The sequence below is a fragment of the Ovis canadensis genome, chromosome 14, assembly GCF_042477335.2.
Source record: "Ovis canadensis isolate MfBH-ARS-UI-01 breed Bighorn chromosome 14, ARS-UI_OviCan_v2, whole genome shotgun sequence".
NCBI lineage: Eukaryota > Metazoa > Chordata > Mammalia > Artiodactyla > Bovidae > Ovis > Ovis canadensis.
The window spans coordinates 76,510,561-76,578,354 of record NC_091258.1 but is presented as its reverse complement, the minus strand read 5'-3'; the positions used below and the strand labels follow the sequence as shown (position 1 = coordinate 76,578,354).

At 57.5% G+C, this 67,794-nt stretch overlaps 4 protein-coding genes and 1 non-coding gene across 11 annotated transcripts in view; 4 read left to right on the top strand and 1 right to left on the bottom strand.

Moving 5' to 3' along the window:
- ISOC2 (isochorismatase domain containing 2) overlaps positions 1 to 2,921 on the bottom strand; it is a 6,473-nt gene extending 3,552 nt beyond the window's left edge. The window contains exon 1 of the mRNA XM_069551967.1: positions 2,718 to 2,921. The gene's annotated coding sequence lies outside the window, so the exon portion shown is untranslated. The remainder of the gene's footprint in view (positions 1 to 2,717) is intronic.
- A 23,938-nt stretch (positions 2,922 to 26,859) lies between these two features.
- ZNF628 (zinc finger protein 628) lies at positions 26,860 to 33,317 on the top strand. 3 transcript variants are annotated; one of them, XM_069551895.1, is made up of 3 exons: positions 26,863 to 27,087; positions 29,383 to 29,576; positions 30,109 to 33,317. In XM_069551895.1, the coding sequence occupies exons 2-3, from the start codon at positions 29,570 to 29,572 to the stop codon at positions 33,198 to 33,200; spliced, it is 3,099 nt and encodes a 1,032-aa protein (XP_069407996.1). In that variant the 5' UTR covers positions 26,863 to 27,087; positions 29,383 to 29,569; the 3' UTR covers positions 33,201 to 33,317. The 3 variants fall into 3 exon arrangements, with proteins under 3 accessions (XP_069407997.1, XP_069407996.1, XP_069407998.1); XM_069551896.1 differs by lacking the exon at positions 29,383 to 29,576 and having other exon boundaries at positions 26,860 to 27,087; XM_069551897.1 differs by lacking the exon at positions 26,863 to 27,087 and having other exon boundaries at positions 29,294 to 29,576.
- Positions 32,825 to 36,503, top strand: NAT14 (N-acetyltransferase 14 (putative)). 3 transcript variants are annotated; one of them, XM_069551966.1, is made up of 3 exons: positions 32,825 to 32,879; positions 34,458 to 34,573; positions 35,344 to 36,503. In XM_069551966.1, exons 2-3 carry the CDS (start codon positions 34,502 to 34,504, stop codon positions 35,890 to 35,892), a joined length of 621 nt encoding a protein of 206 aa, XP_069408067.1. In that variant the 5' UTR covers positions 32,825 to 32,879; positions 34,458 to 34,501; the 3' UTR covers positions 35,893 to 36,503. The 3 variants fall into 3 exon arrangements, with proteins under 3 accessions (XP_069408067.1, XP_069408065.1, XP_069408066.1); XM_069551964.1 differs by lacking the exon at positions 32,825 to 32,879 and adding an exon at positions 33,962 to 34,058; XM_069551965.1 differs by lacking the exon at positions 32,825 to 32,879 and adding an exon at positions 34,033 to 34,211.
- An 835-nt stretch (positions 36,504 to 37,338) lies between these two features.
- On the top strand, positions 37,339 to 59,906 carry SSC5D (scavenger receptor cysteine rich family member with 5 domains). Of its 3 annotated transcripts, none has more exons than XM_069551893.1 (14): positions 37,339 to 37,460; positions 37,929 to 37,955; positions 38,222 to 38,530; positions 39,143 to 39,262; positions 39,449 to 39,562; positions 39,902 to 40,210; positions 42,105 to 42,422; positions 42,673 to 42,849; positions 43,072 to 43,389; positions 45,443 to 46,009; positions 46,091 to 46,405; positions 46,560 to 46,727; positions 51,271 to 51,426; positions 57,770 to 59,906. In XM_069551893.1, exons 1-14 carry the CDS (start codon positions 37,436 to 37,438, stop codon positions 59,833 to 59,835), a joined length of 4,989 nt encoding a protein of 1,662 aa, XP_069407994.1. In that variant the 5' UTR covers positions 37,339 to 37,435; the 3' UTR covers positions 59,836 to 59,906. The 3 variants fall into 3 exon arrangements, with proteins under 3 accessions (XP_069407994.1, XP_069407993.1, XP_069407995.1); XM_069551892.1 differs by having other exon boundaries at positions 46,088 to 46,405; XM_069551894.1 differs by lacking the exons at positions 37,339 to 37,460; positions 37,929 to 37,955; positions 38,222 to 38,530 and adding an exon at positions 38,694 to 38,802 and having other exon boundaries at positions 46,088 to 46,405.
- Positions 56,326 to 56,432, top strand: LOC138419881 (U6 spliceosomal RNA). Its single transcript, XR_011249132.1, has one exon. It is a non-coding gene; the product is annotated as a U6 spliceosomal RNA (small nuclear RNA).
- Positions 59,907 to 67,794: the final 7,888 nt, after the last annotated feature.

Below are 67,794 nucleotides of genomic sequence, written 5' to 3'. Positions count from 1 at the left end.
TGCCTCCTAACTATACGCTTTAAAATGGTCGGGATGGGAAGGCTTAGGTTATGGATATTTTGCCACAATTTTATTTTAATTATTTTTATTTTGTTTAATTTCTGACTGTGTGGCAACTGTTCCCCAACCAAGAATGGCACCCGTGCCCTCAGCATCAGAAGCACAGTCTTAACCACTCCCCGCCCCCACGGGCCTCCAGGGGAAGCCCCTCCCACCATTAAAAAGAAAGAAAGCAATGTAAAAATTAAGGCGGGCACTGGTAGAGTCACCCGGCCAGCAGCCCTTTTAAAGGGGAGGACACTGAGGTCCAGGGCAGGGGTCCATGAAGGCCGAGGTGCTGCGGGGACTAGAGGGGTGACTGCCCCTCTCCCCCTCAGGGCCCCGGGCACCCCGAGTCTCACGGTCCCAGCCCATGTTACCAGAGACTTGTCTCTGGTTCCTGGAACTGATGCACAAACGGGGAGTCCTGGCTTGCGTCTGCAGCTCCCCCCATCTCTGCATGTCACTCGCTTATTTGTTAATTTATTTAGGAAGCAAAGGCCCTGCAGACCCAGTGCACCCAGCGGAGGGCAAGCCAGCTGACCCTTGCTCAGGGCAAGTTTCAGTGTCGGGAGTCCCACAGGTGTTTTTGGCTACTCTTTAAACTGAGCACATCTCCCACTGGAAATGTTTCCTACATGGAACATCTAAAGTTTAAAACCTAGTGGATGGCTAAAATGGTGAATTTTATGCTATGGGAATTTTGTCTCGAAATACAAATGGAAGGGAAATTCCCTCAAAAGTGAAACCACACTGTGTTACTTCATTGTGTAATTAATTACAGCTGTGGCCAGGGTGAGGCTTTCTGGGGAAGCTACTCTGTCTTGGCAGAGTTCTCCCAGAGAAAGTGGAGAGAGAGAGAGAGCAATCTTTTTGAAAACACACAGGTGACCCTGTTACCCCATCTTAGCTCTCCCCCAGGCCTCAGGGCTTTTCTCTGTCTTCAACACTAAGAGGTACTATCCCCCCACAAGGCGCTGGACTACCACATCCCCCTTCAGGGCCTTTGCCCAGGCAGCTGCCTCCACCTGGAGCGCTCTCCTCACTCCGGTTCTGGGTGGTAACTCTCCAAGAGACGGAGGGACAGGGTCAGGAGCAGGTGGGGTGCTGGAATGTCCGTCTGTGAGGGGCGCCTGCAGGAGCTCCCCTTTGGGATGGTAGGAGTATAAACTGCAGCAAGCACCCCCTAGGGAGAACCATGTGCCCACAGTTCTCAAAATTACAGATTCACAAACCCTGTGACCCAGGGAACTCATGCTAAGTGTTTAGCCTACGTGCATGCCTGCAGACATGCCTGTGAAATGACCCGTTATTCATTATGGGACAAGGTTATTCACTATAGACCCCTCCCTGAGCAAAAGAACAGAGATAAATCTAAACATCCATGGTTAGGGCACTGATAACCACAAGGAAGATCTAAGTAACAATGTGGAGAAGTGTCTGAGAGATGTTAAGGAGGGGAGTGACAGGGGGGACAGACGCGACAAACATAGTGTGTAAACAGTGCTCCCATTTGTGCCAAAATGCAAGAAGGAAAAAAGAAAAGCCTACATACAGCTGCAATCCGTATTTGCTCTCTGGCGAGCACGTAAGAACAGGCTTTCTTTGCACGGACTGGTCTCTGAGGGGCACAGTGTGAAGGATGTTTGACCACTGTGTGTACGACTCCATTGCTCTCGAATTTTTGACAGTGTGTAAACAGGTTCTCCAGTCAGGTAAATACAATACAGTGAATACAATACAGTAAAACGTTTACATAAGGCCAGAAACCAGCCAAACCCATCGGTGGCATTAAAGTCATTATAATGATTGTCCTTGGGCAGCAGTGATGAAGGAGGGGCTGGGACTTTGCATCGGGGGTGTTTGGTTTCTGCGTTTGTATGCTGTTCACATACTCTTTGTGAAGATACGTGAGCTGTGTATCTGTGATTTGTACTTTTCCCGACACGTGTAATAAACTTCCACAAGAAAGTTTTGAAAATAGAAAACAGGGAGGCCTCGCTGGCCGCCTGTGGGGCTGGACTGGAGGTGGAGGCCGGGAGGGCAGGGTCCAGTCCAGGCAGCGGGGACGGAGAAGAGGGGGCAGGCGGGCCTGGTTTCCAGTCGTCAAGAGGGTGGGCTAATTCCCTTGAAGAGCCCACCAGACTGAGGCAGAGGAGATGAAACACGTGGGGGCGGGGCCTGGCTGGAGACAGAGTTTGGGGGTGCTCTAGGGGAGTGTTGAGGATCCAGAACGCAGCTCAGGGCAGAGGAAGCCCGAGGCCGGGCGGAGGAGCGGCCCGCGATGGGGGGCCACCTGCGGGGCGAATCGGTCTGTTGAGATCCCCCAGGTGACCCGGGGGCAGTGCGTCCGCACTCAGCCTCGCTGGCTGTGTGACCCTCAAGTTTCACGCTCCGTCTGAGCCGGTTTCCTTCTTGGGGAAACAGCCGCCGCGCAAGGGTGATGCGGACACTCGGCGCGGAAGGTGGAATCGGCCCTGGCCAGCCACTAGCGTCGGGCGCGGGCAGGAGTCCTGCCCCGACCGCGTCCCCTCGGCTCCGGATGGCCCCGCGGAGCCTTGGTCCCCCCAGCGGCAGGCGGGGAGGTCGGTGCCCCCACAGCGCCGGCGGGGCCTTACTCGGAAGGCTCCGGAGGAAGCCGGGCCTGCCCTCCGCAGGTGAGGCCTGCAGTCACTCACCCGCTGCCGCCGGACTCGCGCAGCTCGACTCCTCGGGTAGGGTCCACAGGCCGGGTCAACGTTTCTCACCTTCTGGACACGGAGCCCCACCCCGCGCCCTCCACGTCCCGCCTCCCGAGCCGATCCGCCCAATAGGCACTCGCCTAGCTCTGCTCCGCTCCGTTGATAGCCAATCCGCGAACGCCGCTTCTTCCCACCCGCCTCGGGGAGGGGGGCCGTGGGCCAGGCTGTCCGTCTTGAGGGCGTGATTGGCCCGCCTGGGAGAAAGGCAGAGGGTCGGGCCAATGGAGAGTCGCGAAAGGCGTGCGTGGCGTGTCTAAAGGCGGAGCGGTGAGCCAAGTACAGAGAACTCGGGACTGCAGCCCCAGAGGTTGGTGGGTCGCGATCAGACCGACTGTCAAGTTTGAACGACAGCGGCGAAGGGCGCGAGATGCGCGGCGCAGGGGCAGACCTTGGGGCCGAATCTGGCCCTTCTAGCTAGAGACAGAAATTTAGACCCACGGATTACATCTTGGAATGTGAAGTCAAGTGGGCCTTTGAAAGCATCAGTACGAACAAAGCTAGTGGAGGTGATGGCATTCCAGTTGAACTGTTTCAAATCCTGAAAGATGATGCTGTGAAAGTGCTGCACCCAATATGCCAGCAAATTTGGAAAACTCAGCAGTGGCCACAGGATTGGAAAGGTCAGTTTTCATTCCAGTTCCAAAGAAAGGCAATGCCAAAGAATGCTCAAACTACTGCACAATTGCACTCATCTCACATGCTAGTCAAGTCATGCTCAAAATTCTCCAAGCCAGGCTTCAGCAATACGTGAACCGTGAACTCCCTGATGTTCAAGCTGGTTTTAGAAAAGGCAGAGGAACCAGAGATCAAATTGCCAACATCTGCCAGATCATGGAAAAAGCAAGAGAGTTCCAGAAAAACATCTATTTCTGCTTCATTGACTATGCCAAAGCCTGTGACTGTGTGGATCACAATAAACTGTGGAAAATTCTGAAAGAGATGGGAATACCAGACCACCTAACCTGCCTCTTGAGAAATCTGTATGCAGGTCAGGAAGCAACAGTTAGAACTGGACATGGAACAACAGACTGGTTCCAAAGAGGAAAAGGAGTACGTCAAGGCTGTATATTGTCACCCTGCTTATTTAACTTATATGCAGAGTACATCATGAGAAACGCTGGACTGGAAGAAGCACAAGCTGGAATCAAGATTGCTGGGAGAAATATCAATAACCTCAGATATGCAGATGACACCACCGTTATGGCAGAAAGTGAAGAGGAGCTAAAAAGCCTCTTGATGAAAGTGAAAGAGGAGAGTGAAAAAGTTGGCTTAAAGCTCAACATTCAGAAAATGAAGATCATGGCATCTGGTCCCATCACTTCATGGGAAATAGACAGGGAAACAGTGGAAATAGTGGCCAACTTTATTTTTTTTGGACTCCAAAATCACTGCGGATGGTGATTGCAGCCATGAAATTAAAAGACGTTTGCTCCTTGGAAGGAAAGTTATGACCAACCTAGACAGCATATTAAAAAGCAGAGACGTTACTTTGCCAACAAAGGTCTGTCTAGTCAAGGCTATGGTTTTTCCAGTAGTCATGTATGGATGTGAGAGTTGGACTAAAAAGAAAGCTGAGCACCAAAGAATTGATGCTTTTGAACTGTGGTGTTAGAGAAGACTCTTGAGAGTCCCTTGGACTGCAAGGAGATCCAACCAGTCCATCCTAAAGGAGATCAGTCCTGGGTGTTCACTGGAGGGACTGGTGTTGAAACTGAAACTCCAGTACTTTGGCCACCTGATGCGGAGAGCTGACTCATTTGAAAAGACCCTAATGCTGGGAAGGATTGAGGGTAGGGGGAGAACAGAGGATGAGATGGTTGGATGATATCACTGACACAATGGACATGGGTTTGGGTGGACTCTGGGAGTAGGTAGGTGATGGACAGGGAGGCCTGGAGTGCTGTGGTTCACGGTGTCGCAAAGAATCGGACATGACTGAACGACTGAACTGAACTGAACTGAACTCCCAATTCACTGTCTGCCTTTTCAGCCCCTCAACTGCACACCCGTCCGTCTTACACTCTCCTCCGGCTCACTCCGCTCCAGCCAGGCTGGCCCTCAACGTCCCACCGTAGGGCCTTTGCACCAGCTGGTCCCTCTGCTTGAAACCCCAGACTTTTCACAGTACCAGCTCCTTGTCATTGAAGGCCTTCCCTGACCACCCTGTATGAAGGAGTCCCCCAGTCGGGTTGCTATCTGATCAATATTTTCTTCCCAGCACTAATACCAATCTGAAATTGGAAATTTATCTTGCCTTTAAAAAAAAAAAAAAGTATGGATGTACTCATTTATTTTCAGTGCTCCCAACTTTACCCCCCACCCTGCCATGTCAGCTCCACGAGGGCAGAGATATCTGTTTTATTCACTGCTGAGTCCTCACACCCAGATCTGGGCCTGGTATGCAGTAGGCGCTCTGCAGATGTTTGGGAATAAACAAGACGAGACCAGACACTAGACAGAGCTGAGCCAGGGTGAGAGGGAGCCGAGGGGGACAGTCACTGAGGAGGTGGGGCTGAGCAGAAAGAAGGGAGAAGGTGAGGGAGGGAGAGAGCACCCCCTCCCCCATCCCAGAGGCTGAACTGGGGGCCCTGGACCTGGGAGACGACCCTTGAGGCCGAGGCGGGAGTCTGGGCTTGATTCCCGTGGCCAGAGGTTGCCAGGAAGGTCGTGGATGGGACAGGAGACTGCCCGGCAGGCAGCTGAGGAGCTGTCATGGCCGGGGCTCTGGTCCCTCTGGGAGCCTGGGCTGGGTTGTGACTGGATGTCACGGGAAGTAGGTCCCCCAGCCTGCAGGGGTACCCTGAGAAGGGCAGGCACAAGACACCTCCCACCTGCCCCCCTCAGAAGCCAAGAGCTCCTCCCCTCCCCCCAGGGAACTCGGGGGAGGGAGCAGGGGGTCGTAGAGCCGTGTGTCCTGCCTCAGGGCCGGCTGGCCCGGCACACAGAGGGACAGGTCAGATGGGGCTGAAGGACACGCCGGGGGGAGCGCAATGTCCTCAAAGAGGTCGAGGGTGGAGGCGTCCAGGGCAGCGAGACTCAGGCTGGGGCCAGCATGCAGTGCCTCGGTCGGCGCCACGGCACAGGCCACGCCCAGGAAGGGGGAGGGAGGTGGTGGGGGCGGCCTCTGGGGCGGCGGTCTTTGGGGAGGCGCCTCCTGAGACAGGATGGACACGGCCAGGCGCTGGGTGGCAGCTTCGATCTTGGCAAACTGCCTGCAGAAAGAGCCGGGCGTTACAGGGGTGACCGCGAAGAAATCCCCTCCCGTCTGCCATCCCCGGAGTGACGGAGTGACGTGTCTCTTCTCTCCCTTCCCATTTGTCTTTAAGCTACTGTCTCTGCCCTCGGTCCGTTTCCTTGAGTCCCACAGTTCAATGTCTCTAACCCCATCCATGGGCTTTCCTGGTGGCTCAGATGGTAAAGAAAATGCCTGCAATGTAGGAGACACAGGTTCGATCCCCGGGTGGGGAAGATTTCCCTGGAGAAGGAAATGGCAACCCACTCCAGTATTCTTGCCTGGGAAATCCCATAGACAGAGGAGCTTGGCCGGCTACTGTCTGTGGGGTTGCAGAGTCGGACAGGACTGATCAACTGACCCTTTGTTTCACTTTCAACCCCCATCCGTAGGGAAGCTATGAACAGCTGTGGCGCTTGCGCATTGCGCAGGGCAGCACGTGCCGTCCAACACTGTGCGCACTTGAAAATGTTTGTTTCTGTTTGCCCGTGGTGGGTCTGTCGCTGTGAGGGCTTTCCCTCCTTGGGGCGCACAGGGGCTCCTCTAGCCGGGGTGTGCGGGCGGCTCATCGTGGTGGCTTCTCTGGTTTTAGAGCACGGGCTCTAGGGTGCACGGGCTTCAGTAGCTGCAGGCTCGTCGTCAGTCATGTCTGACTGTTTGGGACCCCATGGGCTGTAGCCCACCAGGCTGCTCTGTCCATGGAATTCTCCAGGCAAGAATACTGGAGTGGGTTTGCCATTTCCTTCTCCAGGGAATCTTCCCAACCCAGGGATTGAATCCAGGTCTCCTGCATTGCAGGCAGATTCTTTACCACTGAGCCATCAGGGAAGCCCCAGGGCCTCAAAACAGGACTGCATTTGGAGATGGAGTCTTTAGAGAGGTGATTAAGTCAAAATGACGTCATCAGGGTGGTTCCTAACCCGGAAGGAGGAGATTCGGACACACCGAGGAAGGACCACAGGAGAAGCCGAGAAGCCGAGGAGGAGGCCTCTCTCCGCCAGCACCTTGGTCTGGGGCCTGAGGCTCCAGAATCGTGAGGTTGTCCTCAGTGCCCGGCCCGGTCTGTCATGTTTGATCGTGGCTGTTCCAGCAGATGAATGGAAAAACATGGTGTTGAACAAAAGCAATGAGAGTTAGTCCGTGCGTGCTGCTGCTGCTGCTGCTGCTAAGTCACTTCAGTCATGTCCGACTCTGTGCGACCCCACAGACGGCAGCCCGCCAGGCTCCCCTGTCCCTGGGATTCTCCAGGCAAGAACACTGGAGTGGGTTGCCATTTCCTTCTCCAATGCATGAAAGTGAAAAGTGAAAGTGAAGTCGCTCAGTCGTGTCCGACTCTTTGCGACTCCATGGACTCCAGCCTACCAGGTTCCTCTGTCCATGGGATTTTCCAGGCAAGAGTACTGAAGTCGGTTGCCATTGCCTTCTCCCAGTCAGTGCGTGACACCATAGAAATAAAGTTCAAAACCAGGCTAACTCGATTAACAGGGAGAGATGTCAGCATGGCGACTCATGGGAAGGAGATCCCACCAGGATCTCTGGGGGCAAGAAATGCCCTGTTCTTGGATCTGAATGTTGATTTTATCAGCGGGTCCCCTTTGGGAAAAAAAATTCATTAAGCTCCGCGCAGATGATTCATGCTTTTTTTTTTTTTTTTTTGTATTGTTAAACCTGCAGGGAAAGGTTTATTTAAAAATGTATCCGTTGAAACTTCCCTGGTAGTCCAGTGACTAAGACAGCATGCTGGGTCACTGATCAGGGAAGACCCCCACATGCCCTGGAAAAAGTAAGCCAGAGCAGCACAACTGGAGCCTGTGCGGAAGTCCGTGCTCCCCAAGGAGAGAAGCCACCTCAACGAGAAACCCACGCGCACACCTAGAGAGGAGCCCTGCTCGCCACAACTAGAGAAACCCACACAGCCGCGAAGATAAATAAAAGTTAATTAATTAATTTTAGAGAATATATCTGATGGGACTTCCCCGGTGGTCGAGTGGCTAAGACACCATGCTTCCAAAACCGGGGCCCTGGGTTCGATCCCTGGTTGGGGAGCTAGACTCCCTGCACTCCGTGCCGCGGGGCGCAACTGAGACCCAGAGCTGTCGGATAAATAATCAATTAAAGTTTCAATAAAAGAACTGCTGCGTCAGACAACCGTCTTTCGACCTTTCTGCAAGTTTGAAAATTTTCACACGGAGTTAAACAATCTAGCGTGGGTGGAGGGGGACCCGGGGGGAGCGGGGCCTGAGGGGACCCAGAGAGAGGAGGGCGTGGGTGGGGAGACACAGCGGAGCTCGCCCCTGCCCTGGATCTTGTCGGGCAGCGCCTGCGTGCCCAGGGGGATGTGCTCACCGTGGGCGGCCCCGGCCTCGGGGAGCCTGGGGCAGAGACGCCGTGGGGGTGGGGACGTCTGTGCTGTGGAAGCTGGCCCTGGGGGGCGGGGAGGACAGGCAGGGAGCTGCGGGGGGTGCCCAGCAACGGCATCGCCACGGGGTCCAGGCTGGGGGCGGGCTGAAGGTGGGGAGGGGTCCTTGAGCAGTTGGTGAGGAGGCTGGCTCTGGAACATGGGGCGGGACCGTGTTTGGGGGCAGGTGGGTCTTCCATCCTGGGCTCCCTGGAGGAAGGCCGCTTGCGGCAGGGGAGAAGCGGTTAGGCTGGGCGGCTCCCACTCATTCACGTGTGGTCCAGGATCTCCTGGGGTGAGTCCCCGCAGCCATCCACTTCCAGAAAATCAGGAGCTTGGGCAAGTCACTTTCCTGCTCTGTGCCTCAGTTTCCTCATCTGAAAAGGGAGGACTGTGAGAGCACCCGCCTCCCGGGGCTGCTGTCAGCGACTCCTGAGCTTATGCTCACTGTAAGGGGCATCGGGGGCTAAAACGAAAGCGCTTAGAACAGTGCCACGGAGAAGGCGATGGCAGCCACTCCAGTGCTCTTGCTGGGAAAACCCCGGGACAGGGGAGCCTGGTGGGCTGCAGCCACGGGGTCGCTAAGATCAGACACAACTGAGCAACCTCACTTTCACTTTTCACTGTCATGCATTGGAGCAGGAAATGGCAACCCACTCCAGTGTTCTTGCCTGGAGAATCCCAGGGACGGGGGAGCCTGGTGGGCTGCCGTCTATGGGGTCGCACAGAGTCGGACACGACTGAATCGACTTAGCAGCAGCAGCAGAACAGTGCCAGGCACATGGGAAGTGCCCGATAGGTTTTAGCTCCCATCGCCACCACCCTCATCCTTACCATCACCTCAGCCTCAGCACCATCACCATTGCCACCCTCACCACCCTCACCACCCTCACCATCCTCACCACCCTCACCATCACCACCGTCGCCATCTTCACAGTCACTCCCATCATCCTTACTGTCACCTTCATCATCATCACCATCACCACCCTCACCCTCATCACCACCCTCACCCTCATCACCACCCTCACCCTCACTACCCAGTCCCTGAGACGCTGTATCCAGGCAGGACTGCAGAGTGGTCCACAGCATGACTCAGACTGCCTACAGCCGTCTCGCCTCTCTAGCTGTGTAGCCTTGGACCAGTCATCGCACCTCTCTGAGCTCCCTCGCCAGTAACACGGGGAAAAGACAGAACCTACCGTGCAGGTTTGTGGGAGTGTTAAGCGACCTAGCGTATGTCAGGGCCTTAGGACAGTGTACCTGGCACACAGCAGCCTCAAAAAATGGTCACTGCCGTAGGGTGAGGGGCGAGCACAGGGCCGGGCGTGTGTGCGGGCGTGGACAGACTGGGCAGAGACCCAGAGGAGCAGAGGTCTCCATCCACGTGCCCGGAGACAGGGCAAGGCGTGGCCCCCGCAAGAGGCTGGTGCAGAGCCAGGTGGGGAGCTGCAGCTGCAGGGGAACAGGGTCTGGCAGGGCAGAGCCTCTGTGCTGAGGGCCACGGGAGCCACGGGAGAGGGTGCTGGAGCACGAGAGAGGCCGAGTGTGCATGGTGTGTGGGTTAGAAAGGCGCTGCCTTCAAACCGCCCCGGAGTCGGACCCCGCCTCCATCGTCTGAGCCACCACCATCCCTAGCCACCTGCACCCCCGATCGACAGCCTGAGGGTCCTTTCAGACCCCACCACGTCCCCGCCCAGAGCCCAAAACCCTCAGAGGCCCACGAGGTCCCCGGATCAGTCCCTTCTCTGTCTTGAACCTGAGTCCCTCCCCTCACTCTGCTCCAGCCTCCCCAGGCTTGCTCCCTGGCGCCTCTGGGCCTTTGCAGTGCGCCCCCTTCCAGAGCTGCCCTCTTCATCTCCGAAGGGCTACTCCCTCCCCTCCCCAGGGAGGCCCTCCTAGACACCTTTCCTAAAATGCCAGCTTGCCCCCAGCATGCCCTCGGCAGCACTCACCACCTTCGAACACGCCGTATCGTTTGTAAAAACAGAGGTAAAATTCACAGCGCTTAAAAGGAACCATTTTAAAGCGTGCAATTCAGTGGCCTTCAGTACACTCATGATGTCGTGCAAACACCCCCTCTCGTTAGTTCCAGAACTTTCCATCACATCCCAGAAGACCTGGCGCCTGGTAGGCATGGCGCCCCAGCCTGCCCCCAGCCCCTGGCACCCACCAACCTGCTTCCTGCTCGGTGGCCATGCCCCTTCTGGATGTTTCACAGGAATGGACTCGCGCAGCAGGGGGCCCTCCGGGTCTGGGTCCTTTCACTCACCATCCTGCCATGTTGTGGCCTCCTATGGTGTCAGTCACTTCTTTATTTTTTTTCAAGTCTTTATTGAGTTTGCTAAATATTGCTTCTGTTTTATGTTTTGGGTTTTTTTTTTTTTGGCCACAAGGTATGTGGGATCTTGGGCCTCCCTGGTGAGTCAGACAGTAAAGAATCCACCTGCAACCCGGGTTTGCTCCCTGGGTCGGGAAGATCCCCTGGAGAAGGGAAAGGCTACCCACTGCAGTACTCTTGCTTGGAGAATCCCATGGACAGAGGAGCCTGGCGGGCTACAGTCCACAGGGCTGCACAGAGTGGGACGCGACTGGGTGACTAACACTTTCACTTTTATGCTATGTGGGCTCTTAATTCCCTGCCCAGGGGCCGAACCTGCACCCCTTGCCCTGGAAGGCAAAGGCTTAACCCCTGGACCGCTGGGGAAGGCCCCGCTTCTTTATTTTGACAGTCCCTTATCAGCTGCCTCCCCACTGGAACACAAACTCCACGAAGCAGAGAGTTTTTCTGGCTATGCCCGTGGCATGCAGAGTCTTGGTTCCCGGACCAGGGATTGAACCCACGCCTCCTGAGTGGAAGCACAGAGGCTTAACCACTGGACCGCCAGGGAACTCCCGAGGCAGAGAACTTTGCTTCCTACGGATGGGTCTCTGGGGCCGGGCACACAGTCAGCACTCTGTAGATGCATGTTGGGGGCATCTGGCCCCGGGGTACCCCCCCCCCGCTTTGTGCTGTCTGGGCCTGAGTCCCACCCCGGCCCCTCCCAGTCCCCTCCCACCCTGCCCCCCTCACCTGCAGATCTGGTTGTGTAGGAACCGCCTGTGGTTGGGCCTCCTTTTGGGGGGCCTGGCCCGCCGCGGGTGCAGGGCACGTAGCACGTGGGCAGCCGCCCCGCTCACAAAGGCGCACAGCTCCCGGGGGCCTGCCTCGGAGACTCCAGGGCCTGTGGGAGCCCCGGGGTGCATGGCTAGCGTGACGGAGCGGCTCCCCACAATGCTGATCAGAGAGCAGCCACCCCCGCAAATCTGCGAGGGGCGGGGAGCAGCTGGGGCTGGGGGCCCAGGGCCAGGGACAGGCACGGGAAGAGAGACGGGGATGGGGGACCTACAGGGAGGGGGGACCTCGGTTGGCGGAGCAGGGCCCGGGGAATCGGAACCGTCCTGTGCCCTCACCCCGGCCCTGAGGTGTGAGGAGCCCATAGGTGGGGGTCTGATATAGGCCGGCCAGGGGACAGGGAGGGGAGGGGTCGTTCTGTGTGTCCCCCCCAAAGGCCCAATTAGCACATAGTTGGGCCTGGGATCTGGGACAGGCATCGAAGGTGGGGGGGTCAGAGAAAAGCGCCTGGAGATGGCCAATTAAGGGGACAAAGGCCTCATTAGGGAAGCGGAGCCAGGAGTGAGTCAACCCCGGCGATTAGCCTGGAGGACCCGTAATTGCAGCCCAGGGGAGGGGGTGCAGGGAGGCTTGGGTGCCCAGCGCCCAGAAGGAGTGGGCAGTGCCCCCGGGAGTGTGCTGAGCACCTCCAGCTGTGGGGCAGACACCCCACATCTGCCCAGCCCCCACCACACCTCTTCCCCAAGCCTTCCTGCCCCTCTGCTCCAGGGCTCAGGGAGGCCTGCTCTGCCCAGGGCCTAACAGCTGCAGGGGGCTGGCATGTAGGGGGCGGGCTGACTCCCAAACCCAGACTTTCCCACCTCAGCTTCCGAGTGAGCAGGGGAGAGAGGCGGGGACCGCCTGCAGGCTGGGCCTGGCTGCTCAGGTTGTGGGGGGGATAACCTGAGGGGATGCCAGCCAGATGGGACCGGCCTGGTTTCCCCCCAGGCATTTCACTGAGGGGCTGCGGGGCTGGCCCTGGGGCCTTGCTGGTGTGGGAGGGGCCTCTCCGCGTTTGAGAAGACCGGTGGGAGTCTTTGTTGGGAGGTACATGAGCCCCGTGGACGCCCCAACACGTGGCCACAAAGCTGGCGGCTTCACACCATGCACTGGCTTCCCCTGCAGTTCTGGGTCAGGATCGTGCTGGGTCCCCTGAGCTGAGGTCAGCGCATTGCTTCTGCAGGGTCTGCTCCTGCCTTTCCCGGCGTCTTGAGGTCGTGGCTCCTTCCTAAGTGAGTCCTCCTCCGACGTCTCCTTCTGACCCCGCCCCTGATGGCTCCTCCCGGGCTCCCCCTGGAGGCCACGGCAACTGGGTCAGTGGTTGCAGCCCAGGCCGAGCCGGGGGCTGCCCGGTGCGGAGGCGGGGTGCCGGGCGTGCTCCAGCATCCAGGCAGGGAGACAGACGGACACAGCACGGTGAGGAGGAGCCCCCGGGGTCCCCAGCGCCTGACACGCTGCCCCTTGGCGAGGCCCCCTGCCCCCAGGCAGGCACAGGAAGGCATGAGTGTCGCTGTTTCCTGAAGGAGAAACGGAGGTCAGGGCACAGGCGCACCCAAAGCCACTGCAGCTGAGCTGGGATTTAGCGCATGTCGGGAAAAAGCTCTCAGGAGGGAAACAAAGAACTTTCTGGAAGCTCTCATAGGGCGTCCCTTATGACTCAGCGGTGAGGAGGCTGTCTGCCAACGCAGGGGATGCAGGTTTGATCCCTCCTCCGGGAAGATCCAACAGGCCGCCGAGCAACTGGGCCAGCGCACCGCAACTACTGAGCCTGCGCTCTGGAGCCCGGCAGCCGCGAAGACTGAGGCCGCGTGCAGCAACTATGGGGCCGCACGCCCAGCGCCCAGCGCTGCCCTAAGGGAAGCCACTGCAGTGAGAAGCCAGCGCGCCTTAGCTGCAGAGCAGCCCCGCTCGCCGCCAGTGGAGGAAGCAACCAAGACCCGGCACAGCCGAACATAAATAAATCTTTTAAAAAGCTCTCAGTCGTTAAGTACTAAAATATGTTGTTTCTAAGTCCATCCATTATAAATTTCCCCCTGAAAGATTCCCAGGTAATATTATCAGCAACAAATTATAAACGACTATAACACGGCTCAAGAAGAGAAGATATATTATAGGAGTCTCCCCCCCGCCCCCCGTCCACCTTTTTTTTTTTGGCAGAGAGGCTTCAGGGATCTTAGTTCCTAGACCAGAGATTGAACCCAGGTCCTGGTAGTAAGAGAATGGAGCCTCTTGGGAATGCTTAGCAAGCCATCCTTTTGAAATGAGAGCTACCAGATGGGATATAGCATAAAGTATTGGAGCTTCAGCTTCAGCATCAGTCCTTCCAGGGAATATTCAGGGTTGATTTCTGATGAACTATGGACTGAGGTTCGTGACATTGTACAGGAGACAGGGATCAAGACCATCCCCATGGAAAAGAAATGCAAAAAAGCAAAATGGCAGTCTGGGGAGGCCTTACAAATAGCTGTGAAAAGAAGAGAGGCGAAAAGCAGAGGAGGAAAGGAAGGATATAAGCATCTGAATGCAGAGTTCCAAAGAATAGCAAGAAGAGATAAGAAAGCCTTCTTCAGCAATCAATGCAAAGAAATAGAGGAAAACAACAGAATGGGAAAGACTAGAGATCTCTTCAAGAAAATTAGAGATACCAAGGGAATTTCATGCAAAGATGAGCTCAATAAAGGACAGTAATGGTCTGGACCTAACAGAAGCAGAAGATATTAAGAAGAGGTGGCAAGAATACACGGAAGAACTGTACAAAAAAGATCTTCACGACCCAGATAATCATGATGATATGATCACTAATCTAGAGCCAGACATCTTGGAATGTGAAGTCAAGTGGGCCTTTGAAAGCATCAGTACGAACAAAGCTAGTGGAGGTGATGGCATTCCAGTTGAGCTGTTTCAAATCCTGAAAGATGATGCTGTGAAAGTGCTGCACCCAATATGCCAGCAAGTTTGGAAAACTCAGCAGTGGCCACAGGATTGGAAAGGTCAGTTTTCATTCCAATCCCAAAGAAATGCAATGCCAAAGAATGCTCAAACTACCGCACGATTGCATTCATCTCACATGCTAGTCAAGTCATGCTCAAAATTCTCCAAGCCAGGCTTCAGCAATACGTGAACCGTGAACTCCCTGATGTTCAAGCTGGATTTAGAAAAGGCAGAGGAACCAGAGACCAAATTGCCAACATCCACCAGATCATGGAAAAAGCAACAGAGTTCCAGAAAAACATCTATTTCTGCTTTATTGACTATGCCAAAGCCTTTGACTGTATGGATCACAATAATTCTGAAAGAGATGGGAATACCAGATCACCTAACCCGCCTCTTGAGAAATCTGTATGCAGGTCAGGAAGCAACAGTTAGAAATAGACATGGAACAACAGACTGGTTCCAAATAGGAAAAGGAGTACGTCAAGGCTGTATACTGTCGCCCTGCTTATTTAATTTCTATGTAGAGTACATCATGAGAAACGCTGGACTGGAAGAAACACAAGCTGGAATCAAGATTGCCGGGAGAAATATCAATAACCTCAGATATGCAGATGACACCACCCTTATGGCAGAAAGTGAAGAGGAGCTAAAAAGCCTCTTGATGAAAGTGAAAGAGGAGAGTGAAAAAGTTGGCTTAAAGGTCAACATTCAGAAAATGAAGATCATGGCATCTGGTCCCATCACTTCATGGGAAATGGATGGGGAAACAGTAGAAACAATGTCAGACTTTATTTTTTTGGGCTCCAAAATCACTGCAGATGGTGAATGCAGCCATGAAATTAAAAGACGCTTACTCCTTGGAAGAAAAGTTATGACCAACCTAGATGGTATATTCAAGAGCAGAGACATTACTTTGCTGACTAAGATCTATCTAGTCAAGGCTATGGTTTTTCCTGTGCTCATGTATGGATGTGAGAGTTGGACTGTGAAGAAGGCTGAGCGCCGAAGAATTGATGCTTTTGAACTGTGGTGTTGGAGAAGACTCTTGAGAGTCCCTTGGACTACAAGGAGATCCAACCAGTCCATTCTGAAGGAGATCAGCCTTGGGATTTCTTTGGAAGAAATGATGCTAAAGCTGAAGCTCCAGTACTTTGGACACGTCATGTGAAGAGGTGACTCATTGGAAAAGACTCTGATGCTGGAAGGGATTGGGGGCAGGAGGAGAAGGGGACGACCCAGGTGAGATGGCTGGATGGCATCACCGACTCGATGGACATGAGTCTGAGTGAACTCCGGGAGTTGGTGATGGACAGGGAGGCCTGGTGTGCCGTGATTCATGGGGTCGCAAAGAGTCGGACACGACTGAGCGACTGAACTGAACTGAACTTCCTTTAGGGTTGACTGGTTTGATCTCCTTGCAGTCCAAGGGATTCTCAAGAGTCTTCTCCAGCACCTCAGTTGCAAAGCATCGACTCTTTGGCACTCAGCCTTCTTTAGGGTCCAACTGTCACATTCTGTTACCTCACTGTTAAGATGGGGATGAGAAGGTGGCCCAGGGAGAAACCCCACAAGCTCCCACAGCGACTAAGTGGCAAAGATGGGGTTTGAACTTGAATTTGGAAACCGCATGGACCGGACAGAGGAGCCTGGCGGGCTACAGTCCACGCGGTCACAAAGAGCTGGACACGACTTAGTGACTAAACAACAATGCCCAAATCCAGGCCTTTGCTTCCCGGGCATGTTCACCATTCAGCTGTGCCCCAGGTGGCAGCCCAGTGGGCAGTGGCCAAAGCCTTGCCGGGCACAGGGCTCAGAGAGGGCACCAGGCCAGCCGCAGCATGGTAGCAGCGGCCACTGAGTGTGGCGGCCTGCATGGGGCAGGCGACCCGTGCCAGCAGCAGGCAGCCAGCAACGTTGCCGGAGGTCCGGTCCCCCTGGCAGCGTGTTGTGAGCTGCAGCCAGTGCGGCCAGTAGCAAAGGGTGGACCAGATGCCCTGTATCACCCACGCGAGCCACAGCTCCAGTGTCCTAAGAGCTGTCCCTCCCACCCCCAGTGCCACCCGTGTGCCACGCCACAGTCGGGGACAGGGCAGCGTAGATGCAGCGTGGGGGCCTGGGCGTTGGGTCCGCCTGGGGGCATCACGGGCCTCCTGTGCTCCACCCTGGCCCTTTCACCATCCGTGTGTGAGTCCCCCTGACTCCAGGGCTGGCTCTGTGTCACCCCTGCTCTCTCCTCTGTGCCCAGCTCTCCTGCCCCGCCCTGGGTCTGCACATCTCTCTTCTTTGCGGTGTCTCTGATGACGCCCCCGACTCTGTGCTTCTGGCTTGTCTCGCTGTCTCTGTTACCACCTTGTCACCATCTCCAGAGCATCGCTCAGGCTTCGAATGTGTCTCCGTCTTGATCTGGGCCGACTGTGTGTGTGTGTGCACGTGTCCTAGACAGGCATGTGGTGTCCTAGCTAGGTAGGCCTGGAAGGTTTCCTGACCTGTTGCTCTCAGGCCCAGAGGAGGAAGTCCAGGATGCCTGGGCAGCGGAGTGCTGGGGGGAGTGGACCTCCAGGTCTCTGCAGGGTTAGAGGTCAGAGCTCAGGCCCCAGGACAGGCAAGGGGCTGCCCCTGCGTGGCTGGCATGACCTTTTGTCATCCCAGCTCCAGGAGTGGACTCACATCCAAGCTATCAAGGGTCACAGGCAACAACTGCTGACCACTCCGTCCCCGTGGGAGGGCCACCGGCCGGCAGGGTGTCGCCTGGATGGCCCACCAGGGGGCGCCAACGTCTGAGGCCGGCCTTGGGACACCCCGAGGGAGGGACGTGGCTTGCACTTTTGAGCCACTTTCCTTCTCCTGTCTCCGTCCTTTTTAAAAAAAAAAAAAAAAAAAGTCTTTAAAAATATTTATTTATTTGGCTGCACCAGGTCTTAGTTGCACATGCGGGATCTTCCAGCTGCGACGTGTGGGGTCTAGTTCCCCGACCGGGACCCAGGCACCCTGCATTGGGAGCGCAGTCTTAGCCACGAGACCACCAAGGGAAGTCCCCCGCGTCCGTCCTTTCCTAACAATAATTTTTTAGTGCGCTTATTTTGGGCCGTGCTGGATCTTCATTGCTGCATGGGCCTTCTCTAGTGCAGTGCTCTGGCCTCTCGTCGCGCCGGCTTGTCTCGCAGAGTCGGGGCTTTGCGGCGTGAGGGTTCCAGTAGTTGTGGCTCCCCAACTCTAGAGCATGGGCTCAACGGCTGTGGTGCGTGAGCGGGATGCGGGAATCTTCCGGGATGAGGGATCAAACCTGAATCTCCTGCGTTGTCAGGTGGGTCCTTTACCTCTGAACCACCGGGGAAGCCCCGTGGTCTCCTTCCCTGATGAAAGTCCCTGCAACTGGGGGTCGGCTTCATCTGAGGACCTGCCCTTGCAGCTATGAGAACGTACTCACAGACTCCTTTCTCCTAGCCCAGCTCTCGGAACTGGTGGTAGAGGGTGCATGGAGTCACGGAGCAAGCATTTATGTAGCACCTGCTGTGTGCAGGGACTCAGGATGCAGTGGTGAACAAGACAAGCACAGTCTGTCCCTGCAGGAGTCTGGGAGGGAGCCGGCTGTAAACTGGAAATTACAGTTCCAGAGGTGCCATGAGGATGCAGAGGCTGGACAGGAAGTCGCAGGCAGGGGTGATGCTTCAGGTGGAGAAACCCTCTCTGAGAAGGTGATAATTGTCTGGCAACGCTAATGTAAGGGGTGGCAACCAGGAGCTTCCCAGGTACAGGGCACAGCGGGTGCAAAGGCCCTGAGGCAGGAGTAAGCTTGAAGGGAGGGAGGGAGAGAGAGAGAGAGAGCGACGTGAGGAAATGAAGTCAGAGAAGTGGTCAGGGGCCAGACACGTGGGGCTTTGTAGGCTAGGCAGGAGTTGGGTTATGAGTGCAAGCGTGATGGGAGCCATGGAAGGTTTGGGACAGAGGTAGTTCCCGGGGCTCAGGGCCCTGCCCCAAACCCCCTTTGCTGGCCTCGCTGACCCTGCCCCTACATCCCTCTCTGGTGTGGGGAGGGCGTTTCAGGACCCCGATGGGAGTGAAAGGTTGTTGTTGAATCACGACGCCGGGATTCTTGGCCCCAGAGGAGAAGAATTCAATCCGGGGCCAGAGACGAGGCTTGATCGCTCAGAGCTTTTGTGTAACAAAGTTTTATTAAAGTATAAAGGAGATAGAGTAAGCTTCTGACATAGGCATCAGAAGGTGGCAGAAAGAGTGTCTTCAGCTGGATGTTATATAGTCACCAGCAGTCTGTTAATGAAAGAGAGGAATGTCTCAAAACTTAGAATGGCACCAGACCCCTCGCCCATAAGATGTATTTTGGGATAATCTTGGCTCCAAATGGTTCATCTTGGGCCATAAAAGGATTAACTTGAATCTTGAAGAAGGGCAGATCACCATACAAATAGTTTCATTTACATAGGAACAATATCGGAGTATAACAGACTGGTTTACCAAGTAGGTTCTGAGCCCAAAAGGCAGAACCGACTTGAAGACAGAGTTTGGGGTAAATGCATAGTACATTAGCATAGCTTAAGATAAATATTTCCATAAGAAAAAGGCAATGGTTAACTTCAGGTGAAACCAGGTGTCATGGCAACACAGAATTTTAAGAGAAACCTCCTTTTAAATTTGTATAGAGAAGGAAAAAGTATCCCTAATTTGTTTCCTCTTGCTGCTTAAGAGAGATAAAAATGTCTGACACTTGCAGGTATTTCCTCCATTTGGAGACCCCTGGCCTTCCTGCCTGTTACCCTCTCAGGAGCCTAGACAAGGCTTCTCCCTCCCTGCCTCCGCCCCCTCCCCCACCCCGCCCCCGTCATAGGCTGCCTCCCTCAACCCAGTCCAAGAGGGACTTTGTCCCCATAATATTTTCTTTTTAAAATATTTATTTATTTATCTGTGCCAGGTCTTAGCTGCGGCAAGCAAGCTCTTACGGCCTGTGGGATCTAGTTCCCTGCCTAGGGGTTGAACCCCAGCCCCCAGCATTGGGAGCTGGAGTCTTAGCCACTGGACAGCCGGGGAACTCCCTGTTCCCCACAGCATTTATTGTAAACATTTACAGATGAGAGGTTCCTGGTGTCCTCAGCCTGTAACCCAGAGGCGCCGGCACCGTCACGTTTGCTTCATATCTCCTCTTCTGAGAAGAGGGATGGGTTCAATTATGTCTTCCTGAACTCGTGTGTTGAAGTCCCAGCCGCCCAATCTCAGAAGGCGACTATGTTCACAGATAAGGTCTTTACAGTGGTAATTAAATGAAAAGGAGGTCAGTTGAGTGGGCTGTAGTCCAATGAGTGGTGGTGGCAGTGGTTTAGTCGCTAAGCCATGTCCGACTCTTGCGATCGCATGGACTGTGCCCACCAGGCTCCTCTGTCCATGGGATTCTCCAGGCAAGAATACTGGAGTGGGTTGCCATTTCCTCCTCCAGGGGATCTTCCCGACCCAGGAATCAAACCCAGGTCTCCTGCATTGCAGGCAGATGATTTACCAAGTGAGCTATGAGGGAAGCCCCAATATGAGCAGTGTCCCTATTGCTGTCGTTCAGTTGCTCAGTCATGCCTGACTCTTTGCAACCCCATGGTCTGCAGCACGCCAGGCTTCCCCGTCCTTCATTATCTCCCAGAGTTGGCTCAAACTCATGTCCATTGAGTCGGTGGTGCCATCCAACCATCTCATCCTCTGTCGCCCCCTTCTCCTCCTGCCCTCGATCTTCCCCAGCATCCGGGTCTTTTCACATGAGTCAGTTCTTTGCATCAGGTGGCCAAAGTATTGGAGCTGCAGCTTCAGCATCAGTCCTTCCACTGAATATTCAAGGTTTATTTCCTTTAGGATTGACTGGTTTGATCTCCTTGCAGTCCAAGGGACTCTCAAGAGTCTTCTCCAACACCAGTTTGAAAGCATCCATTCTTTGGAACTCAGCCTTCTTTATGGTCCAACTCTCATATGACTACTGGAAAAACCATAGCTTTGACTATATGGATGTTTGTCAGCAAAGTGATGTCTCTCTGCTTTTTCATATGCTGGCTAGGTTGGTCTTTTCTTCCAAAGAGCATCTTTTCATTTAACTGCAGCAGTGACCGTCTGCAGTGATTTTGGAGCCCAAGAAAATAAAGTCTGTCACTGTTTCCGTTGTTTCCCCACCTATTTGCCATGAAGTGATGGGACTGGATGTCATGATCTTAGTTTTTTGAATGTTGAATTTTAAGCCAGCTTTTTCACTCTCCTCTTTCACCTTCATCAAGAGGCTCTTTAGTTTCTCTTCACTTTCTGCCATAGGGGTGGTGTCATCGGCATATCAGGAAAGCCATGGTGTCGTCCAAAGGCATGAGAACCAGAGAGCTCACGTTGCAAGCTCCAGCCTGGGTCTGAAGACATGAGAACCAGGAATGGCGAGTGCAGGCAGAGAGCAGGGTTGTCAGGCAGCTCAGATCGTCAGGCAGACGGTGAAGTCCACCTCCTTCCACCTTTTTGTTCTGTTCAGGCCCTCAGTGGATCAGATGGCATCCACCCACACAGGGCAGGGCCCCCAGCACCGCTCAGTCTACTGATCCAGATGCAAACTCTTCCAGAAACACCCTCACAGACACATCCAGAAATCACGTTTAACTGCCGGGCAGCCTATGGTCCAATCAAGGTTACTCATGAACTCTCACGTTTCCCGTAGATTAACTCAAAGTCAGCTGATGAGGACCCCTGATTGCACGTGCTGAGAACAGGTCACAGGAGTGAGGGACACCCCCGCTGCACGCAGGGCCTTTGGGGCAGGAGTGATCCCTGTGCTCCCCAGGTCCTGGCCACCTTCAAAGACTGCAGGCCTCCCTCAGCCCTGTCCCCCTGGGAATACTGTCCCGACTGGCCAGGCGGGGGGCTCGAGGCACTGGGGCTGGACGGGACCCCTGATCTCTTTGGAGGGGGTTCCTCCCCCTGTAAAGCACTGAGGCGGGGTGTCCTCAGCCAGAAAGAAGAATGCCTTGGGGGACTTCCCTGGTGGCCCAGTGGTTAAGACTCCATGCTTTCACTGCAGGGGGTGCAAGTTCCGTCCCTGGCGTTCAGCCCCTGGTTGGGAACCAAGATCCCGCCTGAGGACTGGAGAGGCAGACGTCCAGATGTTGGCTTGGTGCCCCGTGGAGCCTTCACCGCCTGCCCCTAGCCCTGGACACATCCCCTCGCCCATCTCTCCTGCTGGTTTCTCCCGGAGACGCTAAGCAGCACACAGCCATTGTTCAGTTCAGTTCAGTTTAGTTCAGTGGTGTCCAACTCTTTGCGACCCCATGAATCGCAGCACGCCAGGCCTCCCTGTCCATCACCAACTCCCGGAGTTCACTCAGACTCACGTCCATCGAGTCAGTGACACCATCCAGCCATCTCATCCTCGGTCGTCCCCTTCTCCTCCTGCCCCCAATCCCTCCCAGCATCAGAGTCTTTTCCAATGAGTCACCTCTTCACATGACGTGTCCAAAGTACTGGAGCTTCAGCTTTAGCATCATTTCTTCCAAAGAAATCCCAGGGCTGATCTCCTTCAGAATGGACTGGTTGGATCTCCTTGCAGTCCAAGGGACTCTCAAGAGTCTTCTCCAACAGCACATTTCAAAAGCATCAATTCTTCGGCGCTCAGCTTTCTTCACAGTCCAACTCTCACATCCATACATGACCACAGGAAAAACCATAGCCTTGACTAGACAGACCTTAGTCAGCAAAGTAATGTCTCTGCTCTTGAATATGCTATCTAGGTTGGTCATAACTTTCCTTCCAAGGAGTAAGTGTCTTTTAATTTCATGGCTGCAGTCACCATCTGCAGTGATTTTGGAGCCCAAAAAAATAAAGTCTGACACTGTTTCCACTGTTTCCCCATCTATTTCCCATGAAGTGATGGGACCAGATGCCATGATTTTCGTTTTCTGAATGTTGAACTTTAAGCCAACCTTTTCACTCTCCTCTTTCACTTTCATCAAGAGGCTTTTTAGTTCCTTTTCACTTTCTGCCATAAGGGTGGTGTCATCTGCATATCTGAGGTTATTGATATTTCTCCCAGCAATCTTGATTCCAGCTTGTGCTTCCTCCAGCCCAGCGTTTCTCATGATGTACTCTGCATATAAGTTAAATAAGCAGGGTGACAGTATACAGCCTTGATGTACTAGTTTTTCCATTTGGAACCAGTCTGTTGTTCCATGTCCAGTTCTATCTGTTGCTTCCTGACCTGCATATAGGTTTCTCAAGAGGCAGGTCAGGTGGTCTGGTATTCCCATCTCTTTCATAAATTTTCCACAGTTTCTTGTGATCCATACAGTCAAAGGCTTTGGCATAGTCAATAAAGCAGAAATAGATGTTTTTTCTGGAACTCTCTTGCTTTTTCAATGATCCAGCGGATGTTGGCAATTTGATCTCTGGTTCCTCTGCCTTTTCTAAAACCAGGTTGAACATCAGGAAGTTCACGGTTCACATATTGCTGAAGCCTGGCTTGGAGAATTTTGAGCATGACTTTACCAGCATGTGAGATGAGTGCAACTGTGCGGTAGTTTGAGCATTCTTTGGCATTGCCTTTCTTTGGAACTGGAATGAAAACTGACCTTTCCAATCCTGTGGCCACTGCTGAGTTTTCCAAATTTGCTGGCATATTGAGTGTAGCACTTTCACAGCATCATCTTTCAGGATTTGAAATAGCTCCACTGGAATGCTATCACCTCCACTAGCTTTGTTCGAACTGATGCTTTCAAAGGCCCACTTGACTTCACATTCCAAGATGTCTGGCTCTAGGTGAGTGATCACACCATCGTGATTATCTTGGTCGTGAAGATCTTTTTTTGTACAGTTCTGTGTATTCGTGCCACCTCTTAATATCTTCTGCTTCTGTTAGGTCCATTCCATTTCTGTCCTTTATGGAGCCATCTTTGCATGAAATGTTCCCTTGGTATCTCTAATTTTCTTGAAGAGATCTCTAGTCTTTCCCATTCTGTTGTTTTCCTCTATTTCTTTGCATTGATTGCTGAGGAAGGCTTTCTTATCTCTTCTTGCTATTCTTTGGAAATCTGCATTCAGATGCTTATATCTTTCCTTTTGTCCTTTGCTTTTTTGCCTCTCTTTTCACAGCTATTTGTAAGGCCTCCCCAGACAGCCATTTTGCTTTTTTTTGCATTTCTTTTCCATGGGGATGGTCTTGATCCCTGTCTCCTGTACAATGTCACGAACCTCAGTCCATAGTTCATCAGGCACCCTATCAGATCTCGTCCCTTAAATCTATTTCTCACTTCCACTGTATAATCATAAGGGATTTGATTTAGGTCATACCTGAATGGTCTAGTGGTTTTCCCTACTTTCTTCAATTTAAGTCTGAATTTGGTAATAAGGAGCTCATGATCTGAGCCACAGTCATAGGACATGCGTTATTATTTCCCGTTTATTGCCACCCCTCACCCCCTGTAGAGGCTCAGATGGTGAAGAGTTTCAATGCAGGAGACTGAGGTTCAAACCCTGGGTTGGGAAGATCCCCTGGAGAAGGAAATGGCAACCCACCCCAATACTCTTGCCTGGAGAATCCCATGGACAGAGGAGCCTGGGGGCTACAGTCCATGGGGTCACAGAGTCTGACGCCACTGAAGCGACTAACACTTTGTAAACTCACTGGGGCCCAACTTTTGCTGCACCCCACACCCCCGGCCCCCGGCCCGCGTGGCTATGTCCCAGCTCTTAGAGCGAGGCAGGGGGAGGGTCGGGGGCGCGACTGAGGGTCTAGAGGCTCCGGAGCCTGGACCGGGTGCCTCTGATGACCTCCTGTGATGTCTGTGTCCGCTGGCCCCTCTGGGTCAGGGCCCGTGACGTCCGGCGCAGGGTTGTGCGGAGGAGTCCACAATCAAAGCTCCGTGGGCTCCAATGCAGGCATGGCTGGTGAGGGGCACGGCTCCTCCTGCCCGTGTCCCTCGGGAGCCAGACATGGTGCTGGCTTTCCGTCAGGCGCCCCACAGGGCTGTTACTGCTGCTTTGAAAATGAGCTTGCCAGATCTGCACATTTTATTTTCCCTTCCCCAAAGAGGCCCCAGGCCCCAGAGAAGGGGATCCCGCTGCTCATGGGGGCTCCTCCCTCCTTCCCCAAGCCCGGGTCAGGGGGCGGGGCCTGGCGTGTGGAAGAGCCAGGGATACAGACCCCGGGGGCGCAGACTGCAGCTCTTCCCTAGCCCCCCACTTGTCCTCCTGGACCGTTCAGTGCTCTGCTCAGGTGTCCCTCCAGGGCCTCTTTTCTGGCAGGGGAGGTAAAGAAAAGCTAAAGGAGAGCAATGTTGGGGCTGAGCTGTAAGACAAGGGCTTTATATTCATGAACTCACTGGGGATTTCATAAAGACCCTGCTGGTCTGGACAGGTCTGACCACTCAGATAACCCCGGCCCCAGCCTGCCTGGGGGCCTTGGGGAGCTGCCTTTTGCTGTTCAGTCCATAAGTCGAGTCCGACTCTTGGCGACCCCGTGAACTGCATGCAGCAAGCCAGGCTTCCCTGTCCTTCCCCATCTCCCGGAGTTTACTCAAACTCATGTCCATTGAGTCGGTGGTGCCATCCAACCATCCCATCCTCTGTCGCCCCCTTCTCCTCCTGCCCTCAGTCTTTTCCAGCATCAGGCTCTTCAAATCAGGTAGGCGAAGTATTGGAGTTTCAGCATCAGTCCTTCCAATGGGTATTCAGGGTTGATTTCCTTTAGGATGTACTGGTTGGATCTCCTAGCAGTCCTAGGGACTCTCAAGGGTCTTCTCCAACACCACAGTTCCGAAGCATCAATTCTTAGGTGCTCAGCCTTCTTTATGGTCCAACCATCTGGGAGGCTGTAGAACTTCACTCATTCAAGAGTGCCGCCTGCTCCTGACAGGGCCCCTTGTTGGTTGTTGGGGACACCTGGGTGGCAAAGGCAGACCCCACCCCTCTGACATGGAGCAGAGATGAGCATGTAATGGGACTTGCACCTAGCAAAGGGGAGACCGTTCACCTCAGCTTGGTACTGGAACCCGGCCCAAACCCACAGTCTTCCAACTAAGATCACACAGCTGGTCTCATGACTTAATGAAACTCAGATTCTTGAGGTCTCATCACAGAAAGAATTCAGTGAGACAAAGTGATGGGAATAAGTAGAGTTATTGGTATAGGATGCTTGTAAGAGGTGAAATTGGGCAGGTGAGGGAGCTCTGCCCGCAAGGATTAAAAAAAAAAGTTGCTCAGTTGTGAGGGACTCTTTGCAACCACAGGGAGTGAAGACCCACCAGCCTCCTGTGTCCATGGCATTCTCCAGGTAAGAATACTGGAGCAGGTTGCCATTTCCTTCTCAGGGGATCTTCCCAAACCCAGGGATCAAACCTGTGTCTCCTGCATTGCAGGTGGATTCTTTACTATCTGAGCCACCAGGGACGCCCCTCCCTGCCACCAAGGATTAAGTGGGCTACAATTTTACAGTTAAAGGAACACGGGGGAGGGAACACGGTCCCGTAACTTTCTTGAGTGATCATCAACTTACAGTGGCCTCCCAAAGTTTCCTAGGTTTCCCTATCTGCAGCTACCTATATGACTATCCAATTCTATCCCTAACATAGCGACTTTCCAGTAGGAATTGAGAAGGAATGGGGTACGGGGTGGCATGAGGCATGGCCATCAGGCCGAGGGGCGTTGCCTTGGAACAGTGGTTCTCAACCAGAGGACTGTGGCCAGGCCTGGAGGGGGCCGTCTTAAGGTGTGCTAGAGGGAGCCCTATTGGCCTCTGGTGGGTGGGGGCCAGGCTGAACCAGCTTGCAAGGTACAAGACAGCCCCCACAGCAAGGAGAGGTCAGCCCAGATGTCAGTAGCGCCCTGGCTGAGAACGTGGGTTGGAGGGCCCGCAGAAAAGCCGGTGTGGCTTGGAGGCTGGTGAACATGGTAAGGGCAGACAGGGGGTTCAGAACGGTCCCGGCGGTCCCTAAGCCCCCAGGAGTCCTTAGTGCCCTGGGCGAGCCCCCTGCAAAGCCAGGCCCAGGTTGCCCGACAGCCGCACTCGCGAGCAGGCGACAGACGCCCGCAACCGCCAACACTGCGGGCCTCGGTTTCCCTCTTGGGAGTAACGGGAACCCCGAGGACCTGGGGGTGGGCCAGGAGTGACAGGGCGACGCCCGCTCAGGATTCTATCACAGACAAGAGGGAGTCGATGCTGGTAAAGGGGCACGTCCGACCCCGCGCCCCGACCCGTCTTTGCCGGGCCTTGGTCCCATCCCTGCAACCGCCTCTTGGATCCGATCGTTGGTCGGGCTTCCGGGAGAACTACAACTCCCAGGATGCTTCGCGCCGTAAGCGCCCGAGAGCGCCGCGGCCGCCAGCGGCCAATGGGGTGGAGGGGTGGGGCCTTGGCGCACGTGGCGTCCTGACGCACGGGCGGCGACGTCGGGGTTTGTGTGCGCGAGAGGCCGCCGATAAAGGTTGGGTGCCTCGCGCCGGGGGCCGTTGGGAGGGAGCGCGCCCCCGCCCCCTCCCCGGCCCCCGCTCCCGCCCCGCTGCCGCCGGGGCCCTGCCTTCCCGTCGACCCCTGCGGGAGGGCCCTGGGCCGCCTCCGCTCGTTCCCCGGTCGGGGCCACAGGTGAGAGACCGGAGGGGCGGTGGTGGGGGAGGGACCGGAGGGCGGAGACGTTGGGGAAACGGCGAACGTGAAACCGGAAGGGGTGCCTTAAAGGGAAGGGTCCTGCCTCACCTCCGACTTTTGTCCGCCGGGCTGGCCCCGCCCTCTTAAAGGGCAAGGGACCGCTCTTTAAAGGGTCGGGGCAGGTACTGCAGCTCGTAAGGTCTCCCCTCTCCCATCGCTCCTCTGCCCCACCCCGCACCCCCAGAAAGAATTCGCCTCTTAAAGGCCGCTGACAGTGTCCCACACGCTGAAGGAAAAGCTTCTGAATCCTAGTGGCTTCAAAGCAAGTCCCTAGTTTAGCTCAGCAAGCTAGGTGGGTACGCGGGCGCAGAACCCTCTTAAAGGGGAAGCTGGGCCTGATGGAAGGGTGTTGCCTGGCCTCTTGACGGGTTGCTGTTGACTGGATCAGCAGGGTCCGGTCCCTTCCAGAGCACGGCTGTCTTCTTAAGGCATGCTGCTTTCTGAAAGACACGTGCAGCTTCCTGGCGTAGTCTCTTAAAAGGAGGTGCTTCCATTTCAAAGGGGTCGCTCATTTTTTCTCAAAGGGGATCTTTATGGCCTGTGCAGAGAGGATGCCCCGCTTTGTTTCACTCAAGATGTGTTCACCGAGCACTCACTCTGTGGCAGATGCATTCCAGACTCTAGGCGCCGGAAAGCAACAGTGAACAAGATGCCATTAGCATCCAGTGGGCAGAGGCCAGGGGCTGACCAACTTGCTGTGCAGGGAACAGACCCCTGGATCCCCGACCAGCCCCAGATCTCAACAGCGCTGATGCTAGGAAACTCTGATTATGAAGTAGATTAGAAAGTGATAAGCCCCATGGCGGGGGTATAATAAGGCAGAGAAAGAGATTGCAGCGTGTTGGCAGGGACTGCAGAGTTTAGTCGGGTGATCAGGGAATACCTCCCGGAGATGACGTTTCCACAAAGCCCTGGAGGTGAGGGAGGGAAGGGGCCTGTGTGAGGGCCCCAGGCGGGGAGCAGGCATGCCTGCAGTGGCCCCGGGAGCAGGGAGCTATGAGGGTTGGAGAGGGCAGCAGGCAGAGAGTCAGGGAGGGGAGGAGGGCACAGGCCGTGGGAAGTCTGTAGGTTTGGGGGAGGGATCTGTCTTCTGCTGTCAGATGGAAGCTGTGGAAGCCTTTAGCACAGAGCAATGAGATGGTCTGTGTCAGCAGTTTCCATTCAGCCTCTGTGCTGGGAACAGGCTGGGGGTGAGAAGAGTAAGGATGGGAACTAGGAGAACTGTCAGATTCCAGCGATGCTCCTGCCAGAATAGGGGAGACAGCTAATGGACTGGTCAGAGAGAGAGGAATCGAGGGTGCCCGGGGATTTTTGGCCTGAAGAAAAATAAAGGTGTTTTCAGAGATGGAGAAGACTCGGGGTGAGAGAGATGTTTGCAGTGGGTCGGGACACAGAGGGGAGACAGCAGGACAAGAAATTGGAGCTGGAGCTAAGTGTGGGGCCTGCTAAGTGTGAGGTGTCTCTTAGGCACCCAGCAGGGGTGTAGGTGTCCAAGGTCAGGTGTCAAGTGGAGAGGAGTTTCGGAATGGTCCCGTTTGTAGATTGTGGAGCCTCAGGGAGAGGATGGGTGCAGAAGAGGAGGGCTGGCAGGTGAGGAGAGTGGGGAGCCCAGAAGCCAGGGCAGTGGTTCAAGGAGAGAGAACCACGGTGTCTGTGGACCACTGAGCAGAGACCACTGGCTTTAGCACCATGGAGGCCATGATAGTGGGGAGGGTCTAGTTGGCACGGTTTGAGATGGGAGGAAGGGTGTACTGATGGCATTTTGGGGTGGCTTTGCATGGAGACAGAACGGAGGCCACAGCTGGAGGAGGAAGTGGGGTGAAAGGTCTTTGTTCTTTTTAAAGATGGGAGACTTAGCCCGTGGGTGCAGTGACGGGGACGGTCCAGGAGGTGAGGAAAGTCAGAGTCTTTGGCCCAGATGCAGGAGGCAGATGGCAGGGCTGGGGGGGCAGTTCAGGGCTTCTCAGCCTCAGCACCCCTGGCATTTTGAACCGATGGCTCTTTGCTGTTTGGGGGTGAGTGGTTCTGTCCTGCGCATTTAGGCCGTGGAGCAGCGTCTCTGGCCTCTGCCCCTCCAGCTGACACAGCCAACCCAGTCTGCATCCATGACCAGATGTCCCCTGGAGTGGGGGCGTAGTGGGGGCCTGGCAGATCGCATGGCCTCATTGAGAACCACCGGTGTAATTGCTGCATCACGGGAACATTCTGTTCTGGTTGCTTTTATTTTCTCAGCCACAGGGTCAGTGGCAAGTGCCACCTGCTAAGAGCAAGAGGGCACAGGAGAGAGGAGAAGAGAGAAGACGCGCCAGGTGTCACCTGGTGGGCAGTGCAGGGCGATGGGGAGGGAGCTTTGAGATCCTTGGGCTTGGATGCGCAGGGAGACGGAGGCCAGGCGGCTTCGGGTCACCAGCAGCACCGTATGCTGGGTAAGGTGGGGGCGAGGGTCTGGATGGGGGCTAGGGTGCTGGCTGCAGGGTCAGTGGTCGGTTCGGGGTTCAGCCGCCAGAAGGGGGCGCTGGAGCAGGATGCGTAGTGGAGAGTAGGTGTCGGAGAGGCTTCATCTAGAGGGAAAGGGCTTGGGCAGTGGGAGCAGGTACTAAGGCAGGATGGAGGAGGTCTTTAGAGGGAGCCAGCCCAAGGATCCGGAGCCAGGGCGCTAGAGACCTGGCGTCCTTTAAGGACACTCCTGTCTTTATGGGGACGGGGCAGAGAGCCCTTCAGCCTCCTGGAGGGGATGCCCCGTATCAGGGAGTGACCAGCTCCTCCCAGTCAGTACACCCTTGAGCACCCAAGGCCTCCATCGCCGGCAGCCTCCTTCGCGGGCAGCCTCCTTGTCCGAAGGAAGGTGCTCCCTGCCTCTGAAAGGGCCAGCCTGTGGGTGTGGGGCTGCGGTGGTCTGGTGTGTGAGTGGAGGTGCGGGGAGCCCCTGGCCTGCCTTGACCCCACGTCCCTCCCCAGGTGTGATGGTCGGCTCCCACGCGGACATGGCGCCGGCCTCGACCGCCGAGGGGGCCAGCGAGAAGCCCGGGCCCGCGGCCCCCGCCCCACCGGCGCAGTATGAGTGTGGGGAGTGCGGCAAGTCCTTCCGCTGGTCGTCCCGCCTGCTGCACCACCAGCGCACGCACACGGGCGAGCGGCCCTATAAGTGCCCCGACTGCCCCAAGGCCTTCAAGGGCTCGTCGGCGCTGCTCTACCACCAGCGGGGCCACACGGGTGAGCGGCCCTACCAGTGCCCCGACTGCCCCAAGGCCTTCAAGCGCTCGTCGCTGCTGCAGATCCACCGCAGCGTGCACACGGGCCTGCGCGCCTTCACGTGCGGCCAGTGCGGCCTGGCCTTCAAGTGGTCCTCGCACTACCAGTACCACCTGCGGCAGCACACGGGCGAGCGGCCCTACCCCTGCCCGGACTGCCCCAAGGCCTTCAAGAACTCGTCCAGCCTGCGGCGCCACCGGCACGTGCACACGGGTGAGCGGCCCTACACCTGCGGCGTGTGCGGCAAAAGCTTCACACAGAGCACCAACCTGCGGCAGCACCAACGCGTGCACACGGGCGAGCGGCCCTTCCGCTGCCCGCTCTGCCCCAAGACCTTCACGCACTCCTCCAACCTGCTGCTGCACCAGCGCACGCACGGCGGCGCCGCCGCTGCCCCTGTCCCGGGGGCCGGCCCTGGGCCTCCGCCGCGCGAGCCCGCCGCTGGTGGCAAGGTCCTGGTCTCTGACGCCTACCTGCAGCGGCCCTTGCCACCGCCCAGCCCACCCGCGCCGCCGCCACCCGCGCCCCCGCCCGTGGTGCCCGAGCTCTTCCTGGCCGCGGCCGAGACCACGGTGGAGCTGGTGTACCGCTGCGACGGCTGCGAGCTTGGCTTTGGCAGCGAGGAGCTGCTCCTGGAGCACCAGCCGTGCCCAGGGCCCGAGGCGCCGCCCCCGCCGGCCGCCGCGCCCTCCGAGGCGCCCAAGGCCGACCCACCGCCGCCGCCGCGGTCCCCGCTGCCCCAGCCTGCTCCCGCCACCGCTGCTGCCCCTGGCTTCGCCTGCCTCCCCTGCGGGAAGTCCTTCCGGACAGTGGCCGGCCTCTCCCGCCACCAGCACAGCCACGGGGCGGCGGGTGGGCAGGCGTTCCGCTGCGGCAGCTGTGACGGCGCCTTCCCGCAGCTGGCCAGCCTGCTGGCACATCAGCAGAGCCACGTGGAGGAGGCCGCGGCCGGGCGCCCGCCCCCCCAGGCCGAGGCCGCTGAGGTCACCTGCCCGCAGGAACCACTGGGGCCCGCGCCCGGCCCTCCGGCCCCTGCACCGGCTCCGGCCTCGGCGGAGCGACCCTACAAGTGTGCCGAGTGCGGCAAGGCCTTCAAGGGCTCCTCGGGGCTGCGCTACCACCTGCGGGACCACACGGGCGAGCGGCCCTACCAGTGCGGCGAGTGCGGCAAGGCCTTCAAGCGCTCATCGCTGCTCGCCATCCACCAGCGCGTGCACACGGGCCTGCGCGCCTTCACCTGCGGCCAGTGCGGCCTCACCTTCAAGTGGTCCTCGCACTACCAGTACCACCTGCGGCTACACTCGGGCGAGCGGCCCTACGCCTGCGGCGAGTGCGGCAAGGCCTTCCGCAACACGTCATGCCTGCGCCGCCACCGGCACGTGCACACGGGCGAGCGGCCCCACGCCTGCGGCGTGTGCGGCAAAAGCTTCGCGCAGACCTCCAACCTGCGGCAGCACCAGCGCGTGCACACGGGCGAGAGGCCCTTCCGCTGCCCGCTCTGCCCCAAGACCTTCACGCACTCCTCCAACCTGCTGCTGCACCAGCGCACGCACTCGGCCGAGCGGCCCTTCACCTGCCCGGTCTGCGGCCGCAGCTTCGTCATGGCTGCCTACCTGCAGCGGCACCTGAGGACGCATGCCCCCGCGGCCCCCGCGGCCGGCCCTCAGCCCCCGGCCCCGCTGGCCGCCGCCCCTGCCCCGTCGGCCACCCAGGATGTGCACGTCCTCCCCCACCTCCAGGCCACGCTCTCCCTAGAGGTGGCTGGGGGGACGGCCCCGGCCGCGGCCCCCGGCCCCGCCGCTCCCAACTCGCAGACTTTTCTCCTGGTGCAGACGGCTCAGGGCCTGCAGCTGATTCCCAGCAGCGTCCAGCCGCCCACGCCCCCGCCCCCGCCTGCACCCCCCAAGCTCATCCTGCTGCCCTCCTCCGGCCCCGCTGGGGGAGGCAGCTGCGCCCGGCAAGGCCCGCGGGCCGCGGGGAAAGCTGGGCCGGGGGCTGGAGTAGTCTGGCTGCCGGGCCCTGGGGGGTTAGGAGTGCAGAGAGGAAGCAACGCTGCGGGGAACGTGGGAGGGCAGAGCCTCATAGTTCTGCAGAACGTGGCGGGTGGGGAAACAGGCCCACAGGAAGTGAGTGGGGTTCAGCTCCAGCCCCTTCGTCCAGCCCCGGAACTGACCACCGTCCAACTCCAGCCGGCCCAGGAGGTGACCACGGTCCAGCTCCAGCCTGTGACGGGTCCGCTGTCCAGTTCCAGCGGGGGAGCCGTGACCACCGAGGCGCCTAATCTGCTAGTAGTTCAGAGCGGGGCAGCTGAGGAGTTACTGGCGGACCCCGGCCCAGTGGAGCCTGGCGAGGGCGAGGCCGGCCCGGGGGTAGTCCCAGATGTGCTCTTTGAGACGCTGCAGACGGAAGAGGGACTGCAGAGCGTGCTGGTGCTGAGCGGGGCCGACGGGGAGCAGACCCAGCTGTGTGTGCAGGAGGTAGAGACCTTACCGTCGGGTCTGGCCGAGCCGCCCGCCTCCGGCCCGCCCGGACAGAAGCTGCTCATTATCCGCAGCGCCCCAGCCGCAGAGTTGCTGGAGAACGGCAGCGCTGGGGGAGGCGCCGCTGCGCTGCAGCTACTGGCGCCCCCCCCACCTGGCCCAGCCTCTGCTCCTGCGGGCGTCCCTGCGGCCCCGGGCCCCCAGATGGTACAAGTGGTCCCCGCAGGAGCGGCACCCGGGGGCGTGGCCCCACAGGGCCTGCCTTCCATCCAGATTGTCCAGACTCTGCCCGCGGTCCAGCTGGTGCACACGTTTTGAGTCGGACCACGGGTATCTCTTCCCGCCCCACGAAGAGGCCCCCACCCCATCGCCGCCTGGGCTAGGCTGGGCGGAGGGAGCTGCAGGCTGGGCTTGCAAATAAAGACCAGAATCCCCTCTCGTGTTTTTTCTTCTTATTGATGGGGTGGGAGGTCAATGTCATGCCCATAGCCACCACTTGGGAACTGGTGGGGTCTCCTGCTTCCTGGTTCGCAGGTGACTTTGCGTCTTGGGGCCAGCCGCTGCTCCTTTGTGGGGGCCCTGTTTATCCATTTTTTAAGAAAAGGGACGCAACAGTCACGGTATGGGGGAGGCGCTGGAATCTGGAACCCCGGTTCTGCCACTTCCTCTGTAAGTCACTGCACCCCTCCTCGTGCAGAAAAATAGGTGGATGGCGGGACTGCTTATCCCAACGGTCACTGAGAGCCCTGGTGGGCAGGTGGGGAACCTGTGGGTCTGAGATGCTGTCGCGGCCCCGCCCGCGAAAGCCGGGGAGCCAGTGGGAATCAAGCCGCCTTCGGGGCCTCACCCCCGCGCTCAGGTCGCTTAGCAACCAGGGGCTTTCGGGAAGCCGGCCGGGGCGCGCGCTGGGTAAGCCCGGCTGCCCGCCCCCAGCCGGTCTATAGTTCCAGGCCCTTCAGTCCGGCCCCCTCCCCTGCCAGCGTCCCGCACGCCAGCTCTCTCCGCCGCTCCTCCCGGCTCTAACCTGTCATGCCGGACGCTTGGCAACGGTTGCTAAGGCCGAGAGCAGGCACCGCCCCGCTCCCAGCGCGCGGGTCTGACGTCACTTCCGCCGGCGACCCCTCCCCGACCCTGCCACCCCCCGCATCTTGTTAAAAGCCGGAGCGACCCACAGAGGTGTCTGAAAGTCCTCGTTCCTGCCACAGGCGCCGCTCGGGGGCGGCCGGGGGCAGAGGCGCTGGGAGCGGGGAGCGCGGTCCTTTCCCTGGCTGGGGGGTTCACTTACCCCCAGGGCAGCTGCGGGGCCTGGAGGCAGCGCGCTGTTGGCAGGTGTTGGCGGGCACCAGGCTTTTAGGCGTGGGTCGCCGAATACCGCCTGGGGCGAGGGCTTCACCCGAGAGGCTTTCGGAAGGTCGCTGGGTTGACCGGGAAGCCTGTTCTGTCTCGGGCCTCGCCTGGAGGCCGCCAGCATCCCGCTTCCTGACCTGGACACGCTGCCGCTGCTGGCCCGCAGCTCTGGGGCACTTTGGGGAACAAGAGGTGCCCTCCTGACACTGACCTGCTTGTTTTCGCCAGGTGCACGCCTGCTCCTTTGGGGGCGCGGGAGCCTGGGGGCTGCCATGGCCCCCAGCCACCTGTCGGTGCGGGAGATGAGGGAAGATGAAAAACCCTTAGTGCTGGAAATGCTGAAGGTGAGAGTCATTAGCAGCGCCACTGAGCCCGGGGGCGTGGGACGGAGGGTACCACTTGGGGGTGGGGGGCGGGAACCTAGAAAGCCCGGGAGGGGGCGGGGACAGAGTGGGGACACCAATGAGCTTGGGAGGGAGGGGACAGAATGAGGGGCACCAGGGAGCCCGGGAGGGGGCGGGGGGCATCCCGAGTGGCTTCAGCCACCCTCCTGAGCCAGCGGTGACCCTGGAAATCAATCTTTTGCGCCTAAGACACTTCCAGCCTTGGACCCTCCTCTTTCTAGTGCCTTCTCCCTAACCTGGAGATTGAGAACGGTTTTGGGTGTGTGTGTGTGGCCACGCCACATGGTACGCGGGATGTTAGTGCTCCCCGATCATGGATCCAAGCCGTAACCCGCGCAGTACAAGCCCTTCCATCTCCCCCCTTCCCCTCAGCCCTGTGCCCCGGCCTCCTCCTCCTCCAAGCCTGGCCCTCGAGGACCCCCAGGCCCTTCCAGCTTCCCCGCTCGGTGGGGCCGCGCCTCTGTCCAGTCTCCCCTGTTGCCTCACGCCTGCAACTCCACTGAACCCGGAGCGCCCACCGTTCCTAATTCACCAGCTCCCTCATTCAGAGCCCAGTGTGCCAGCCAGCAGTGTGTTCACGCCACGGCAAGCTTGCCACAGGCCCCGGCTCACTGCTGTCCCCTCCCCTCCGATTGCTCCCACCCCAGGCAGGGCCTGCCTCCGCCCCCACTGCCTGCCTCCCCCACGCTGACTGCTCCTCCTGCCCGCAGGCTGGCGTGAAGGACACAGAGAACCGCGTGGCCCTTCATGCACTGACCCGGCCGCCGGCCCTGCTCCTCCTGGCTGCGGCCAGCAGCGGCCTTCGCTTCGTCCTGGCCTCCTTCGCCCTGGCCCTCCTCCTGCCCGTGTTCCTGGCTGTGGCGGCCATGAAGCTGGGCCTGCGGGCCCGCTGGGGCTCGCTGCCCCCGCCCGGCGGCCTCGGGGGGCCGTGGGTGGCAGTCCGGGGCTCGGGGGACGTGTGTGGGGTCCTGGCCCTGGCCCCAGGCACCGGTGCTGGGGATGGGGCCCGGGTCACCCGCCTCTCGGTATCCCGTTGGCACCGCCGCCGAGGCGTAGGCAGGCGCCTGCTGGCCTTTGCCGAGTCCCGGGCACGAGCCTGGGCTGGCGGCATGGGGGAACCCCGGGCGCGCCTGGTGGTCCCGGTGGCCGTGGCAGCCTGGGGCGTGGCTGGGATGCTGGAGGGCTGTGGCTACCAGGCCGAGCGGAGCTGGGGCTGCATGGGCTACACGCTGGTGCGCGAGTTCAGCAAGGAACTGTGACTGCAGACCCTAGCAGGAGGAAAAGCAGCACTTAGTGAGCACCTGCTGTGTGCAGGCACTTCCACACCATCCTTCCCCACCCCCCCCCACCCCCCGCCAGGGCCCAGCAGCTGAGGCCCGCAGAGGGCAAGAGACCCTGCCACAGCCTGATGCCCATCCATAGTGTTTGAACTTCTTAGAGAGTTCAACCCGTCCAACCCCTGCCTCAGATTCTGTCTGCACAGAGAAATCTTATCTGTCTGTCTGCCAAGCCTGTGTTGCTTGTGCTATGACATGTGGCAGGAGAGGAGGCCGAGCAAGTACGCCCCCCACTGGGGTTAGGACTTGGCAGGGGTACCCCAAACAGGGACGAGGGCCCCCCTCAGCCCCGGGGAGGTAGGGTGGGGGGCGATGCCCATGCTTGGAAGGGGTGAGGCTGCAGAGGCAGAGAGGGGCTGAGCAAAGCTTCTGCAGGGGAGTGTTGTCTGCCTGGAGAGAGCCCCGGGGAGGGGGTGGTGGGCACAGGGCTGCCTGCCCAGCCCCTCCCCAGGAAGGTGGGAGCCCAGAGGGGCGGCCAGACCCATCTGGTTTTTTACACCCATTTGTTAATAAAGCCTGTAACCGCTGCTCGCCATCTCTCTCTGATGCCTTTTCCAGTCTGCCTCCACACCCACCATTTCTGTCTGGCCCCTCCTTCCCGAGGTTGACAGTAATTGTCGGGAGGGGGGAGTGTGCTGGACTGGGGGCAGGGGAGGCGATGAGCTCAGGCAGCCCAGCTCCCTGCCAGCCCTCTGACTCACGCGCCCCATTACCGAATTTTTTCCGCCTCACAGCTGCTTAGTGCAGAGAGAGAGAGAAAGAGTACGTTCCTGTGTGTGTGTGTGTGTGTGTGTGTGTGTGCAGTCGTCCTCCCCCACCCAAGTCTTGACCCTTGGCCCTCTCGACCCCTGACCCCAGTTTTCTTGGGAGACACACAGAGGGCTGATGACTTCTGCCTGCAAATCCACCAGGGGGAATGGAGAAGGGAGTCTCTCTGTCTCCTTTCCCAGTCCAGGAAGTCCTTCCTGGTGTCTGCCTGCAAGCCCTCTTGCTGCACCAGGTCCCCAACCCGGCAGCTGATGTGAGCCCACCCTCAAAGCCCTCTGCTTCCGGCACACCACCCTGGCGGGACAGGAGAAGCAGCAGATGGGTGGGCGCCCCGCCCTCGCACCCTGTCAGGATCCTCCCCTGCAGCCTGCTGCCCCCCAAGCCTGAGTGCGGCACTTCTGGCCAGCCGGCTGTCTCCTGTGTGGGTGTCTGCAGTTGGACACCCTCCCTCCCGCCCTCCACCGCCCTCCTCCACAGGCCTCAGCCGCCGGCCAGCCCCCTCCCCGCCCCGCTCCTGTCCCCTGCTGCCTCCTCGGCAGCCTCTCTTCCTCCTGCAGAGCGTCCAGCCCCCGCCTGCTCCTCCCCGGGTCCAGGGCTCCTCTAGCAGGCGCTCCCCTCCCTCCTGCGTCGGCGGTCCCCTCCTCCTAGCTCCTGCTCCCGTCCACTTCCACCCTGTCCCCACCCTGACTCTGCAAACATGAGGGTCCTGGCCTGCCTCCTCGGTGAGTGACCCTTCCCCTCCTCCGGGACTCAGGGTCCCCGGGCCCGGCCCTCTGACCCCTGAGCTGACCCACTGCAGAGCCTCTGAGTTCCAGGGCCCCGTCCCTGTTGCTTGGTGGGGGGGATGTGGGGGAGCACAGGACATCTGGCTGCCTCTGACTGATCCTCCAGGGACCTGGCCTCAGGCACCCTGAGTCCCACCTTCTCAGGAGACCCCAGGACTTCCTCTCCCCTCCATGAGCCCTGACCCTGCAGAGGGGGTTCACCCATCATTCACCTTTAGCCAGGCCCCCAGTGGGGAGAGCCAAGGGCCTGGCCCCCTGCCCAGACCTGAGGCCTCCGGGCTCCACCCATCCCAAGGACCTGGGCCTCGGCCAGGCGCTGGGCCCAAGTCCTCCTTCCCGGCGGCGGGGTTTCTGGTTCAGAGGAGCGAGGACCTCACTGCCTCACCCCTCCAACCTCCCTTCCAGTGGCTTTGATGGGGACCCAGGCTGTTGGTAAGTGGCCCCAAACACGTCTCCCATCTGGGTGCGCTCAGCTCCAAGCCTTCCCCACGCCCGGCCTGGGCTCACCCTCCCTTGGACCCTGGCCACCCTCGTGTGCCCACGACCCCCACACCACTTCTGCAGGACCACACGGTCACCCAGCTTCCTGCTTCCTAAGGGGCTCCCGGTCATGCCCCTGCAGGACAGCCCCCAGCCCCTGCCCTGCCCGCCAGTCTCGGGGTCTCCAGGATGTCACAGCCTCTCCTCCGTCCCTGCAGAGCGGCTGCGTCTGGCTGATGGGCCCCATGGGTGTGCGGGCCGCCTGGAGGTGTGGCACGGCGGGCGCTGGGGCACCGTGTGCGACGACGGCTGGGACCTGCGGGACGCTGCTGTGGCCTGCCGGGAGCTGGGCTGCGGGGGTGCGCTGGCCGCCCCCGGGGGCGCCTTCTTCGGGGAGGGTGCGGGGCCTGTGTGGCTGAGTGAACTGGCCTGCCGGGGTGGGGAGAGGCAGCTGGGTCTCTGCTCCCACCGGGGCTGGAAGGCCCACATCTGCTCACACGAGGAGGATGCGGGGGTCGTCTGTGCAGGTAAGGGGTCCTCAACCTCCTCAACGCCCAGGGACCCTCAGCCCAGTAACTAACTCTGAGCATCCAGAAGTCCAGACACCCTACCCCTGCCTCACTGAGAGACTGCCCTCTCCATAGCACTGGGGTGTTAGACGGTGGGTGTTGGAAGAACATCCTCCAAACTCTTTGGAAGGAACTTTGAGATTGATAAAGCTGGCAGCTCTGTAAAGGACAACTATGAAGTTTATCATGAACTCACACGGGGAACTCAGACAGGATGGATCTTGCAGATGGTGAGCCAGAGTTATTTATTTGCACCTGTGCTTCCCCCCACCTAAAGAGGTGCAGGAAGACTTAAAGGGGCCAGAGCAGGTCTGCACAGACTGGAACGGGGGATTGTCCCTTCCCTCAGGGGGTCTCATGACTATTATTTCTCATGACTATTATTTCAACTGTGTCAGCAAAAAGCATCTGTCTTCAGAGAGAGGAAAGCAAGGGTAAAAACTGATAGGGAACCTACTTGGCTTGGGTGAAACTCAGCCATGCCAGGCAGGGTGGGGTGGGGGCGACCCGGGCCTGAGACGGGCCCACAGGAGGGAGCGTGGCCTCCAGCAACAGGCTGCTGTCCCCAAGGCCAGCGTGGGACAGACTCCAGGGACCACGACGACCCACCTTCAGTCCTGGATGGGGACCCCTGGCCGGGACCGGCAGGGGAGCTGAGCGCCGGCTCTGAGGAGCCCCCAGTGACACCTGGTGAGCCCCTTCCTGTGCTCTGGCTCCTGCTTTGGCCGTGAGGGAGAAGGGACAGAGGCCTGACTCCTCCACCCTCCCCGGGCCCCCGGTGATGCCCCCTTCAGAACCTTGGGGACTCTCAGGACTGACCTACAGCCCCAGGTTCAGCTGCCAACCGCCCTCCCTACTGTCCCCCTCCTCACCTAGCCCCCCGCCCAGCCGGGACCCCCCAGAGTGGCTCCCGGAAGAAGAGCCCCCGGCTGCCCAAGCCGGCCAAATCCACCAGGGCCCCAGTGCTGACTGCTGGAGCCCCCCGCCAGGGTAAGTCCGAGGCAGGCCTTCCATCTGCAGCAACTCCAGAAGGGGTCAGGCCCTAGGCCCCCCAGACCAAACTGGGGACCCTCAGGTGCAGGGTAGGGGGGCACCATGTCCCCGGGGATTCAGCCAGGTCCAGGCTCCCTGCCTGGTCAGTAGACCACTCGTGGCAGGCCCCCAGGCCCCGTGCCCTGTCCAGACCCTGACTTTCTGCCACTGGCCGGCTGGCAGGCTGATCTCAGTCCCCTGACCCCACGGGGCCTCCGTTTTCCCAGACGAAAAACGAGAGTGTACCAGCCGCCTCCACTAGGCCCCTCACAGCTCCCCCTCCTGCCCGCTCCGCAGAACGGCTGCGCCTGGTCTCCGGCCCCCACGGGTGCGCCGGGCGCCTAGAGGTGTGGCATGGTGGGCGCTGGGGCACCGTGTGCGACGACGGCTGGGACCTGCGGGACGCTGCCGTGGCCTGCCGGGAGCTGGGCTGCGGGGGCGCCCTGGCCGCCCCTGGGGGGGCTCGGTTCGGCCCGGGCGCGGGCCCCGTGTGGATGGACGATGTGGGGTGCGGAGGCGGAGAGCAGGCCCTGAGAGACTGTCCTCGAAGCCCCTGGGGCCGGAGCAACTGCGACCACAGCGAGGACGCAGGACTGGTCTGCACAGGTACACGCCCCTCCCGCGGGCCACGCCCCTCCCGCGGGCCACGCCCCTCCCGCGGGCCACGCCCCTCCCGCGGGCCACGCCCCTCCCGCGGGCCACGCCCCTCCCGCGGGCCACGCCCCTCCCGCGGGCCACGCCCCTCCCGCGGGCCACGCCCCTCCCGCGGGCCACGCCCCTCCCGCGGGCCACGCCCCTCCCGCGGGCCACGCCCCTCCCGCGGGCCACGCCCCTCCCGCGGGCCACGCCCCTCCCGCGGGCCACGCCCCTCCCGCGGGCCACGCCCCTCCCGCGGGCCACGCCCCTCCCGCGGGCCACGCCCCTCCCGCGGGCCACGCCCCTCCCGCGGGCCACGCCCCTCCCGCGGGCCACGCCCCTCCCGCGGGCCACGCCCCTCCCGCGGGCCACGCCCCTCCCGCGGGCCACGCCCCTCCCGCGGGCCACGCCCCTAAGATGTCATTACTTTCAAAAAGATTTCTCCAGCCCCCTTCCCTCCTTCTTGTCTTCCTTCTTCCCTCTCTTCTTCCTCTTTCGCTCCCTTCCTCTCCCCCTTCCTCCCCTCTCTCCCCATTTTTCCCCCTGGCCCTGTCCCCCTCCCTCCTCCCTCCTCCGGACACCCACACTCATTCAGCCTCATGCATGCGGCCAGTGACCCAGACCCCTCTTTGCTCTGCAGGACGAGGACACAGCCGGCAAAGGGCGGGGCGGCGCATGGGTGTAGGGTGGGCAAGTTCAAGGACCCACTGGAGGCAGATATCCACCCACCCATCCAGGCAGGGCCAGGAAATGCTTCAGGGAGTGGGTGGGAACTGGGAGAGGGAGCTGAGAGCCGCTCCGAGCAGCACCCCCACCCACAGATGGAACCAAGGCTCCACCAAAGCATGACCTCTGGCCCTGCTGCACAGAGGGATGATGTCCAGGTCTGGCGTGTGGGGTGTGGTGGGGGTGGAGACCAGGGCGACACAGGTCGAGGGACCTGTAGCCGTGAGGTTGGCCCCTCTGAGGGCCATACCGTGGGGGCTGAGCTATGGCCTCTGAAGCCTGGAAGGTCAGCCCAGGCTCCCCAGGGCGATTAAGCTCCGGTGAGAAGTTGGGAACCCCATGGAGGGGCCGGAAGCTTGGTGTCTTAGCTCCACCTCTGCTCCTCGTGGTGTGCCTTGCAGGAGCTTGGCACGTGCAGCTGGGTCATGCAGGCCAGGGATGTGGCACCCTCTCTGGTCTGTCCTCTTTAGACACCGACTGGGGGTTGGAGATGGACTCCTCACTGCCCAGAGCTGGCCCTGCTCTCATGCACAAACACCTAACAGAAATGCCCCCAAACCTCTGGCCCAGCTCTCAGCACCCCTGCTAGGGTGACTGGTGCGGGGTCTACAGACCTTTTGAGGGGGTGACTGGGGTGCAACCAGGAGATGTGGCTGGACATAGTATGGTGCTCAGGACAGCGCCTGTGTCAGGGGAGCTGAGGCTGAGAAGCCCTGCTCTGCAGGCCTGAGGAAGGCAGCTGGGCATGGGGACCTGCTTGGGGAGGTGGGGGTGGGTGTTGGCAGGTGTGCCCTGGGCTCTCCCTGGGGAGGCAGGGATGTGCATGGGGCAGTGGACGGAGCAGAGCTGGACTCTTGCAGCGTGACTTGGGCCTGGAGCAGAGGGATGCAAACTGGGGGTTTGTGTATTTTCCTGGAGTACCCCCCCCCCCAGTGCCTGCACTCGGTCCATCCAGATGGTCCATGTCAAAGCCTCTTCCTCACTTGTGAGGATGGAGGGTCCACTCTGCAGCCCTGTGCTGGGTGTGAAGCAGGACCCACACACGGCCTAGGCCTGCCCCCTCATCCTCACTGCTGCAGTTCCTGCCTGTCCACTGCAGTCTCCCTCCTCTCTGCTTTACCCTCTTCTCCACATCCAGGTCCGGCCCCCCGGCTGCGTCTGGCCGACGGCCCTCATGGGTGTGCCGGCCGCCTGGAGGTGTGGCATGGCGGGCGCTGGGGCACCGTGTGCGACGATGGCTGGGACCTGCGGGATGCCGCCGTGGCCTGCCGGGAGCTGGGCTGCGGGGGCGCGCTGGCCGCCCCCGGGGGCGCCTTCTTCGGGGAGGGTGCAGGGCCCATCCTTCTGGATGACCTCCGCTGTCGGGGAAACGAGACGGCTTTGCGGTTCTGTCCGGCGCGGCCCTGGGGTCAGCATGACTGTCACCACCGGGAGGACGCTGGGGCCGTGTGTGATGGTGAGGGCGGCCCTGGGGAGAGGCCAGGGAGGGAGGCCTGGGGGGCTTCGCCCGGAGGGGCAAGAGCTGGGGTGCTATGTGTTTCCGAAGCTTACCCCTCCGGGTGTCCGCACTCCTTCCGTCCAGGTGGCCCGCCACGCCGTTCATGCTCACATGTGAATCCCCACTATGGTGGTCCTGGGCTGGTGGTCGGGGAGCCGCCCACCACACAGCAGGGGCTGGTGGTCACCTCTCCCCTCCCACGCCCCAGGTATGCCTCTTGGGTATGTCCCTCCCACGGCCCCCGCGGCAGGCAGCAACAGCTCGGGGCCCAGGGGGGCTGCTTCCAGGCCCCCACCCCCCACGGCGAGCCTGGCCCCATGGACGCCCGGTGTCTCAGCTCCGCCTGTCCCCCCGACCGCCCTTCAGGAGCCTGGGCCGGACGCCGGTGAGCCCCCCGTCCTCCCCTGAACCCCAAGTGTGGGGCTGAGCGTAGGTTTCCTGCCCTCCCCCTCCCACAGCCCCCAGGGGCCCCTCCCCACTCAGAGGACAGAGGGGATGAGAGCACAGAGCGTCTGGGCCAGCTGGGGTCTCCTCCTGGGTGAATGCACAGAGGGAAGACGGTGGAGGGCCCACTTCGAATTATCTGTGTCCCCCACCCCCACCCCAGGGTCCCCCCAGCTGCGCCTGGTGGCGGGACCTAGCAGGTGCTCAGGCCGGCTGGAGGTATGGCATGCGGGACGCTGGGGGACCGTGTGTGACGATGGCTGGGACCTGCGGGACGCGGCCGTGGTCTGCCGGGAGCTGGGCTGTGGGGGGCCACAGCAGCCCGACCCCACCGCCGGCCGTTTCGGCTGGGGCGCCGGCCCCATCTGGCTGGACGACGTGAGGTGCACGGGGACCGAGGCTGCCCTGGCTGACTGCCCGGCCTCTCCCTGGGGGAAGCACAACTGTGCCCACAACGAGGACGTTGGAGTCACCTGTGCGGGTGAGGAGGCCTTGCCATCTGCTGGCTTCCGGAGGGCTTCCTGGAGGAGGGAACAGGAACTGACATTGGCACCAACGCTGACTGAGAGCCTGCCTCCTAACCCCTGCCCCAGGAGGGTTGTTTTCACACGTGAGCCCATTCACACCTCAGGACAAGTCCAAACTGATGGACTTTGTGCCCATGTGAGGGCTTCCCAGGTGGTGCAGTGGTAAAGAATCCGCCTGCCAATGCAGGAGATACCGTTCCATCCCGGGGTCGGGAATATCCCCTGGAGAAGGAATTGGCAACCTGCTCCAGTATACTTGCCAGGGAAATCCCATGGACAGAGGAGCCTGGCAGGTTGCAGTCCATGGGGCTGCAAACATTTAGACACAGCTGAGCGACTGGGTGTGTGCATGCACACACACACACATACACGCATGCACGCATGCACACATACGTGCACACACACACACCAGTTTTACTGATAGAGATGGTAGTGTGAGTTGCTTGGTTGTGTCCAACTCTTTGCGACCCTGTGGACTGTAGCCCACCAGGCTCCTCTGTCCATGGGATTCTCCATGCAAGAAACTGGAGCGGGTTGCCATGCTCTCCTCCAGGGGATCGTCCAGACCCAGGGATGGAACCCAGCTCTCCCGCACTGCAGGCAGATTCTCCACCATCAGCAGGGAAGCCTGGTGATGATACTGCAGCACAGAGAGGCTGAGTAACTTGCCCAAGGTCACACAGCAACTAAGCGGCACAGCTGGGGTCCTTCCTCCTTTTCTTCCTACCAAGAATCATGAGGTCTCCCTCCTGGAGGGGAGCTCTGTCCTCTCTGAGATGAAAGGAAGCAGGCACAGGGGCACCGAGAGATGGCGAGAAGCCAGTGTGATGGAGGGCCCGCTGAAGCGAGGTCAGCCTTGGCCTCTGTTCGCTCCCGCACCATTGTTTCATCCAGTGGCAGACTCTGAGCCTGGTACAGGGGGCTCAGAACGCGAGGGCTCTGGCCTCCAAGAAGCCCGGGGCTCACTGAGGGACAGAGACGCGAGCCCGTGTGACACGTTGTCACTCGGGAGGTTCCCCAAGACCACCCTCAGGTTCCATAGTTTTCTAGAAAGACTCACAATGGTCAGAGAAGCTCTCAGACTCAGGAGCAGGGGTTCCCGCAGCAGAAGGGCTCAGATTCACATCATGAGGGATGAGGCAGCTGGGGCAGGGTCGGGAGAGACCCGTGTGAACCCTCCTCTCCCAGGGGAGGGGTGCAGACAGCACTTAATCCGCTCCGCTCCCAACACCGGCAATGACACGCGGCCACACACGTGACGCTTTCCCAGCCGGTGGCAGAGCGTTTTCAGGAGCTGGGTCCCCCCATAGGGCTGGCGGCCCATGGCGCTCGCGAGCCACGCTGTTAGCAGAGATGACCTGGCTGGTCCCAGGCCCCCAGGCGAGCAACACGCTCCAACCATGCAGGACGCTGCCAGGGCTGGGAGGGTGCCCCTGCCTCCAGCAGCTGGGGGCGAAGGGCCAGAACCCCTCTGTGGGCCAGATTGACCCTTGTTCTGCACCACTCACCCTCGGCATCACCCACAGCGTCCAGCACCTTCCCTGTGCTGCCCAGAAAGATGTTGGGTGAGCCGTGGAGGCTGGAAGCCCGAGGGTGGGGCATGTTCCCTCTTTCCCTCTCCTCCTCAAGGCTCTGGGAGACACAGCAGGGTTCTGAGCTGGGAAATGGCCCGGTGCCACCCTGGTGGGGCGGTGACCAGTCAGCAGGTACAGAGGGAAGGGCAGCGGCTGGGCAGACAGGACAGGTCAGAGTAAGCAGGCGAAGGGGGGCAGGTAGCTCAGGACCACAAATGCTCAGAGGCAGGATGGGGCAGGGGTGGCCACCGAGTGCCCTGGGCCTGGCACAGGGCCTGGCTCATAGGAGATGCTCAGATGCCACCTGTTGCTGAGGCTGAGTGCTCGGGAACTCGGTGGCTGTCTGCAGGGGGTGACAGGAGAAGGCGGGGCCTGGCTGGGGACCTCACAGTGTCTGCTATCTCCCCTGCCGCACCCCCACCCCCGTCTCCAGGAACCCCCGGCCTGGACTCCATCTCAGACCCCTTCAGTTGGAGCTGGATCCCCGGCCTGGGCAGAGACGTGGACGCCTGGCTCCCGGGGGAGCTGGCCACCAAGCCCTCTGCAAGGCGGACCCCAAGCATCCCCGAGAAAACCACCACCAAGGCTCCAGGGAAGACGCCCAAAAGCACCAAGAAGTGGGTGACCAAGAACGCAAAGAGACCGACAACTCAGCCCCCGGCGATGCCAACCACTAAGCACTCCAGGGTCTCGGGCACCCAGAGTACCCCCGAACTGACCTCACGGACCACCAGCACCAGCACCCCGGCCACAGGGGCCTCCCGAAGACCCACCTCCGAGTTTACCACCAGGCTGACCACGCAGGCCCCCCGCAGGCTGACCTCGCACACCACCGTAACTCGGACTTCTCGAAGGACCTCTAAGACCGTGGTGACGCCGGCCACCCAGGGCCCCCGATTAGTGACCTCTGAGGCCACAGTGGAGCCATCTGCTGAGCTCCCAGGCCAAGGTTCTCTAGAGTCATCCACGGACCCGGCCCCCTCCCCCACCGGCGCAGCAGGTGAGCAGAGGAACAGGAAGGCTGAGGCTGGCCCCTCCAGACCCCCTCTGACCCCTCCTGATCCTGGCTTCCCACCAGCAGGCCCGTTCCGGGTTCGTCTGGCGGACGGGCCCAACCGGTGTGCCGGGCGGCTGGAAGTGTGGCACGCTGGACGCTGGGGGACGGTCTGTGATGACGGCTGGGACCTGCGGGACGGCATGGTGGCCTGCTGGGAGCTGGGCTGCGGGAGGGTCCGGCCTCGAGTGGGCAAAACCCACTACGGCCCCGGCTCCGGGCCCATCTGGCTGGACGACGTGGGCTGCAAGGGCAGCGAATCCTCGCTGAGCGACTGCCCGGCCCGGGCGTGGGGACAGCACAACTGCGACCACGAGGAGGACGTGGGGCTCACCTGCACTGGTAAGGGGGAGTGGAGCGTGGAGCGGGGCCGGGCACGGGGCGGAGGGGCGCGGGCGGAGTCGCACCTGGAGGTCCTGGCAGGGGCCTCCAGAGCCGCAGTGGTAAGGACTCCTGAGACGGGTCGGGGCTCGCCCCTCCCCCCTTTCCTCCCCAGGCTACGCAGACGAGGAGGACTATCCCCCCTGGACGTGGGACCCCACCTCAGGGGAGGACCTGGCCAAGGGGACCACCGCTGCAGGGGTGCCCGCACACACCCTCTCCAGGGAAACGACAGGGAGCCCAGGGGCCCCTGCCCCAGCAACGAGGCGCCTTCCGAGCACAGGTGAGGGGCAGGCGTGGGGTGGGGAGGAGCGTCTCCCTGCCAGGCTTCCTGAAAGACCCTCCTGAAAGACCCTCCTGAATGAGCTGGCCCGGGTCTCCGAGACCGCAGGCAGGTTTTTCTTGGCTCCAAAGACGCTAAGAACTACCCCTCCCTTGGCTCGTCTGTAACTGTCCTACAAGAGCCTAGAAGAGGAGATCCCTTCCTCTGCTCCGCCCTGCGTCTCAGAATCAAGCCAGGCTTGGCAGAACCCTGCTCCCTGTCCTCCTGCAGATCTTCTGGGGCCTCTGGGAATCAGCCTTGATGTCAAAGCCCGTGTCCCTGGAGGCAGTGCCTCCGCAGAAGTTCCCCAGTCCCCACACGGAGGGACATGCTGTCACCATGCCGCCGCCCCACCCCAGCCCCTCAAGCCTGTTCTCTGAACCCATGCTCTGGTCTGGGCAGGGCTGAGGCTTGGAGGCGGGCTGGGGGCCTTCGGATGGACGGCTTTCCCCAGCCTGACCCCTTACTCTGGCCAGTGGGGCAGCCTCCAGCCCCACAGCTCCAGCCCCGCTGCCCCATGGCCTCTGTCTCCCTGTGGCCTGGTCACACTCGGGCCTTGACCCGCTCAGATGGTTCCCATTTCTGTGTGTGTGTGTTCACTGGGGCCTTGACCCGCTCAGATGGTTCCCATTTCTGTGTGTGTGTGTGTACACTCGGGCCTTGACCCACTCAGATGGTTCCCATTTCTGTGTGTGTGTGTGTGAGAGAGAGAGAGAGAGATCTCTGTTCCAGCCTGCTCAGTCTCTCTTGATCCTTCTCTGCTCCTCTTTCTCACCTTCTTTTTTCAACTTCTCACCCTCCGCATCTCGATCACTTTTTTTTTTCTTCACCGACCATGTCTCTTTCTCGTCACCTTCCTCATTTTCTTTCCTTATCAAGTTCATGTCCCACCATTACTGTTTCTCTCCGCCCTCCCCCACCTCGGTCAACTTCTTTTTATCCCCGCCCCGGCGTCTGGCTCTTCCCTTCCATTTCTCACTGCCCACCCTCCGGTCTCTGTCGAGAGCGGGAGCGGGAGCGAGAGGCGGGGCCTCGGCGAGGGAGGCGGGGCCTCGGCTGGAGGGGCGGGCGGGGGACGTCAATGGCCCAGCGCCATGTGACGTCACAGGCGCGGTACGCTTCCTGATTGGCCAGCTGGCCCACTCCGCAGCTATAAAAGCGTGAAGCGCGCTGTAGTTCTCTTCCCTCCCCCACCCCTACCCGGGTCTGTCTGATGCTTAGGTGTCGGGGCGGGGACACGTAGCAGGCCTTGGAGTCGACGAGATTTGGGGTGGGGGGGGCACCCGAATCGTGACTTAGGGCTCAGTTTCCAGAGGTGCCGTGCTGTGTGGCCAGGATTCCAGAGCCTTCGGTCTCTGTAGCCGGGCGCCGGTCCTTCTCGTCGCGCCCCCTCGCGGCGGAGACGGTCGGATGCTGGGCGTGCGCAGCTCTGAGGGCGGCGGTGCGCGGGCCCCTGAGACCCCACCTGCTCCTGGTTGAGGAGAGGGGGTGCGTGAGCACAGATAAGTACGGAACTGGGCACTGCGCGGTGGAAATCCCAGGGGTCACATGTGCAACCTTAGTACTGGGAAGAGGGGCAGGGTTGGGTGGGCAGAGGTGGAAACGACAGAAATTCTGTCCTTATTAGCAAGGTGGCCTTGAAAAAAATGATTCCGCTTCATTGAGTTGCAATTCCTTACTTCGAAAAAAGCAAATTAAAAAGCTGCAGCTCCAGGGTCCCTGGAAAGAGTCAAGGACAGTGCCAGGAACACATGCCATTAACTGGGTAACATAAGTCCTGAATCCCATGGGTAGAGAAGCCTGGCGGGCGACAGTCCATGGGGTCACAAAGAGTCGAACGCAACTGAGCGACTAACACTTTCACACTTTCATAGGTCCTGGTGTTGCCCCTCTGTTTCAAGTGGGAGGGAGGGGAATGAGGCTCCGGAGAGTTGAACTCAGGAGCCGAGGCTGAGATCCATTTCAAACGATTTCGCACATAGTTTGCTCACTGGACTGGGGAATTACTGAAGTCATTGCAAGTGTGAATTCTGCAGTGTGGCTGCCAGGGTTCCAGCTGTGACTCCACTGGAATTAGAACAAGGGGCTGGGTGACCTCAGGTCCCAATTCAATGAGCAAAATGTGTGTGAAATCACTTAAAACCGCAATGCACTGCTTGTTAGAGTTATTTACCATAAATGAACAACAGCTGTAGAATCCCAGGGACACCGCGATTATTTCTAGTAGAGCAGTGGGAAAAAGCTCGCAGAGGAGATGGCATCCTTTCCACCAGGAGACCCCACAAGGAAGGGGCTTCTCTGAGCAGCGAAGACTGGAGTTGAGATAATTGCATTGCCCATTGAGGACACATCATCTCAGGTTTAGCTATGTCAGTTTCTATTGTTGCCATAAGACCACCACGCATTTGGGGCTTAAGACGACACAAGCTTATTATTTTGCGGTTCTAGAGGTCAGAAGCCCCACTGAGGTCTCTCACTAGTTGAAATGAAAGATGGCAGGGCTGTATTCTTTTTGAGGCTGAAGGGAAAGATTGTTCCTGTGCCTTTTCTAGCTTCTAGAGGCTCCTGTATTCTTTGGTGCACGCCCCCTTCCTCCATCTTCAAAGTCAGCAATGTTGCATCTCTGTGGTCCTTTTTTAATCTTTACATCTTTGTCACTACAGTGAGGATTTGTGTGTGTGTTAGTCGTGTCCAACTCTTTGTGACCCCATGGACTATAGCCCACTAAGCTCTTCCCTTCTCCAGGGGATCTTCCCTGAGACTAGAGACTGAACCCATGGCTCCTGCACTGGCAGGCAGATTCTTTACCACTGAGCCACCAGCGAAGCCCGCGGCTGGGATAGATTCTCGAAGAATAAGGATTTATGTGATTAGATCAGTTTCCCTTGGGTTAATATAGGATAAACCCTTCATTTCAAGGACTGGGCCCTTAGTCAGTTTGCAAAGTCTTTGCCATGAAAGGTAACATATTCACAGGTTCTGAGAGTTAGAGCTTGGACATCTTTGGGGAGCATTCATCTGTATTCCACGGGATCTGTGTTGAATGAATGAATGAACAAACAGTTGTGAGATCGCCGTGTAGGTCTAGAGAGAGTGCACAGGAGATGAAGATGGAAGCTTATGAAGGTTGAATTGTCTTTCCATTTTATTTGAAGCACCATTTCTTGAGGCTTCCTGGATGATGGAGTTTAAAGACACAGGCATTAGTTCGTGCCTCAGGTGTTTGCTGTGTGGCAGGCATGAGTCCCAACCCCTGGGAACATGATGGACAGAGAAAGGGAGGGGAAACGGGGGGAGCGAAGAATTGTCATTTAAAATGGGATGGTTAAGAGATGACTTACTAAGGAAATGCCAGTCAAGTGACAGCCTCAAGAGGTCGGGGGCACTCCCCTGCTGGCCCAGTGGTTAAGACGGCCCTGCCAATGCAGGGGGTAAATCCCACCTGCCATGCAGTGCACTCAAATAAAATGAAAGGAAAGGGAAAAAAAGAAGGGGAAAGCCATGCAAATACCTGGTTGGAGAGTGTTCCGTAAGTGCAGTCCGCAAGCGCGTGCAAAGGCCACGAGGTGAGAGTGTGCTCAGCTGGTTCGAGACACAGCAGTGAGGTCGGTGGGGCAGAAGTGGAGTGCTTGGTGGGGGTGGCAGCAGGGGGTGAGGGCTGTGGTCCATTGTAAAGATGTCAGCTGTGATGGGGAGCCTGGAGAGGGAGCTAAAGGCGCTTTCCGGGCAGAGGGATCAGCATGTGTAAAGCCCCTGTGGTGGGGTCTTGAGAGAAGAGCCCACAGCCTGGCTAGAGTGGAGTGAGCCAGGCAGGGGGAGTGACCAGGGGTGAGGCCAGCCTCGGGCTTTATTTCTCTCTGCTCCCACAGGGAAAGAGGTCTCCATTCAGAACCAGGTAGGCCTGCTGGATCTGAAGCCCAATGTTGCTCCTTAGCTGTGTGACCTTGCCCTCTCTGGGCTTCAGGTTGGTCACTTCTGGTCTGGAACCTGCAGCTTCTTTGCCCACCAGCTCCCCATGAGCTTGCCAAAAATTAACATGTCTTTCAGCGGCAAGGATTTGGGATAAAGGCAGGCCTGAGGATCTGCACCCACTTGTGAGGGCAGCTGGACAGCGTCTAGAGAGACGGGTGCTCCTCTGGTGGTTCCGGGGGAAGAGTCTGCCTGCCAGTGCCGCCTGTGCCGCGGTGTCCTCTGCGCTGCAGGGCGGACTCCTACCAGGGAAGCCCTGTGCGTCCCCTTTTCTCGGTGTATGTTTTAAGGGAAAAATCAAATCGATCACACACGAATGAACCATGAACGAGCATGTGGCCATTTCTTAGAACACATTTCGAGAACACACAGGCCCAGGGAGCATGCCTGCCCTTGGTGGGCTGACATTTCAACAGGGAAAGCAGTTCCTATTTGTGTTCTTCTCGATAGAGTCCTCCTAAAACCTGGCATCCTGGGAAGAAAGCCTCAGAACACAGCGATAGGGATTACTCAGTTCTCTCTATTATTTCTCAAGGTGACAAGGATTGTCGTGAGCCTTCCCGGACGGGGGACACACCTTCAGGAGGAGTCCCGGCCAAGGAGACACCCACTGCAGCCACGCCTGGCCCCCCTGGCACCACCAGGAGCTCAGGCCACCCCTCTCTAGCTCCCAGACTCCGTGGGGACACAGGTGAGGCATGTGGCGGGGGTGGGGCGGGGTCCAGGGTGTTTGTGGGGTGGGGTTGAGAGGTGGTGGAGAAGGGAATGGCAACCCACTCCAGTATTCTTGCCTGGGAAATCCCATGGACAGAGGAGCCTGGCGGGGAGTCCACAGGGTCATAAAGAGTTGGACACGACTCAGTGGCTCAACAACAACAGAATGGAGAGGTGGACTGCAGATTTCCCAGTGGTGACCCAGCTCTCACCCCAGAAAGACCAGGCAGAAATATATCCTGAAACAAAGGGTTGTTATTGACACCGCTGGTCTTCAACTGGGATAACTGGCAACACGTGAAGACATTTCAGGTTGTCACGGCTGGGAGAGGGGAGGCTAGTGGTCCCTGGTGGGTCTAGGCCAGGCTGCACAAGGGCCCCCACCACAAAGAACCAGCCAGCCCCTTATGTCAACAGAGCCGAGGTGGAGAAACCCTAACCTGTACCATGTTAGTCACTCTGGCACATCAACAAAAGCATGAGAGGAAACCCTGTAAGAGAATGGGGGGAAAGGTGCACACAGGCGATCTGCAGACTAGGAAGCCCGGATGCCCAGCGAGTACGTCTGGAAATGCGCACGCTCATAACGAGTCAGGAAATTCAAATGAAAACAGTGACAAGCGTGGAAAAAAAATGGAAAGCTCAATAATACCCATTGTAGCTGTGGGCATGAGGAGACAGGCATCCCCACTGGATAGAGCAATTCAATAAAAGGGACCTAGCTGAGCGACTTCCCTTTCACTTTTCACTTTCATGCATTGGAGAAGGAAATGGCAACCCAGCTCAATAATACCCATTGTAGCTGTGGGCATGGGGAGACAGGCATCCCCACTGGATAGAGCAATTCAATAAAAGGGACCTAGCTGAGCGACTTCCCTTTCACTTTTCACTTTCATGCATTGGAGAAGGAAATGGCAACCCACTCCAGTGTTCCTGCCTGGAGAATCCCAGGGACGGGGGAGCCTGGTAGGCTGCCGTCTATGGGGTCGCACAGAGTCGGACATGACTGAAGCGACTTAGCAGCAGTAGCAGCAGCAGTGATGTTTAGTGAAATTAAATATGATTGTACGTTACTGACCCAGCAACCCTGCTCCTAGATCTGTTTGTTGTTGTTCAGTCACTAAGTCATGTCTGACTCTTTGTGACCCCATGGACTGCAGCATGCCAGGCCTCCCTGTCCTTCACTATCTTCCAGAATTTGCTCAAACTGATGTTCATTGAGTCAGTGATGCCATCCAGCCATCTCATCCTCTGTCACCCCCTTCTCCTCTTGCCTTCAATCTTTCCTAGCATCAGGGTCTTTTCCAATGGGTCGGCTCTTTGCATCCAGAGAAATTCTTTCACAGGCTTACAAAGGAATATGTGTGAGGATGTATTAGGGAATGGGAGGCAACTTAAGTGTCCAAGAGAAAGGTAAGGAAGAAGAGAAATGGTTACACCTGATGGATTCTGTGCAGTAGTTAAAGCAGTGGCAGGCTGTATACGCAGCAACATGCATAGGTACTAACGACATAACACTGAGAAGTTCAGAAACAGAATGAGCTTTCCAGCAGAATGTTATTTGCAGAAATTAAAAGCACAAACCCCAAAATATACATACACTTTTGTATTAACTTGAAAACATCTGTGCATTCTATGTTGTTTAAGACCACACACGAAGCACATTAGACTGGAGGTGCCTGTGGGAGAGCATGAGGGGAATGCAGATGGGGGCTACAGAAGAGAGAAAAACGAGAGGAGACTTTGCAGGAGCTATTGATGACAATGTACAGGGGAGTATAGTTAGCTCAACTCTCTGTTCCTTGGGTCTAAAAGCCAACACCACTGTAGGTATCTGAGCCCCTGTGCACACAAACCAAGCTGAGATTCTTGAAACGATAACTAGGAACAGTCACCATTTATGGAGCAATATACCATGTGTCAGGCAGTATTCTGTGCACTTTATGTGTGTTAGTCTTTAACATTTATATATGTTAATCCTTGTAGCAGCCACACAAGGACTAATGAGTGATGTAGGTGTTATAATTGTGCCCGTTTCACAGATGAGAGAAACTGAGGCACAGATTGCCTGTGGCAATATAAGTGATGATGAGAATGCTTATTACCTGCTTGGCGTTGCCGTAAGCACTCTGTGCACGCATAGTCTCGCTGAACTCTCATGATTATAGGGGAGATACATGGATCATCCATGGTTTACAGAAGGGGAAGAAATGGAGATTCGAGGCAATTAAGTCATTTGCCCATGGTTACCCAGTACCACACAATTGCACTCATCTCACATGCTAGTAAAATAATGCTCAAAATTCTTCAAGCCAGGCTTCAGCAATATGTGAACCATGAACTTCCAGATGTTCAAGCTGGTTTTAGAAAAGGCAGAGGAACCAGAGACCAAATTGCCAACATCTGATGGATCATGGAAAAAGCAAGAGAGTTCCAGAAAAACATTTATTTCTGCTTCATTGACTATGCCAAAGCCTTTGACTGTGTGGATCACAATAAACTGTGGAAAATTCTGAAAGAGATGGGAATACCAGACCACCTGACCTGCCTCTTGAGACACCTATATGCAGGTCAGGAAGCAACAGTTAGAACTGGACATGGAACAACAGACTGGTTCCAAATAGGAAAAGGAGTACGTCAAGGCTGTATATTGTCAACCTGCTTATTTAACTTACATGCAGAGTACATCATGAGAAACACTGGGCTGGAAGAAGCACAAGCTGGAATCAAGATTGCTGGGAGAAATATCAATCACCTCAGATATGCATATGACACCACCCTTATGGCAGAAAGTGAAGAGGAACTAAAGAACTTTTTGATGAAAGTGAAAGAGGAGAGTGAAAAAGTTGGCTTAAAGCTCAACATTCAGAAAACGAAGATCATGGCATCTGGTCCCATCACTTCATGGGAAATAGATGGGAAACAGTGTCAGACTTTATTTTTCTGGGCTCCAAATCACTGCAGATGATGATTGCAGCCATGAAATTAAAAGACGCTTACTCCTTGGAAGGAAACTTATGACCAACTGAAAGGTTGTTGAATTACGACGCCGGGATTCTTGGCCCCGGAGGAGAATTCAATCCGGGGCCAGAGACGAGGCTTGATCGCTCAGAGCTTTTGTGTAACAAAGTTTTATTAAAGTATAAAGGAGATAGCGAAAGCTTCTGACATAGGCATCAGAAGGAGGCAGAAAGAGTGCCCCCCTGCTAGTCTTCAGCTGGATGTTATATAGTCACCAGCAGTTTGTTAATGAAAGAAAGGAATGTCTCAAAACTTAAAATGGCACCAGACCCCTCGCCCATAAGATGTATTTTGGGATAATCTTGGTTCCAAATGGTTTATCTTGGGCCATAAAAGGATTAACTTGAAGAAGGGCAGAGCACCATACACATAGTTTCATTTACATAGATTAGAGGAACAATATTGGAGTATAACATACTGGTTTATCAAGTAGGTTCTGAGCCCAAAAGGCAGAACTGACTTGAAGACAGAGTTTGGGGTAAATGCATAGTATATTAGCATAGCTTAAGATAAACATTTTCATAAGAAAAAGGCATTGGTTAACTTCAGGTGAAACCAGGTGTCATGGCAACACAGAATTTTAAGAGAAACCTCCTTTTAAATTTGTATAGAGAAGGAAAAAATATATCGCTAGTTTGTTTCCTCCTGCCGCTTAAGAGAGATAAAAATGTCTGACACTTGCAGGCTATTTTCTCCATTTGGAGACCCCTGGCCTTCCTGCCTGTTACCCTCTCACAACCTAGATAGCATATTGAAAAGCAGAGACATTACTTTGCCAACAAATGTCCGTCTATTCAAGGCTATGGTTTTTCCAGTGGTCATGTATGGATGTGAGAGTTGGACTGTGAAGAAAGCTGAGCACCGAAGAATTGATGCTTTTGAACTGTGATGTTGGAGAAGACTCTTGAGAGTCCCTTGGACTGCAAGGAGTTCCAACCAGTCCATCCTAAAGGAGATCATTCCTGAGTGTTCATTGGAAGGACTGATGTTGAAACTGAAACTCCAGTACTTTGGCCACCTCATGCGAAGAGTTGACTCATTGGAAAAGAACCTGATGCTGGGAGGGATTGGGGGCAGGAGGAGAAGGGGACAACAGAGGATGAGATGGTTGGATGGCATCACCAACGCGATGGACATGAGTTTGCGTAAACTCCGGGAGTTGGTGATGGACAGGGAGGCCTGATGTGCTGCGATTCATGGGGTCGCAAAGAGTCGGACACGACTGAGCAACTGAACTGAACTGAATTGAACCCAGCTAGGAAGCAGAGGATCTGGGGTTTAAATCCGGGCGGCCTGGGTGGAGGCCAAGCCCTTTACTTAGCTGTTCCTTTGACCCTGCAGGGGCACATGATACATCTCAGGGACCCTGCAGAAAAGTGGAATTCAGTCAAGCTGTGCTGTTCAATATGGTAGCTACCAACACAGGTGGCTGTGTAATTAAAAAACCTGAAAAAGGATGGACCCAGTGTTTAGCACATGAAGCTGTACTCACTGTTTTGTAATAACCTACATAAGAAAATCTGGGCTTCCCTGGTGACTCTGTCTATACAGAATTTGCCTGCAATGCAGGAGACCCAGGTTTGATCCCTGGGTCAGGAAGATCCCCTGGAGAAGTGAATGGCTACCCACTCCAGTATTCTTGCCTGGAGAATTCCATGGACAGAGTAGGCCTGCAGCGTACAGTCCAGGAGGTCACAGAGTTGGACATGACTGAGCGACAAACACTATACAAGAAAATAATCCAAAAAAGAAGAGATATATATATATATATTTATGAATGACTGAATCACTTTGCTGTACACCTGAAACTAATGTAACATTGTAAATCAACTATATTTTAATAAAAAAACTTACAGTGCTTGCTTCCGCAGCACATATACTAAAGTTGGAACCATACAGAGAAGATTAGCATGGCTCTTGTGCAAGGATGACATGCTAATTTGTGAAGTATTCCATACTTTTTTGTTGTTTAAAAACATTTACAAAAGGAAATCCATTCAAAGTAAAACAAAAAACAAGTTGAGAACTTCCCTGATGACGTAGTGGATAAGAATTCACCTGCCAACGGTTTGATCCCTGGTCTGGAAAGATTCCACACGTCGCAGAGCAACTATGCGTGTGCTCAGCAACTATGGTAGTCAGCGCTCTAGAGCCTGAGAGCCACGTGTACTGAAGCCCAGGGGCCCTGGAGCCTGTGCTCCCCAACAAGAGAAGCCCACACAAAGCAACGAAGGCCCAGTGCAGCCAGAATAAAAATGTTAAAAATTGAAAAAGGAAACATTTGGTTCCTTAGTTGAACCACATTTCAAGTGCTCAGAAGCCACAGGTGACCAGCGGCTACCATACTGGCCAGCACAGAACATTCCCACTGCTGAGAAAGTGATAACTCACTGGCCCAGACTCTGGATGCAAAGGACTCGGGCTCAGACCTTGTTCTTGTAACCTTCAGACTGTGTCTGTGTGTGACCTCGGGCACATTACTTGCCCTCTTGGCCTGATTTTCCTCATCTGTCAAAAAAGGTTAAAAATCACATTTATCTGGAAGCAGGGCCTGGAAGAGGGGAAGGTTTCTCCCTTGTTAAGGCCTAAAATTTGGGGGCATTCCAAGCATTTTGTGATGAAGATAAAATCTTAATACCATTGGTTAAAAAAATAGAAACGAATGCAAAAACAATCCACGATGAAGTAAATAAAATTTTAACTTAAGTCGGATCCGACCTACCTCACCAGGATCTGACAGACAATTTTAGGGGGGACTCCAGTGAGGTAGGCCGGATCCTGACTTGAATTAAAATTTTGACTTTTTGTTAACTGCGGATCTTTCGCATTAATTTTGATTGTTTAAAAATAGGGCAAGAAGATACTGGTCTTGATTACTTGATTCCGACCCCTCCTACATTCTTCTAGCAGCTCCCACGCCCTCTGCCTCTTTATCTCCCTTTATCACCCCATTTCTGCCCTTCCGCCCACTCTTGCATCCCACATCCCCGGCCCACATTCTCCTGGCTCCCTCCCGCATCCTCCCACATCACCTGCACACCCCCCAACCCCAACCATCCTGCATCCGGCTCTCCCCGCGCGCCCATCCCCGCATCCTCCAGAGGGGAGGACGCCAGGTGGCGCTTGGAGACATCGGAGCATGCGAGGAGGTGGGGCACTAGGGCCGGGTGAAGTCTGCCGGCGACCCGTGACGTCACGAGGCCCCGTGCCTCCCCATTGGTCGCACCGTGTGGAGGGCGGGGCGCGCCGCGGGGTGGGCGGGGCGGCCTGACCTCGGTCGTCTGTCTTTCCTCCGCCAGGCTCCCTGAGGAGACGGTGGCCAGAGCGCCGACTGCGGCCCACGACGGCCAGGACTGCGCCCGCCGCCCCTTCCCCACCCCGCTCCGCCGCGCCGGGGCCAGCCGACCCTCCACTGACCTCCGCCTCCGCACCGCCGCTCATCCGCACGGCGGCCTCAACGCCGGAGGAGACCCCTGACGGGACCTCCGCGGTGCCGTCCAGCCCGGCCGCGGCCTCTCGGGGGAGCGCCCACCGCACCTCGACGAGCCCCGGCCTCACCGTGCCCTCCCCTGACGCCTCCGCGGCCCCCGCGCCGACCTCTGGGCTTTCCCCCACCACACCGCCCACCGCGCCCAAGGAGCTCACCTCAGACCCCTCTGCGCCGGCGGCGGCGACCCACCTCTCCCCTACCTCAGGGCCGGACAGAGCCCCAGGCCGGGGCACGTCTCCACAGCCCAGCGCAGTTCCAGAACCTTCCAGTTCCCCAGACCGCTCCACCGGGCCTCACCCCACCACCGCTCCGTACTCCACCATGACCTCTCACCCCGCAGCGACCTCTCATCCCACCTCGGCCCCGTACTCCACCATGACCTCTCACCCCGCAGCGACCTCTCACCCCACCACGGCCCCATACTCCACCATGACCTCTCACCCCGCAGCGACCTCTTACCCCACCACGGCCCCATACTCCACCATGACCTCTCACCCCACCACGGCCCCGTATTCCATGACCTCTCACCCCGCAGCGACCTCTTACCCCACCACGGCCCGGTACTCCACCATGACCTCTCACCCCACCACGGCCCCATACTCCACCATGACCTCTTACCCCGCAGCGACCTCTCACCCCACCACGGCCCCGTACTCCACCATGACCTCTCACCCCACCACGGCCCCGTACTCCACCATGACCTCTCACCCCACAACAGCCCCGTACTCCACCATGACTTCTCACCCCACTACTACCCTTTATCCCACCTCGACCCATCACGCCACCACCACCCCTTATCCCACCATGACCTCTCACTCTACAGTGACCTCTCGCCCCACTACTGCCCTTTACCCCACCACGAACCCTCACGCCACCAAGACCCCTTATCCCCCCACCACCGCTCACTCTACCTCAACCCCTCACCCCACCACGACCCCCCCTCCCATCACTACTGCTCAGTCCACCACAACCCCTCACCCCACTACGACCCCTCACCCCATCACCAGCCCTTACCCTGCCACGACCCCTCAGCCCATCATGACCCCTCACCCTGCCACGACCTCTCACCCTACAACTCCTCACCCCATCACCACCCCTTACCCCACCACAACCCCTCGCCCCACCACGACCCCTCACCTCAGGACCACTACTTACCACACCATGACTCCTGACCTCACCTCAGCCTCTATGGTCACTGCCAAGTCCGTTCTGACTCCCTTGGGAACAGAATCTCCCTCTCCCTCTCTAGTGAAGCCCAGCCTGCACCCCCAGATGACCTTCATGGGGGCCCCTCGCCCCTCCACATCTCCAGCCTCAGAGTCCAGCCTGTCTCCTGCCCCAAGCATGGACATACCGTCCACTGAGAACTTCAAACCAACCACAAGCCAGAGCCCCCAAGTAACCTCTCCGCCTACCCAGACTCCACACTCAGCCCCTGACCCCGCTGTGACCCCTGTGGGGTCATCTGGGGACCATCTGGCTCCTACGGCCCACCCCTTGGATCAACCGCCCCCTGACCACCTCTCCCTCGGGCCAGCTCCCAGTCCGAGCTCAGGCCCTCGGGGCCCGTGTGAGGCCCCAGTGCCGCCTGTGAGGGTCATGGCTTGCGAGCCACCTGCCCTGGTAGAGCTGGTGGCCGCTGTGAGGGATGTGGGCAGCCAGCTGCAGAGGCTGACCCGGGCCCTGGAGCGAGATCAACAGGAGCGCCGAGCCCTGGGACTGGGCTTGACCCAGCTGGTGGAGGCCGCCCAGGGTCTGGGGCAGCTGGGTGAGGTTGTGAAGAGACTGGCAGAGGTGGCCTGGCCCCCTACCACACCTGTACCAACCACTACCACCCCTGAGTGGGAAGATAGGCCTCTGCGGGGAGATGTGTGACCTTATCAGAGGGACTTAAGCCACTCCCCAACAGCAACAAAGGAAAACCAAAATATCTACTTAAAAACAAAGTGTGAATGGTGTTTCTGGGGGACTAGGGGAGGAGGAATCACAAGACCGATCTGTTTGTGAATGCCACAGGCACCACACGAGGCAATCAAGGTGACTGTGGTGGTTATGACGGTCATGATGGTGAAGAGGAGGAGGCGATGGTGGTGGTGAGGACGAAGGTGATCCTGGTGATGGCCATTCCATTAAGGCGGTGATGGTGGGGGCGATGAAGGTGACCGTGGTGATGATGGGCATGAAGCTAGTGGGGACAGCTATCCTGATGGGAATGATCGTCACGGTGAACTATGGTGGCGATGATGGTCCCGAAGATCACGGCGATAGCTGTTGTGATGGTGTTGTGATGACAACGATGGAAGTGGTCATGGCGATGATGCCAGCGAGGTTGAAGACAATCGTGGTGACAGTGGCGATGATGATTATGGTGATAATGAGGGTCCTGCAGGTGATCATGATGGTGGTGACGGTCTCCAAGGTCACAGTGAAGACTATCATGGTGACGAATGATGGAAGTGATGATGGTGGTCGTGATGGTGAGGATAGTGGAGGTGACGGTGGTAATCACGATGGCAGTGACGATGGTGGTGATGAAGGCCCACGAGGGCAGAAATCTTTGTCCACAGACGTATGTCCAGCTCTTAGAATGGAGGCTGACACAACATGCCCCCTTCATTAATACCTTCTGAATGACTGAGCTCATCGTCATAGTAATAATGACTAATGTTCTCCGGGCGCTTCCTACCGGTAAGGTTCTGTGTGGAGGGCTTTGCACGCATGATGTCATTTTATCTTCATGAACAGCCGCTGAGGAGGGTACTGTTTCTACAGCTCAGCAGGGAGTGGGTGAGCTTTGGAGCCTAAATGCCTGAGTTTGAGCCCTTGTGGGCCTGGCCATGAGTCAGTTACCGCTTGGTCTGAGTTTCCCCATCTCTTAAAGGGAGATAACAATATACACCCTGTGGGGCTGCTGTGATGATTAAATGATAGATTAATGCCTATATGAGAGTGCTTAACACAGGGCCTGGCTCTTGACACCTGCTCTCTATGTGATAGTTATTACTGTATTATCCCCACTTTATAGGTCAGGGCACTGAGGCACAGAGACGTTTGGTCCTGTGCCCCAAGTCACCCAGGGAGTATGCAGTAGGCTCATGACTGGAACCCAGGCCCATCTGACCCAGGGCCCTTGCTCATAAGGTGTTACATGCCCCCAGTCAGATCACCCTGGCTTCGAGGCCATATGCTGGCTGTGGGGACTCTGGAAGTTAATTTGCTTTCTCGAGTCTCAGTTTTCCCATCTGTACAAGGGGGGAGTAGTGGTTGTGCCTCCTGCCTCCTGGGGTGGTCGTGAGGATTAGAGGAGTTACTGCAGGTGACAGCAGAGCTTGGCACGAGTCAACAAGAGTGGTCGCGACCACTCCTCACGGTGCTTGTCTGTGCCCCACACAGTGGGGGCTCTCTCTCTCTCTTTTTTAGTATGTTTTTGGCTGTGCTGGGTCTTCACTGCTGTGTGGGCCTTCTCTAGTTCCAGGGGGTGGAGTCTCCTCTCTGGCTGTGGTGCAGGGCTTCTCATTGTGGTGGCCTCTCTCATTGCAGAGCTCGGGCTTGAGGGTGTGTGGGCTCCATAGCTGAGGCCGTGAGCTCAGTGGTTGCAGCTCCTGGGGTCTAGAGCACAGGCTCAGTAGTTGGGGTCCCCAGGTTTAGTTGCTCCAGGGTATGTGGGATCTTCCTGGACCAGGGATCGAACTGGCATCTCCTGCATTGGCTGGTGGATTCTTTACTACTGAGCCACCAGGGATTCTTTACCACTGAGAGTCCGTTGTGGACTCTCAATAAACTCCCTCCCTCCCTCCCTCCAGCCCTCAGAGGGAGCAACTTGACCCCTGTTTCAGAAAGGGCTTTGAGGCTCAGAGAGGGTAAGTTTCTTGCCCAGGGTCACACAGCAGAGCTGCAGAGCTGCCTCAGAATAACACGGTGTCAATCCCTCAGCTCCCCTCCTCCCCCCTCTCCCCAGACCAGAGCCTGGCTCTGAGGTCCTGGAAGGTCACGGAGCTGGCGCCCCCGTGGTCAGGCAAAGGCCAGCGGGGTCCAGTTACTTGCTGGGGGTGGGGAGGGAGATTGTCTGGGGGTCTTGGTAGATGAGCTGTCTGTCCCTGCCAACAGACCAAGGAGCAAGCCGAGAATCCTCTGTTCCCCCCGGGTCCCATTAAGCCCTATGACTTAAATAACTGCTGACTGGTGCCCCGGGGAGGGCGTCTGCCTGCATTCCCCTCGCTGTCCCGGCTCGTCGGGGCTCCAAGAGCGGCACCCTGACTCGGAAGCCAGAAGCGCCCTCTTTCATCCCCAGATGGGAGCAGGTGCACCCTGGCTCCAGGCCCCCCGAGAGGGTCGCCCCTGGGGGTTCAGAATCCTGGCTCCACTGTCTGCAAGCCAGGGTGGCGGGGTCTCCCAGGCCCAAGGTCCTTCCACCCTCTGCCAGCCCCAAAGAAGCGGGTGCTTAATTATCCGGTCACTTTATCCCCGCTTGGCCAGGCAGCTAAGCCCAAACATCTGGCCCCGGGGCCCACGGCCAGGATGGGTGGCCAGCCCCCACCTACTGCTGGCCCTGACCCCGGACACCTCCCCCAGGACATCTGAGCCCGCTCCTCTGCCTGCCAGCTTGCAACAAGCCCAAAACAGTAGCCGCAGAGGCCTAGCAAGCTTGACGCAGAGAAAACATTTGACAAAATTAACACCCATTCATGGTTTACAAACATACGCATACGCATACACACGCACACACTGTTTGCAGAGTAGGAGCAAGGGGAGCCCCCTTAATCAGATAAAGGGTGGAAAGGGAGCCACAGGTCTGTCATTTCCCCACAGACGATGTGACCGGCCACATCGAAAACTGCACAGAATGGAGCAGGCAAATGTTTAGCATTGATGACGGTTCAGCTGGGATGAGGGGTCAGTACTCTAAAATAGTGTTCTCACCATTCCCTGCACCTCCAAGTGTGTGTGACCCATGGATCTGAAGCGTCGGCCTTGCCTCCAGGAGCTGGTTAGAAGAGCAGAATCCCAGGCGCCATCCAGACCCCCCTGGATAAGCATCTGCATTTTAACCAGGCCCGGGTCCGGTGTGTGGGCAGGGGCAGGGCGGGGCTGGTGGTGATGTGTGGGTGCAGCCCAGCCATTTGCATGTCTGAACTAAACATGAACTGCGGGCTACGCGCAGTGTCTCTGAGGCCTTGCACAGCCGGCCCAGGCAGAGAAGGGAGTGAGTTGGGTGCAAACCCCACTGGTTTAATGCTCTGCAGCCATTAACCGGCCTGACACGGGTCGTGAATTTTGATTCTGTTTTGGGACCGGTGATTCTGTGTTTTGAAGCTGACAGGACAAGGAAGCAGGCTCTGCGTGCTCCTGCAATGATGTCCCACTTCCCTGATGGGTTCTGGTGAACAATTCCTGGCTGGCTGCCCTCAGGCAGGCTCCACGACCCCCTACCCTCTTGAGGGTCTGCCAGTGATTATCCTGGTGCCCAGGGAGCGTGACATTCAGTAGCAAATGGGGAATGGGGAGGGAGGGGGAAAACATTTCTTAAAAAAAATTCTTTTCTTGTCTATTCCTTGGCTGCACCATGCAGAATCTTAGTTCCCTGACCAGGGGTCAAACCCATGGCCCCTGTAGTGGAAGCACAGATTCTTAACCACTGGACCACCAGGGAGTGTGTTAGTCACTCAGTCGTGTCTGACTCTTTTCGACCCCATGGACTGTAGCCCACTATGCTCTGTCCATGGAGTTCTCCAGGCAAGACTACTGGAGTGGGTTGCCATGCCCTCCTCCAGGGGATCTTCTCTACCCAGGGATCAAACCCAGGTTTCCTGCATTGCAGGCAGATTCTTTACCATTTGAGCCACGAGGGAAACGCTAAACCACAAGGGAAGTTCCAGAAAAAAACTTTTTTAAAAACAAGAAATCCCACATTTTAATTTGGCTACACCAAATTTTTGTAACTGGTCCTGCTTGCATGCTTGGGGTTCCCCAGCTGGGGTGTAGCTAGACCTTCCTTGGTGATCACAGGCCTGTAGACACTGGGTGGGTGACTCGGGAGTAAGACCCAAAGACTTTGGAATCAGACTCTGCCACCTTTTGACTTTAGGGTCTTTGGAAAGTACGGCCTCGACAGTCTTGTCTGTAAAGAGGAGAGAGATGTGAGCAGGTCCTGTGTGACGATAGGTTCTGAATTTGACACTTTTAGGAAAAGGGCAGGGTTTTCCCTTTTGTTTTTAATGGGAACTCAGAACTTGATCAGAGAACCTGATCAAGGTCGCAGCGTGAGAACCTGGAATTGCCTGTGTCTTTGTTTTTTTTTTTTTGGAGCAGTCTCATTGAGATGAAACTTACATGCCAAATTCACCCTTTACAATTTTTTAGTGAAATATAGTTGATTTACAACGCTGTGTTGGTTTCAAGCATCCAGCGAAATGATTCATTTATGCATAATGCGTTCTAAGGTTCTTTTCCATTATAGGCTGTCATAAGATGCTGTGTACGGTTCCCTGGGCTGTACAGTAGGTCTTTGCTGATTTATTTGGCTGTGCTGAGTCTTAGTCGTGGCATGTGGGATCTAGTTCCCTGACCAGGGATCGAACCCAGCCCCTGTATTGAAAACATGGAGTCTTAGCCACTGGACCACATAGTGAACTGTATCAGTTCAGTTCAGTCGCTCAGTCGTGTCCGACTCTTTGCGACCTCATGAATCGCAGCACGCCAGGCCTCCCTGTCCATCACCAACTCCCCGAGTTCACCCAGACTCACGTCCATCGAGTCAGTGATGCCATCCAGCCATCTCATCCTCTGTCGTCCCCTTCTCCTCCTGACCCCAATCCCTCTCAGCATCAGAATCTTTTCCAATGAGTCAACTCTTCGCATGAGGTGCCCAAAGTACTGGAGCTTCAGCTTTAGCATCATTCCTTCCAAAGAAATCCCAGGGCTGATCTCCTTCAGAATGGGTGGACTGTATAGTGTGTATATTTTAATCCCAAACTCCTAATTTATTCCCCCTTTCCCCTTTGGTGACCATTAGTTTGTTTTCTAAGTCTGCAAGTCTATTTCTGTTTTATAAATTAGTTCATTACTATCATTTTTTTAATCTACCTATAAATGATATCACATGGTATTTGTCATTCTCTGTCTGACTTACTTCACTTAGTATAATAATCTCTAGGTCCATCCAGAATTCACCCTTTTGTATGTACAATTCAATGACTTTAAAAAATATGCTCAGAGAGTTATGGAACATTCACATAATCTAATTTTAGAGCTTTTTCCACCACCATCACCACCCCCCAAAAGAAAACCTGTACCATGAGCAGTCACCCCCATTTGCCCTTGTGATCACTAAGCTTCCTTCCTCTGTGGATACAGAGAATCCTACAACAGATGGTCTCCAGGTTTTTGAGATTCATCAGTGATGTGTGTGTCCGTGCTTCTTTTATCTGCCTGCCAATGCAGGAGACACAGGAAACACAGGTTCGATCCCTGGGTCAGGAAGATCCCCTGGAGAAGGAGATGGCAACCAGCTCCAGTATTCCTGCCTGGAGGATCCCATGGCCAGAGGGGCCTGGCAGGCTACAGTCCAGGGGGTCACAAAGAGTCGGATAGGACTGAGCACGCACACATGTGATATTCCCTTGTACGGATAGACTGCATTTCTTTCTTTTTTCTTTGGCCATGTGGTGAAACTCGCAGGATCTCAGTTCCCCGACCAGGGACTGAAAACCCCGTCCTCTGCAGTGGAAGTGTGGAGTCCGAACCACTGGACTGCCGAAGAAGTCCCTAGGCCACATTTCTTTTATTGCTATGCCAGTGACTTGACGTCTGGGTCGTGTCCACTGTTTGGCTACTGTGAGCAATGTTGCCATGAACACTCGTGTGGACACATGTTTTTATTTCTCGTGGGCATCACCTCGGGCCGAAATTGCTGGGCTGTATAGTTACTCCATGGGATTCCCTGGTGGCTCAGTGGTAGAGAAGGCACCTGCCAATGCAGGAGACGTGGGTTCAGTGCTGGGGTCGGGAAAATCCCCTGGAGGAGGAAATGGCAACCTGTTCCAGTATTCTTGCCGGGGAAATACTCCTGAGAGGAGCCTGGCGGGCTGTAGTCCATGGGGTCATAAAAGAGTTGGACATGACTGAGCCACTGAGCACGCACGCATAGTAAGTCCAAAGTTAATTAATATTCCGAGGAACTGCCGGGCGGTCTTCCAAAGCGGCTGCCCCATTTTTCGCATTCCCCCAGCCCCACAGGAGGGCTCCAGCTTCCCTTCTTCGCCAGCACGTGTTGCTGTCTGTCTGCGTACTCCGGTCATTGCCTGGGTCTGAAGGCTTTTCAGCTTTCCTTTCCACGTAGCTGCCCCAACTCCCATCTCCTCCAAGGGAGGGGCGGTCTCACACACCCACACTCACACCAACACACATGTGCTCAAGCCCCCAGCCCCTGACGGCCGCGGCACAATGCCATGCACCTCGGACCCTTGAAGGGATGGCCTGGATTAGAGTCCTCCTGCCGCCTGACTCACTGTGTGAGCTCAGGCAGGTGCCTCGGTCTCTCTGGGCCCCCTGCGCCTGCCCCTGGAGTGGGGAGGGTCTGAGGGACCCCCTCCAGCATCAGCAGGAATTGCCACCTGCCAGGAGTTGCTTGAGGGGTGAGCGGCTTCCTTCCTGTGAAGTGTAAGATCGGTATCCTGTAATTAAGTAATGCTTAATGACCACCCCTGGGGCCCTTCCTCCTGCCCCTCCTGAGGCCCTTCGCTGGTCATTATCGCCTCCTTCCAGTTAATCCCCAGCTGCCGCCACCAATTTGCGCCCTCCACCCTGCCTTGCTCCTCTTCACTCCCCCCTCCCTCGGTGCCACCCCACCCCAGCCTCCTCCAGCTTTTCGGGGACACACTGTTGGTCTTGTTGCTTGGGCTGCTCATGGGGGAGGGGACAGGAAGTCCTGCTCTTGCTGCCCCCCCTCACCCAGTGCACCCACCATCTTATTCTCTCCCACAGCCCCCTACTCCAGGAAGCCCACTGAGATTGCCTGGGACACGAGCCCATGTCCCCAGGTCTCTGGACTGAATTTAGATGGAAAGGGTCCTTGGGGGTCCTTCCACCACACCCCCCTCCCCACCAGACAACACCTCGGCGGCCGCAGCAGGGGCCTGGGAGGGAGTGCGAGGGCCAGGGAGAGGGTGACATGCGATCCGGCCTGAGTTGTAGCCTTTCTCTGGGCGGGCAGCCAAGGAGGCCACGGAGAGGAAGAGAGAGTGTTTGCAAACAGGGTAGCTGCCAAGAAGGGGCCGGGGTGAGGGCGGGGGGAGGTGTGAAGGAGGGGGCGCCCAGCGGTGACTGGCAGCCGCGCCTGGGACTCTGCCTCCCCTGTTACACACAGGCGCGCACACGCGCACACACGCGCAGGCTCAAGGCCTGAGGCGCACACACGGGTCCAGTGGCCACACACAGCAAGGTGCTCTCCACTCTCTACCCTCACACGTGGCCACACAATTCCCTGAGCACACGGGGTCTTGCAGGCGCACAAACACGCAACTCGTCGTCCGCGTGGAGTGAGACACACTCAACCCTCACGTCTCTCTATCACTCACACACACACCATTATTTGCACACACACACGGGCTCAGGTGGGTGCTCATGGACACACAAATACACACAAGTTTCAGGTAGGAACTTGAGAAATGCACGCTCCAGTTCCTGCCCGAAAACAGCCAGACACTTTCCAGCTCCGCTGTTTAATCTCTCTCCTTCTCAGACACGTCTGTGCAGGTCAAGTGCAAACACACTCACCCCCAGGCACACACAAACGCACACACAGAGCCAGCATCTCCTTCGACCACAGGAGGGACC

Coding starts and splice junctions, on each gene's coding strand:
- SSC5D (XM_069551892.1), top strand. CDS start 37,436: ATGAGGGTCCTGGCCTGCCTCCTCG. Junction 39,563..39,901: donor TGCTGGAGCCCCCCGCCAGG/GTAAGTCCGAGG, acceptor CCCGCTCCGCAG/AACGGCTGCGCCTGGTCTCC. Junction 40,211..42,104: donor CGCAGGACTGGTCTGCACAG/GTACACGCCCCT, acceptor CTCCACATCCAG/GTCCGGCCCCCCGGCTGCGT.
- NAT14 (XM_069551966.1), top strand. CDS start 34,502: ATGGCCCCCAGCCACCTGTCGGTGCGGGAGATGAGGGAAGATGAAAAA. Junction 34,574..35,343: donor TAGTGCTGGAAATGCTGAAG/GTGAGAGTCATT, acceptor TCCTGCCCGCAG/GCTGGCGTGAAGGACACAGA.